This window comes from Ixodes scapularis, unplaced genomic scaffold (assembly GCF_016920785.2).
Source record: "Ixodes scapularis isolate PalLabHiFi unplaced genomic scaffold, ASM1692078v2 PGA_scaffold4__175_contigs__length_147842914, whole genome shotgun sequence".
NCBI classification, from domain to species: Eukaryota; Metazoa; Arthropoda; class Arachnida; order Ixodida; family Ixodidae; genus Ixodes; species Ixodes scapularis.
Window position 1 is genome coordinate 147,603,966 of NW_024609879.1, and position 72,089 is coordinate 147,676,054.

The following is a 72,089-nucleotide window of genomic DNA, read 5'->3' on the forward strand; positions in this document are numbered from 1 at the left end:
CCGTCAGCCCTGCAGCTCCTCGAAGTCCTGCAGCTTCTTCTGTTAAATCAACGCTCTTGAACTGCGCGAAAAGGTGAGTGCCTTAAATTCAGTAAACTGGCTGACTCAACATCTTGGAAACCCGAAAGCGAGCATCCAGACAGGCAAACCACACACGCACAAATGGGAGTGCGTTTTGTTTCTAGATCTATGTGCTTCAAGTCGTTGAAAGTTCATCAGCCTTGCCCGTATATTTAAAGTTTTTACTTTACCAACTCAGATTCACTTGAGAATAGTTGCCTTAACCTGTCGTCTGGTTCATCTGGATTAGATGGGACGGAGTTTAGCTGTACCGAAGTTCGACAGTACATCCATGGTCGAAGTTCACACGAAAGATTTCCCTACTGCAAATCTGTGCGTTGTTCGCGTGGAGAAGAGGAAACTGGGTTGAGAGGTGGAGGCGCTTGGAGACGATGACTGCCGTTGTCACCTCCTCGCACTTCGTATAACAAACGCGGGCCATAAACCACGTGACCTCAGTCAAGCAGATCGAAACACTGAAATCTAGGCTCACTATATTCTAATTGTGACATTTTGCGCCATCTCTGAATAGTTGCGGTCTCGTCGCGTTGCCGTCGTCGGCGTCAGCGCTTGCCGTCCACCGAAAATACCACAAATGTTGTTCCTATTTTTCCAGCGAACAGAGATGCGCTTTGATGTTTTACGAGGCGTCATTCCACCGCTATGATACACCCGTGAATAACATTTGCAATATTGGCGTGCTAGTGTCGATTTATAAACCTTTTTCTGTCAGTTGGGTTATTTATAGCACACTGATATATAGTCTAGTTTTACGACTATGTGAATCTAAAAAGTGAATTGATTATTTCGTGGACGGAAATTGTTGGTGAACGGGGTTGAGGAAATTTTCTCAATTGACGTGCTGAAACCTGTTCAACAAATTAGTTTTGGATAAATATACCTTGTTACAAGAGTTGGACCTCACCCAACTGAAGAATGTAAGTTAACTCGCCAAGGAATAAGGAAAAGACCCACTGAGCTTGCCAAGATAATCCACCACTTCAAAGAGGGAACAATTCCACCCAACCGTGCGGAGGTCCATCAGATACAATCCTCGGCTGAGGAGAGGGAGCTCCCACCAGAAAGGCTGTTGCAAAAGATGACTAAGGAAAGGCAGCTCTTATGTATTCCAGTCACCTGCGTCAGACAATGCTTCAGCGTTACCATGACCATCCCCTAAGCGTTCACTTGGGATACTCCAAAACACAAAGATGTATAGAGTGGCGGTATATCTGACATGAAGGGCGCTCAGATATCTCTCATTATAGGCGGTCAGCTGCTCCAGCCACGTCGCCGTAAACCTAAAGAACTTAAGGACAGCACGTGGGCAGCGTAGCTTTTGACTGAACTGAGTGTGGATTGGATAGGACCGCTGCCTCGCTCACGTCGATAACAGAGGTACCTGCAGGTGGCGGTGAACAAGTTCACCACGTTTGTTGAACGTGGTGAACTTTACATTTTCCTGCCGGCAATATTATTCTAGATTGAACGCTGGAGGTCTCCTGTCATTATGAAGTTCCCAAAAATATTTCTAAGCGACAATGGCACAGTTTTTGTGAGCAACTTGTGGAAGGCCGTCATACAGCATCTCGGAGTCAGTGAAAGGCACACGGTACTATACTGACCGGCAGGACAGCTCGTTGTTCGCCACAGTTTCACTGTGAAGCAGTGCCTCGTGACCTACTGTCGTGAATTAAAACTTGATGTTGGCCTAGTTGGTGCATGATGGAGTCTAGAAGTTTTATTTGCGCGACGCAAGGAACAATCACAAGCGAGTAGACACGGACATGCGCTTGTTCGTGTCTACTCGCTTGTGATTGTCCCTTGTGTCGCGCAAAAAAAACTTCTAGACTACTGTCGTTAGCACGAGCATTGGGACCTCAGAACTCCAAAGGTCGCATGTGCCATTCGGACTTGCGAAAGCCTCATAACGAGGTATACTTCAGCACTGATGTACTATAGCAACTGATTTCTATGTCTATTTGCTGGATCGCGTGTGCCCGCTCTATGAATGCGGCAACTGGCGGCCATCTTTTTGGTAGAGTTATATTACCTCCAGCCACACAGTAGTTTTACAATGCGCAATTACGTTTGGCCAACAGATGGCTGCACACCACACCAGCTGACACACAGCTGATTTTGTACGACACTGACGTCGCCCTTTCTGCGCTTTCTCGGTCAAGCAGAGGGCGCTCTGGGCCTCTAGCTTTGACCAGTTTGATCGGGAAAAGACATCAAATCACTTCGTTTAAATGAATTTTATTTAGAATGTATCCAAGCGTTTGGGAGTACAAGACTTCATCACCAACGAAATCACACATCACACGAACCGCGGAGGGGCCCACACTCTCAAGAAAAAAGGGTGTAAAAAGGTGTATCTTTACACCCTTTGTCCCATATAATACACCCCAAAATTTCAAATCGACGTACAGCGCCCTACAGCCGAACAGACGCCCCGAAATTTGACGAGGGGCTTGATAGCCGTGTGGTACAACTTTTTAAATAGCTAAAGTACGTATCAAAGACCACATAAAGATGACACCGAGTTTTCACAGTAGGGCCAAGAAAACCCCGATTATTTTTTTAGTTGTCAGTAAAACGTACATTAGCTATTTTAATAAGATGTACCCCACGGCTATCAAGCCCCTTGTAAAATGTCGGGCCGTCTGATCGACTGTAGGGCGCTGTACGTCGAATTGAAGTTTTGGGGTGTATTATATGGGACAAAGGGTGTAACGATACACCATTTTACACCCTTTTTTCTTGAGAGTGCATTCTCGGCACGGCGTCTGCTTTCGGTATGAGCGGGGCGCTGCTTTCCCCCGGTGCTGCGCTTTCGTAACACTTTCGCCAGGTCCTCAAAGATGGTTTCAAGAATTTGTTTCGTCGAACAACTTCAATCAAGCACAAAATATCAAATATATTTATGAAATATCAACCATGGTACAGTGTACTAGACCCACGGCCACCACAGCGGTGTGGCAGGTTATAATCAACGCGAGCTTATCACTCGCGCTTACTGGAAATTCCTCGTTCGAGGGGAACAATTGCAAGCCCCTATCCCAATCACGAAGGAGGCTCCACGGGTTACCCAGTCTTTACAGAAAGGGATAGAAACACGCTGCTCACGCTGCCCCGGACATCTAAGGGCATCACATACCTATTATTGATCTGTTTCGTGCGGCTAGGAGCCACTTGTCCCTCTAAGAAGAGTGCAAGGTGCAGATCACCATGCACCTATTTAATAGACAAGAGTCTCGTTCGTTATCGGCACTAACCAGACAAATCGCTCCACCAACCAGAAAGGCAATGCACCACCATCCACTGAATCAAGAAAGTGCTCTCAATCTGTGAAGATTGAGAGCTACAAATGGCGGACAGACTGCCGCCACAGCGTTGTCCGCCATATTACTATAATGGCTAGAAATAATATAAGTCTACAAAAAGATGGCCGACCATGGCCGTATTTCCGTCCATAGGTGGAGCTGGTCAAACGCGATCCAGCAAATAGACATAGAGATCAGTGGCATTAGGCGACAATTCCCAATGCCCGGAGAATCCACGTGGAGCAAGTCAGTAAAGAAACCTCGTGCAATTCAACACCAGACTTTATATCTGATGCGATCACAAGGTTGCAAGATGCACATGCCTTCGCACTTAAGCTACAGCTTAAGCTATAAAGCTTAAACATTATAACAGAAGAAATGCCCGTGGAGCACCAGGTCGGTAATATAGTGTTGCGCCAGCTTCACACTCTGATTGATGCCAGGAAATGCATCGCAGAGACTTGTTTGCAGTGATTACACATCGGGATCATGTGTAATCGTGCAGAGAATCGTCTGCAATGTTTACTGCTTCAGTGAAAGCCAAAGTGGACGGCCAGCCAGCATTGCCCGTGCAGATCACCTGGTGGCCTATCACGGGTACTGAACTTTGTTACTGTTATATTGGAATTTCAAGGGAAGACGATTGTTTGGATGTAAAGCAGCCGACACGCCCGCTGTTTCACACGTAACTAGGAGAAAGAAGAAAGGGCGCAGCGCGGACAGGGGTTCCGGGTTATGGTGTTGACCGAGTAAAATCAGTGTGAACCCTGACAGTATAAGTCGCCGCAAATTCCATCTTGTGAAAAGGCAACCATGAAATCAGGGCTTTCATAGCCAGCCGCACAACGCATCTCGTACATCAAATTCGGTTGACAAAGGAAGAGCAGATGGCGAGAAAGTAAGCAACCCTGGTAGGTGACGTTACGAATATTTGCAAACATGGCCGCTTGTGTGTGGATTGAAGGGGTCGTCAATTAAAATTTAATTATGTTTCAAGCCACCAATTCGATGATTGGGAAAGGAAATATAAGATATTATCTGGAGCGTTTTTGTGAAGCATTAGCCTGTAAATGACTCCGTCGAGAAGGGTTCTATGCGTGGTTCGAAAAGCCACATGTGTTGCTGTTTTCGAAACAAAAAAAAAAAAAAAAAAAATTCAATTTGAGATCTGACTTGCTAGCAGTCAGAACCCAGAGCTTGCAGTACTGCGCACTAAACGTTCGTAGTGTCTAGACAACGTAAAATGTCAAAGCCATCATGTGAGTTAACACACGTGTAAACAATTATCATTGTTCGAGGGAAAACTACTTCTGTATGCCGCGCCTCAGAGCAACGAAGCGTTGGGAAAGTCTGTCTGCTCAAGAACTTCGCAGTTCGTAAAGTTTCTGAAAAGTTATTAAGTAGACACTAAAAGTTATGTTGGGCAAGAGTTTTTGTAGTATTTTATATTAAGAAGTGTTACAATCGCCGATACTAAGTGCACATATACCGTATTTATTCGAGAATAGCCGCACTGTTTATGAAGAAAACTTGAGGGTTCGCTTTTCCGCGGAGCACTCAGATTGCCAATCAAAGTGATCAACAGCATGATTCCAGCTTTATACAGGACAGAAATTTATTTATTTTACTTAATTATTTACATACCTCTCAAGGCTCCAAAGGAGCATTACATAGAGGGGGGTGTCGTATAAACTTTTACATAATCATACAATATTTTACAAGAAAAAATAGAAGACATCGTGTCACGCTAAACAGAACCATGAAGGGAAGACATTACATAACAAAAAAGCCACACACGCACTCACATCATTGGAGGCAGTCGACGTGCTAGAAAAAAAGCAATAGACCCAGCGAGCGAGTAACAAACATACAGGGCAATATATGATTCATTCACCCTAAAGATTCACGCAATAACAACATAAATGTATCATGATCAGTGACCGTCGCAATTTCGCTTGCCAACTCATTCCATTCAGTCGCCGCTTGTACGAACGGGGAGTATTTGAACAGATTAGTTCTTGCAAATGAAATATAAACTTTGTAACAATGATCATGACGAGGGGAAATGCGAGCCGGTGGGAGAATGTTGTTTTGACGGAAATCTGAGGAACTATGATAGAGTTTATGAAAATGGGATAACCTTGCGAGGTATCTTCGCTGGTGGAGAGTCAATAAACCAAGTGAACTCTTAAGTTGACTGACGCTTATAGGTGAATACGTTTTTAGTATAAACCTGGTGGCCCTGTTTTGTAATGATTCTAAATTATTAATTAAATATTTTTGATGCGGGTTCCAAATTATAGCTGCATATTCCAACTTGGGCCTAATGAGGGTAGAGTATGCAAGTAGTTTCGTTTCTGCTGTTGCCATATATAAATGCCTTCTTAAGAAACCAAGTGACTGGTTAGCACTCCTAAGGATATAATCTAGATGAGTGTTCCAGGAGAGGTTGGAAGTTAAGTGGACTCCTAAATATTTATATGTGGATACTTTATCCAATTTTGAATCTATAACTTTGTAGTCGTATTGAAAAGATGAGCGACGATTGGTAAATGTCATTATTTTTTTTTATCTATATTTATCTGCATTTGCCACGTGTCACAGCATGAAAGTATGATATCCAAATCACTCTGAAGGGCCAGGCAGTCGCTTTGACTAGATATTTGACGGTATACCACACAGTCGTCTGCAAATAGGCGAATCTTTGAAGAAATGTTGTTGGGGAGGTCATTTATATAAATTAAAAACAAAAGTGGTCCAATAACGGATCCTTGAGGGACACCAGATTTGACATGTATAGGTGGTGAGGGGATGCCATTTGCAAGTACTGATTGTTTTCTATCGTGCAAAAACTCACGAATCCATGTAATTACCTTATCATTAATTTTGAGATATTGTAGTTTTTTTTATCAGACGACTGTGTGGTACACGATCAAAGGCCTTCGAAAAGTCTATAAAAATAGCGTCGATTTGTGAGGATGAGTGAATACAGGTATGCAAATCCGTTACCAGTTCAAACAGTTGGGTTTCACATGAAAGACCACGTTGAAAGCCGTGCTGATTGGGAAATAGCAGGTTGTTTGAGACTAAGCGTTTCATGACAGATCAATATATTATATGTTCTAAAAGTTTACAAAGAACAGAGGTCAATGAAATTGGTCTATAATTAGTTGGGCAATTCCGATTACCAGATTTATAAATCGGCACGACATTTGCTGATTTCCATTCGTTCGGAATGTGGCCAGTATTAAGCGATTGCTGGAATAAGCCGGCAAGCACGGCACCTGATGCATCCTTTGTAAGTTTAAGTAGCTGCGAGCATACACCATCAGGACCCGGGCTGGATTTTGTCGGCAAGCGGTTAATGGCACTGATAACACCATCAATATTGATTTGCACATCGTCCATTTCTGGAATGACGATTGTAGGTGTAACATGGCGGTCAGATAAAGGGAACTCGTCGGTAAACACTTCGCCAAAAAATGTGTTAAGTTTAAAAGCGGACTCGGATGCAGAAAGCTTTACGTCACCTTCTTGAAGTAAAGGAAATGTATTTTTTTCTTTGGGAAGATACCATCTGTGAAGGTTGCATTTGTATGAAGAATCGTGCTCTCGGTCTGGTTATTCGCTATGCTATTTATGTGCAACGCAATGATTGACTGGATATGTGTTCTATGGGAAAGTAGGCGCAAGGGCCTTGTTCATATATAGTGCGGCTATTAATCGCGTAAATACGATACATTCGCACCAACCTTTTCCACCCTTGCCCCCAGCTCAACATGTTTAGAGTCGCATTGAGTAAAGAAATGTGGTTGGTACTAAAACGCTGGTTTTAAATACGTGCTGTTGGAACCCATTTCTGTGCGAGAAAAAAGCATTCACTCTGAGTCCTATCCTCTATACTTTAACACCACTCAGCTTCTCCGTGTCAGGAGATTTGTTGACAGATAAGCTGGCCGAGGCTGAGGAGACTGCGGGGGCAAATAATGTAGAAAGTGATGGTGTAGGATGACTTAAAAGTAATAAAGAAACTAGGCTCTCCCTTTGGCTGCTTCCAAATGAGATGTAATGCGATAGAATATGGGATTGGCGCTGTGACGTAACGTGAGACTGCGACATCACACACTGGGACGTCATGATCCATTTGGTATACAACGTGACGTCACTTGACGTCACGAAGTTGCGTGACGCAGAGACATTACGCATGTGACGTTGCATGAGGGATGTCAGGGGAAGCAGTGTCACATGGCATCACAGTGACGTCATGTGACGCGGTATCACGAAAGATGTATTAAAGTTACACAAGCAGTATAGCTCCTAACTCCTAAAGGAATATTTCTTAGAAACCGCTAAGTTTGGCAGAATTTTACTTTTAGGAAGTTCCATCGTAAAGTTGTTTTGTAACACCCTTAATGTGTTCGCCATGGAAGAAGCTGAATTACACCCTTAAAGGTGATTCTTTTTTTATATAGATGCAACATTAATTTTTAATATGCCTGTTAGGAAAATTATCGTTTTTCTAGCTATACATACTGATTTAAAGGGGTAGTGCAACAATTTTAATGTTGAAAAAATCGGCGGTTTGTATTTTTTATATTGTTTATTCAAGCACAAGTGACCCCAAACGCTTCACCTTGCTCCGAAAAACAGCTATTCGGCTGCGTAAGTGCAAAAAAAAACGGATTATTTGCCAATCGGGAGCGTGTTCCGGTTACGGGAACTACGAGGATAGCGTCTCTGGGGGATACGCGGAAATCAACATAACCTGTCCCCCTCCGCTGCTACACTCGCCGTCAGCCCCGTGGCGAACCGTCCATTGTGTCGATCGCTCACCGCGACTTTCGACGATGCAAATTCTTTAAAAGCCGACAATCTAGGAGGAAGCGGCTAGGGACTAAAGAGAGAACCTAACAGGAAACCACGTGATCCCCAGAGTACGTCACTCCAAAGGCGACGTCGAGAGTCGAGAGGCACTTTGACCCTCTATCGTTTTTTTTTTTTTTTCTTTTTTCTTTTAATGAAGTTTAGCTGTTGCAAAAAAGTACGGTTTTCTGTTCTTCGTTTCATAGGTGACCCAAATTAATTTCCTCAGTTAATTGGCCAAAGTCCTAAAATCATTGCACCGCCCCTTTAGAAGGACAATGGCATACCCAAATTGGTGTTCATTTTTTTTTAATTTTTCGCCACGAGATTTAATACGGTGTCATAAGACCAATCAATATTGTGCTGCAGAGTCAGGTTTATTTTTAAAAAAAGGAACAAAGCACGCAATTTCCCAAAACCGAAACCGCAACTGCACCGGGTAGGAAGAAGAAATGTGGAGGAGGGAGAGAGTTTTTGAAGTCAGGTTACTTCACCCGACCGCAGTTCCTTTTTTTTTTTTCTTTTTTTTTTTTGGGGGGGGGGGGGGGGGGGGGCAAAATGAAGCACTTCCTACATGACGTTAGCGCGTTTTCCAAGCTCTTACCAATTCATTTTTGTAAGACTAGCGATGCGTTTAGACACGTGAAGGGGCGACGACTGGGCGACGTCTTTGTGCAAATTAGTTCGGTGGTCGGACGTGTCGTACGGAATAAATCCTAATTGTTTTGATCGGTAGACGATTTCTCTTTCAAAGTTAGACCGAATCGCCGGTGCCGCGAGCAACAGTTCTGAAGTAAAGGTCTGACGCCGGTCGTCAGCCGCCATCACATAGTCCGCTTCGTACAGCTGACCAACCCGCGACTTCCGCAATACGACGCCATGATTAGTATTATGCAAGGGATTCACAGAGTGCTTTTAGTCCTATGTGGAAGTTTTTTTTTTTTTTAATCAACGTATTTACAGGTATTTAGAAGCCACGAAAAGTGGGTGTCATATTTTTTTTCTATTTATAATATCGGATATGTGCCTTCGATGACCTATGATATTGATTATCTATGGTGGTTGTGTCTAAACCATAGAAAATGGCACGTGACCCCGGAAAAGATATAGTGAGCGCGACTGAAACCGCTTAGTCCTCGATCAGCGGTTTTCGGGCGGAAATAAAACGAATTTCGAGCTCCAAATAGTGTACTTGGTAGTTTTAGGCATTCAAATGAACTGGGCAAATAAAAAACTCGGCGAGCATATATACACTGTGAGTGTCCTTTTGAGGAATAAATTATATATTGTTCACTTGATTATTGGTTAATCGTCGCCTCAACTGCACAACGGCATTGAAACGGTACAGTGTCCAAGTAATGCACTAACTATCATAAAAAGCTGCAATAAAACGTTGTCATGACAAGTGGCAGAAATAAATTATCGTCGAATCTCGAACGGATTTGATCGCAAGCTTGGGCATCAGAGGTGAGTTGCGCCTATTGTTTCCAAATCCTCCCAGTGGCTTCTCGGCCTTGCGAGCTTATGGAGACTTCACGTCCATATGTTGCTCTAATCGTCAGTCGGAATACATCATCAAGCTCTCAGTACGATTGGTGACGTCACGTTGAATGTCAGCGGGTCACAGAATCCACTCTCCCGAGGTTGTTGCTCTCAAAATGCACGAATAATGTCTAAACCCGGCTGAAATTTTAATTTTCATGAACAAGAAATGCAACATTCGTGCTGCAGCACAAGTTTGCCTGACGGCATTACAATACCATCAGACAAAAAGAACGCAGCCCCCTTATTTGACGCAAAAAAAAAACAACAAATAAACAATAACAAAGCGCAAACATGTTTAACGACGGAAAACCAGCCGCTCCCTAAACCTACAACGAAATTCTTCGCAATATCGACATTTTGATCCATTTTGGATGCGAGATCGCGCGCTATAGAGGCTTCGTCCCTTCTTTATCTTAAGCCATGGGAACTGCCCTTTCTGATTACGGGGTGTTCAGCGATGATAGGGCACGTAGAGAAACTTGACGAAACACAAGGATAGTGCGCTTTGACGCTGTCCGATTGATTCCATCAGTTCGTGGCGTCGGCTGCATTTCGACTTAAAGGTGAAACGGAGGATAGGCGATATTACCGCGTACGTGGCGCGACGCTGGGAAGGAGGAACTTTTAATCTTTTTTGAGTACATTGAAAAGTATGTTGAAACTGATCAATTTCTTATTTTCGGGAAGGATTTTAACTGTATTTGTACAGGGCATGACAGAGCTAATGGGGCACGGTATAAGGACGCTAGCAGCGAGCTCTCGAATAATATGGTCAAAGGTAGTGAGTTCGAAGACGTTGCACACTGTACGTGAAGTCGACGAGGTGTACAGTACGCGCATTTTCAATGTTCTTCTCGACCTTGTCAGAGGATGCGAATTGTATGGAGTTGATCCCGTCTCCCTTAGGGGTCATGCTCTAACATTCTTTACGCTTTGTTCATCTAAAGAAACGCCGAAGGAGTTTGTTTGGGATTTATGGAAGTTTAATACACAGTTTCTAAATTAATGTTTTGTTAATAGGGATAGCCAACATCTTGAACATTTGGTAAGAGCAATTGGGGAAGAGTTCAGATTTAAATGACAATTGTTCAAACAGGAAATTATGATGATAGCTCTTGGACACTCCCATTTTTGAAGCACAAAGGGAAACGAGAAGCGAGTGGTTTAAACGCACTACTTCAGAAGTTGAAGAGGGAGAAAAGTACTTCTCCCAGTTAATTTTCTGAAATAATCAGTATAAAAATATTTATGGCTTATTATTATGCAATTGCGTTTCAAGCGTGAACGTTTTAGCATCCCAAACGTTTAGGGATATGCTGAGTTTTCAGACGGGAAAAACACCTACCTTCACGACGTTCTTGATTAGATAGTAAACGCGTACCATGAGTAGACTCGATAGTTGTTCCCAGAATGAAGCGATACTACCGCTAATCGGGCTGATAAACCTAGCGATCCTCCAGCCTTCCTGCTCCCGGGCTCCTCTCCCTCGGTGCGCACAGAGGTCGAGCTCCTCCTCAAGTACCCTTCTGGTCATATGACATCTCCGTTAACCAATCAACGTCGAGTACCTCACTCCTCCTCTCCCACTCATCAACCAATCAAACTTCGTGAAACCCAATTAAAGCGTGGCCTCGCGGCCATGCTCTTATCTGGGCTTCACGAAATGCCAAACACACATTCAGAGAACGTTTCGCATTAAAACATGTGACAATTTATTTATTTATTTATTTTCAATACCCGCCCGTGTGTGCATTATAGTGGGTGTGGGACAAAAGTTACTTGACACCTAGGTGCATAGGAAAGGCAGGCGCTGCCTTAAGTGACCAGTTCACAAAAAGAACGCTGAGAGGGAGAGTCCAGATGATGATTATAAGGTAGAAAACCAATAAACTAGGAATAGAATATACAACATGTATTAAACACTGAACAAGGAAATAAAAAAATGAGTTTTCTTGTACCGAAAAAGTTACTCTGGTAATTTATTCAATCTCTAAATAGTGTATGAAAAAAAAAAACACGAATAATTGAAGATGTCAATTTTCGATTACAGAGGTTTAATCTTTGAGTGGCCACGTCTACGAAAACTGAAGTGTGGTGGAAGAATGTATCTTTATTAATGCCAGATATTTCATGATAAATGGCTTGTAGTAGTTTTAGACTCGTCGAAATCGGAGAGGCTGCCACCTAAGCTCATGTTTTTAGACCGGTCACACTTTGACGACAACTATAAGAATTCAGGACGAACCTGGCAGATCGGTTCTGAATTCGTTCAATATTATGATCTAGATACTGCTGGTAGGAGTAACAAGTTTAAGAAGCGAATTCAAGGATTGGCCTGATGTTTGTACGGTACAAGGTATTTTTTAACTTCACGTGGACAGTCTCTTATAATGCGTTTGATGAATCATAGCAGCATCTGGTTAGCCTTAGTGGTCATGTAATCACTATGGTGGTTCCAGGAAAGATTATGTGAAAATAGACACCTAAATATTTTACTTGTCGTGACAGTCGGATACTGACGTTCTTGATGTGGTACATGCTGATGAGAGGATTTCTTTTTCTAGTAAATCTGTCAAAGTGGCATTTCCTGATGTCCACATCCATCACCCATGTGGAGCACTTGGTTGTTATACTATCGATGTCCCCCTGGAAAGCGATACAATCATCAATAGCACTGACTGCACGATAAATAACGCAGTATTTTGTATAAAGACGATAGAGAAGGAAATGTTTTGAACAATATCACTAATAAATATAAAAAATAAGAATTGTATTACCACAGAGCCTTGGGGCACACTAGAAGTTACCGGGATAAAATTAGATGATTCATCGTTAATGATCACTGCTTGAGTCCAACCACATAAATAGTCAGCTAACCTTCCGAGAACATCATCCGACATTTTGAGGGCCTTTTTTTTGTGAAAAACAAATTTGTGAGAAACAAGGTAGAACATTTTCCGGAGGAGGAGGAAGGAGGAAGAACCTTCCGAGAACATCATCCGACATTTTGAGGGCCTTTTTTTTGTGAAAAACAAATTTGTGAGAAACAAGGTAGAACATTTTCCGGAAATAAAAAAAAAAGTACAGTCCCAGCCTTTGTCGCATGTGTTCGCTAGGTCATAATAAAACTCTACCAACTGAGTTGTGCAAGACAAGCCTGGGCGGAACTCATGTTGAAACGGACCGAAGAAATGGTTCGAATGTAAGTGTTGCACAATGTTAGTGTAAATAATATGGTCCATGAATTGAGAAGTCGTGCTTAAAGTGAAATGGGCCTGTAATTGTCTACTTTGTTTAGGGGACCGCTTTTATGAAAAGGCACTATAGAAGCCATCGTCCAATCCGAAGCTAACACCAGTCTATGAGCGATTTAGTGAACAAGACATACAGATACATTGAAAGCAAACCTGAACTCACTTTGAGGACACTGTTTACAATGTATCTGGGCAGGTTGACTTGTCAGGAATTAGCGATTAAAGAAGTTTAATCAGGTCATCCGAGTTAAACACGAGCTGTTTCATGCTGTTTGTCAGAGTGTCGTCAGAGGTCAAAACTGGACAGTCACAAGAAACAGGAAGAGTAAAGTCTGCCTCGAAGTAGTTGCTGAAACGCGTTAATTTTGCCTGGTCATCGTAGAGAGCCTGGTCGGATACATCGATTGGCGCAATACCTACTTGGTAATTTTTATTGTTTTTAACAAACTTCCAAAATAATTTAGGGTTTCTCTTAAGGGGATCACTCAAGTCACGATGATAAGCCTTCTTAGTTTCCCTTAAGATGTTTCCCAAAGTCACACAACCTTGCAAGTGACATTCTGCGGTACGATAAGTAAGCACGTTGCTTCTTTCTTAATAACCGCAGTATGTTCCCATTTATTCAAAGCTTGAGATTTAGTTTTCATGGTGTAATTACTTTATTACGAACACGTAAATCAAATAAATTATTAAGCCTGAACTTAAGAAGTTTTTACAGATGTTCATCCCGTAACTGCGCATTTCAATACCGAAAGAAAAAACAGCACTTGTTCTTCGGAAAGGCCAGTGTCATTACCCTGGCCATAAAAGTAAACTTTCCGTGTGCACGGCCTTACCGGCATTGCTAGCTTGCAGCTTATGCTTACAGTGGCTATGTCCTGATCACTGATCCCTGGAAGGTGTCAAGTTGCTATCTGCCAGACGCAGAGCTCCGGATGCCCAGCGGGATTTTCTCCCTCAATAGCACCTCAACTCGCTGGGATGTATGACATTCGCTGAATAATATATATTGCCTCGATTTGATTTCTGCCTGGCGCGAACGCTTTTGTATTGCGGTAGCCCCCCCCCCCCCCCCCCTTCCCTCCTCAGAGCCAATGCCTCCTGGACGCGCTTTTATCTGGGCTCCACATAATGCCGAACACCTAGCCAAAGAAAGTTCCAGGTTAAAATAACCTAATCTTAGAGTGTTGCTCTTAAAATCTATGATGCATACCGAAAGCCTTCAGCACATTTTATTTTCACCAACGAAACAAAAATCGTGCAGCACCGCAAGCACAAGTTCGCTTCAAATCATAGTAACAACCCTAAACGCCGGGCAGAACAACGGGGTGGGAGCGTCAAAGCATGTGCGTCAGACAAAAAAGGGCACCATTATTTTTGAGAAAAAAAAAAAAAAGCTGAACAAAACCTAAGTCAAAACATGTATGACGACGTAAATCGAGCCGCTTTCAGTAGCAGATATAACGCCATCCTTTCTTAGTCAGAGCTGCAGTTTCCACGAGGGTCAGAAGTACAAGAACAAACTTTACAGTCACAAGTTCGTAGACCAGCCTGGTCTCGAAAAAGATTTAACGATCACCTTACAAGCAGCCTTTTTTGTCACCAGGTGTGTGGTTCTTCATCCTTGCACCTCAATAGCAGGTCCAATTCTGTTCAGCCTGGTTCAGTCGAGGCTCTTCACCTAAATAAAAAGGTGAGTGGCTCAAATTCAATAAACTGGCTGACTCAATATTTTGGAAGCCCAAAACTGAGGAACAAAACGGGGGACCATACGCACGCATTCCGGTGTCCTTTCCTCCCTTTTTTTTTTTTTTTTCTATATCCGTCTCGGGTATCAAGTTGTTAAAAGATCCCCACCTCTTCCTTATCTTTTCAGTTATTGCTTGACAAACTCAGATTCACTACAGCTCGGCTGCCTTTCTCTGATATTCGATTCGGTTTATTCAGATGGGATTGTGTTTATCGGCGCAAAAGTTCGACAGTACTTGTCTGGTCGAAGTTCACACCATACGTTTTATACACTTAATGATGTAAAAGCTTGTTCAAGGGCCAACACTTAAAGTGTGTTTCACAAATATACTTGCCGTGTAACCATTGTTACTGGAAATATAGCTATTAGGGGGTCTCGTTATATTTGCAGGAGTGGTGGGCGATGTTTTGCGACTTTTGTTTTTATTTAGTTATCGGCAATTTTCGCCGAGTGTTTTCGAACCTACTTTCACAGCTTTGACTTTAGACGGCCAGTTGATGTGAATATCTGATTCACTAAAGAAGGCTGGTGTGTGAACCTATTGCCACAGCTTTCTATTCTAACTGCTAGGTGTTTTTTTTTTTTTTTTGCAAGAGTCCCCAACAGTTAGTGTCCAAGAATAGATCCTACTGCCGTAAAGCGAGCCGCGAAAATAGGCACCTGCATATCTAAAGCTCAAAGGTTCACCGAATGTTCATTTATATATAGCCTTTTACCTGATGAAATTTTAAGACGTAATTCCTTTTCTCTGCACTTTGAAACAAACAAACAATAAACGGCGGACGCAGTCGAAGACGCCCGAGTTAGCAATGGTTGTAACTTGTTTCGCAATCTCCCGATGTGCAGAGCGAGCAGATGACGCAATCTGTCGTCCGCCGTTAACCCCGGCAAGTTAATTGGTCTCATTTTTTCACAGAAAGCTAGGCAGGTCTTATAATTTTCCCAAGTGAAATCCATTACGCCAGTGCAGATTCGTTAAAACGTATAGCATACTATGTGCAGGCGTCACTTTTTTGGCTTGTTTTAGAGACCTATATTTTATTGGAGACATTCCATATTATTCATGAATGCCGACCTAACTTATTTTCCGTGTCAATATTGCAGCTAAATATTCCCAGCTTCACTTGAGGAATGCTTTTGGCAATTGTCGTGGGTGTCCTGGTGCTCTGGCAAGGCTTCGCAGGTGAGATAGCATTTTAAGTGGCGCAGTTTCCTCGCTCCGATGGCTCAGTTTCCTGACTGATTTAGATAGCATGAAGGTTCACAAAATGTTGACCACAAATTCAATTTGCGAAAGTAAATGTGTACGATTGTGTACAATTAAATATCGAAATGGCGGATGGACTAGAAGCGTGAAATGGTGAAGAGTGAAGATCTGAAGGACTTATCTGTGGAAATGCTCAAAAGCTTCAGAGCTTCAAAGTCTGAAGTTTTGCCGCATAATTTGTTATCAATACATTTGGTAACAACTTACATAGGCAATTGCATCAAAAACCGACCTGTCGGGTAGTCATATTATAAAGGGTGTTTGATTTTAAATGCAGCAGGTTGAAAAAAAAGAGGGCGAGAGTTAGGCAATTGTTGTCTTCACCAAGACTTTATCAGACTCGGCGGACATTAAAAGAGTGAATAATTGTCATGGTAAGTTAACTAATAAACAAACATTTGTGAATTAGGGGTAAGATTTTAACTGCAGTATTGGCGGCAATTACAATTAGACGCCAAACCGACTATGATAACTTGCAAATACGTAATGTTTTTCCAGATATTAATTGGTGAGCGTCCACCTTTTTTTACTGAGTTTAAAAATGGTGCGCAAGTAGCGCGCCGCAAGCCTTGCCCACAGTGAAGCTTAGAAGAGTGATGTAGTCGATTTAGTCAAATCGTAACTTGTGTAGTTTGTGTACCCACCACGGCCACGCTGTGCGAGATATTAGGGAGTTTTAGCAGGTCGTTTCCACACGAACGAACGCATCGGCGACGCCACTGGGCTTGCGCGCAGGATTCGTTCGGGGTGTCGGGAGGCTCTTGTTTGTTTCTTCCATTCCGGCCGCTGGAGTCGTCACCGCAACGCAGCCAGCACCTTTCACGACTCGGTTAAAAAAAGATGGCGGTCGGTGTGGCGACTGACTTCGCCGACCCAGCCGAGCGTTAGGCTTACAAATGCGGGAGGCGATTTGCCATCCTGTTAGTTTGCTTCTTTTGAGAGGTTGAACCAATTCATTTCGAGGACCGCTCACAATGGTAAGCGATCGTAAATGCTATAAACTCCGCATGCTAGTAAATGTTTGTGATCTGCGAGCAGAGTAGCTGTTGTGGCGACCGCGAGCAGACAAAATTATTTGGTTCGACGGCACACAACGTGAATGATCATTAAAGTTCAAAATGACAAAGACACACCACATGACTTTACGATTGTTTAGATACATTTTACCCTATCTAGATTCGCCTTTCTTTAAATTCTGAGTGACAAATGTTACATCGACCGTCTTGTTTACATCAGTCGTATGCCGGAAACACGAGCCGCCACGAACTTTCACGTTGCAGAATGTTTCACATGTTTACTAGAAGATGGCGCCACCGGTCAAATACAATCATCATCATCGTTCACACGGTTGCGCCAGTTTCAAATATCAAATTTCACGTACGGTTTCACGGAACGGACCAGCTGCATCGTTCGTGAGTGCGGAACAGTGTGCTTGAAAAACGACTCGCTAAAATTCCCTATTGACACCATTGAGACGACTACATCACTGTTGCAAGTGTCATTATGGGCAGGGTTTGCGGCGTGCTTTCTCCGCCTAATTTTGAAATCGGGTTACAAACGTGAACATTTATCAATTATTATCTAGAAATCTAATACATTTTGACAAATTATTTGAATTGGTCTGGCCTCTAAAAGTAATTGCCGTCAATAGTGCCATTGTAACATAACCCCTAAACCAAGTAATGAAATAGTTAATTATCGACTTTTATTTAACTAGTTCTAAGTAGTGTGTGGCGCCGGCGACAACCGGAACCGTGGGGGGACACTCCTTCCCTAGGAGGAAATTCCTATAGGACAGCGCTTGTACAAACTCCCGGGGTCGCGGGAGGCAGCGGGAGACGGGGGGGCAGAGGAAAATGGCGCGGGGAGAATAAGGGAGTGTTGCAAGCTCACTGAGACGTGTGTGAACGTGTCCGCTCTGCCGAGCCAAGCGTAACATAGCCAACTTGCCAAGACGTTTAGCCCTTCATCTAGTGTACGCCGAGTTTGATAAAGACAGGTTGAAGATGGCACTCCCCTAATCCCCAATCTTATTAAAAAAGATATGTTCGAATGAAAGTCCCACACCGTGAACATCCTTTTTTAATCAACCTACGACGGCTTTAATCGTATGATCATTGAGCCCCTGTAGCGCAGAAAAACACGAGATTAACGTGAATTGTATTTAAAGGGCAACTCCGGTCCATACTTTTGATTTTGGGATTATGGCTGTTTTTAGCGCAGTCAGCGTCCCTAAATTGCAAGGTGTAATTTCTTTCTCGTTATTGTGCGTAGTTTTAAAAATATCGACGCCTCAAAGTTTTGTTTGGGGCGTTGCCGACAAAACTGAAACTAGCCGCTCGAGGCCCCGGCAACACTGGAAATCAGCCGCTATGTGGACGTGACGTCAGGATCGTTCTCGTTCAACGAGTATGCAGGCCGAGCGGCACCTGCCTCTGTTGCGCTCGCCGCCTAAAGATAGAAGGAAAGCTGATTTTGTTTTAATTCTGTACACGTGGTAGTTATCCAGCATATGTAGCAAGAGTTAGTGCGTATACCCAAAAGCTAGCGACTGAAAAACCCGTGAACTCTTTCGGTACCGTACTCGGCAGCTGTAATCGGGGCTCCGTGGATGGAGCGGCGTTGCTCTACCCCGCGTTGCCAGTGACGTGCAGTACTGGAGGCCCTCTCGCTTTCGCGCTCCGGACACGAAGCTTTGAGGCTCTCCGGCGCGGACCGCGGCGTCCTAACACACGTGTGCTGGGCTCTACACGTCTGTTTTAGAGCGCAGCTCTTAGGGGCCCGTTTCCAGCTTGAGCGGCGTCGGCGTCGGCGTCGGCGTCGCCGTCGGCGTCGGCGTAACCGCGCGGTGCATTGTGGGTAAATTTCCCCGCTAAATCTAGCGGAAAAATATCTCCGCTACATCTAGCGAAAAAACTTCCCCACTAAATATAGCGAAAAATATTCCCCGCTAAATCTAGCGGAAAAATTTCCCCGCTAAATCTAGCGAAAAAATTTCCCCGCTAAATCTAGCGTGAAATTTTCCCCGCTAGATTTAGCGGAAAAAATTCTCCGCTAAAGCTAGCGGAAAAATTTCCCCGCTAAATCTAGCGGAAAAATTTCCCCGCTAAAGCTAGCGGAAAAATTTCCCCGCTATAGCTAGCGGAAAAATTTCCCCGCTAGATTTAGCGGAAAAACCCCGCTAAATCTAGTGGAAAAATTTCCCCGCTAAATCTAGCGGAAAATTTTTCCCGCTAGATTTAGCGGAAAAATTCCCCGCTAAATCTAGCGGAAACTTTTTCCCGCTAAATCTAGCTGAAAAATTTTCCCGCTAAATCTTGCGGAAAATTTTCCCCGCTAAATCTAGCGGAAAAATTTCCCCGCTAGATTTAGCGGAAAAAATTCCCAGCTAAATCTAGCGGAAAAATTTCTCCGCTAAATCTAGCGGAAAACATTTACCGCTAGATGTAGCGGAAACATTTTCCCGCTAAATCTAGCGGGCAAAATTCCCCGCTAAATCTAGCGGTAAAATTTCCCCGCTAAATCTAGCGGAAAAATTTCCCCGCTAAATCTAGCGGAAAAATTTCCCCCCTAAATCTAGCGGAAAAAATTCCCCACCAAATCTAGCGGAAAAATTCCGCGCTAAATCTACCTGAAAAATTTCCCCGCTAGATATAGCGGAAAAAATTCCCCGCTAAACCTAGCGGAAAAATTTTTCTGGGGGGTCACGTAACCCCCCCCCCCCCCCCCCCGAGGTCACGCGACACCCCCCCCGCCCCGAGAACACGTGACCCTCAGTACCCTTCCCTCCTCCTCCTCAAGAGCTGCGCTCCAATTCGGTGTTCCAGGGAGTTGTAAACGGCTTTCATTTTTTTCGTTGTTTTTCCTTAGGGGCGTAAAAGCAAAATATGTTAGCTACGACACTAATTTACCCCATAAGTTCGTTTGGGTGGTGAATCTTATTTGTAAAAATATATAAAAAAAACTTGCCGCACTCAGAAAAAAAAAGTTCTGTAGGCAGACATTTTCTTTTCAAAGCTAGCAGAAGTTTTTGTGGGTTATAGAGGAAAACAAAAAACGTTAGTAAGGTGAAAATAAGACTTTCTTTCCCTTCCACGTTCCGACCCCACCCACATTTTTTTTTTAATTGGAATACATAGGATTTTAAATATTTCCTCCTTTACTTTTGACTGGGGCAAGTGTTTTTTTTTTTTTTCTGGCATTGTTAAATATTGTACTTGGCATCTTTCGAGGAACAACTGAGCAGTCTTGGGTGCACCGAGTTGCTCACTAAAATGAGTCTTGGAGTCCTCACAAGCAAATAAAGAAAAGGCTATACCGAAGCTACGCGGCCTACAGGTACAATCAACGGCTAAACATGCCAATCACAAGCCGAAGTAGTGGTGGGTAGCGGCTCAAAGAAGCGCACTTTACACTGCTCGACCGCGCAACGGGTGCGCCCGTCCGGACCGGAGGAAAAAAAAAAGAGAACGATCCTGACGTCACGGCCCAACGTTGCTTTAGCGATCGGCAACTCGCTGGCCGCCCGCTAAGGAGCAGCGGCTCGCGGCGGGTCGCATTTTTATTATCGGCATTTGTTGAGACGATACCAGTAATTTATTTCATTTTGAGTTTTGGCCGGAGTTGCCCTTTAAATTAGAACTCGGCTAAAGCACGCCCGATTGAAGGATTCCTAACTGAAACCTCCATGATGCAGGATATGACTACAGGGGGTATGGGAATTTGTACATTTAGCTTTCAAAAACTCAGCCTACTAAAACTTTAATTACACCCTGAAAAAGCTGTATCACAAAATTTCGAAGTAGTGATGAGTTTCAGAAGAATGCGGCGAGAACGTAAGAGAGAGGACAACACGAGAAAGCGCTGGCACGTCGTAACGCTGAGCTTTGCTTGGAATGATTAGTGTATAGACCTACCACTAGCTGCCTTTGGCTCCACTGCACTCGTCGAACGCGTTAGAACACGGAACGCAGACTCAGGTTCTTGGCTCTTGCATTCGACTGCGTTCGACGAGCGGAGTGCAGACAAAGGCAGCTAGCGTTAAGTCTACCCACTATTCAGTCCCCGCTCGATCACGCCTTTTCCTCTCTTTCAGTCTCTCGGTCCATAATTTCAATCATATTGCGTTGCAGTTCTTTTTTTTTTTTGTCAAAGTACTGTGAGTTATTTCTGTCATTTTTATTGTAATTATTATCAATAAAGCTGAAAATTATATCGCTAGCTGACACTATCAATGTATGGTGACCCGTGCAGTGCCCGAGCCAGTTGTCACGTATCCGCCCGGAGACATCAGGAACAACCGGTCAGGTATGATGTTGTCGACTTCCGTCTTAAGATAATTTATATCATGATGCCCTGATATGCTGAAGAAGGAAACTAATTAGGGCCTCAATCGGGGCATGAGGTCTTCCTGAGTTACCTCTTCATTGGTCTTCATTTTGTTTTAGAATTCACTCCACACTTTCGGGCCTAGACAACTCGAATCCGAATGAAGTACAAGCGTAAGGTTAATTGAACGCTGAATTTAGGATCACGTAAAATTTAGAGGGTACAGAAATAATGCGGGGCAATCCTGTATTGTTTGTATGGGCTGTGTAAAATCTGCTACAATTTCGAACGCGTACATTGCGCAATTTAGGCATCGTCCGCTCTCTTCGGTGGCAGTTTCTTGAGTCGTGAAAGTCTACTATGACAACGCACCGGCCATCTCTCAGAAAGAAGTCGCTGTGGAATAACGAATACGTCGATTTTATCGAAGCATCCCAGCGGAATCACCGAAGTCGCTTGGCACGACTCCGGCAAATACGTCAAGCATCTTCGTTGGACGTGATATCGTGATTTTCCTGTTTGTCCGTCGACATTTTTGTGGCATTTCAGAAACAGTAAATGCTGGTTTGCAATCGTTATTTTGCCATCATTTGCTTTTTTCGAACTGCTAACCACTGCCCCGGATGGCTTTGTGTGCCTGTTCTTGTGTGCTCTGAAGTATAAGGACGAGGACGAGCCACCCTGATCGATTGCATGATTGGTACCGACCAGGAAGCGGAGATACGGTGTAGAGATGATGCAGTTGCAGCGGAAACGCGCATGCGCAAAGTGGCTCAGTTTGTCGAAGCGGGCTGGACCATGGTCTACGCTGAACTGTAAACACGGTCGTTCGGGCACTTCTCGGCGCGGCCTGACGTGAAGCAGTGGCCGACAAACATCGGTTTGCACCAGCCCGCGTTTCGTTCGTCGACGTTGGAGTATAAACAGCCCTTTATGTTGGAGTTGTGTCGTCTCACGATTTCTAAAGTGTCCTGTTTGTACAGGCCTTCAGTTACTTCCATGTGCGGGAGTAAATGCCTCAGGCTAGGCAGTTTAATCGCCATCTTAGCCTTTGAAACGCACATCTGGGTAACTTTTGGTTTACAGTGTAGGATCTCTATGCAAGGCGAACGAAACTGGCGCTAACTAAACACGCCAATGTTCCAGACACTACAAATGGCGACCTTTACCTTCAGGGATGAGCGTGTAATTACTTGTTTTCTGCTAATGCGTGGAATCAAGCGATTTTTTCGCGTTGTGACGGCAGAAACAGTGGTTTTATTTCATTAATGGTAAAGATCAGACTGGTACCTAACAGCAAAAGTAACGCTTTACTGTACCTGGTATACATTTTTGGTAACAGCGTAACGACTAAGTCATATTTAGGACAAGGAACGAGCAAGATATTTTCCTTACTTTTTGAAGAAAGTTAATGAATAATGGCATTTAGTTACTTCAGGAAGGGAGCGTATACAACACAAGTACCGAACTTAGTTGTCACCCTAGATCACGCCTGTAATATTCAATAAATCATTATATCTAACAACGAGAAAACGCTAGATAGGCCATTAAAATATGTTCCCAAGGTATATAGTATAGCCACTGTATCCATAAATGAGCGGGATGAAAAGCAAGAACTATTAACGAGGACACTATTAGAAACGGCTATTGTGTCGTAACAACGACACGTTCAAAGTAACGTGAAATCACCGCGCTACTTTGAAGCTTAGGTAACGCGTTCTTTTGAATCGCGGTAACGAGTAGCGTACTTAGTTACTTTTAAAGTGGACAAAAAGTAACGGTATTTAATTAGTTTATTTCCGTCGCGTGCACATGTCCGGTCACAATGAACAAGAGATTGATGCCGTTTTTCAACTCCGAAACGAAACGCCCGAAGCTACAATGAGAGCACTGCGACTCCCCGCCACCGAAGGTTCGCGCTACCTCCAGTGATGAGAAGATGGTGGCGGCCATGTTCTGGGAAAATGAAGGCGTCATCCTTCCCCACTGCGTCGTGAAGGGCTTAACAGTAAGGCTACGTTCTACAAAGACGTCATGGAGAGAAAAAAAAGTTTTTTTCAGCTTCGGGAAAAAACATAAACGCAAAAGTGATATTTCAAGAAGTCAATGTTTGGGCCCATCGGGCAAAACTATATGAATGTTTTCTTCACACTACAATTTTAAGCTGCCTTCTCGCGCTCTTTACTCCCCTGGCCTTGCTCCCATCATTTTTTATTGACTCTATAAATATAGGAAGCTCTTGCTGGTTGAGTGTTCTCGAGGCACTTTGCTGTGTCGTCGGCAATATCCCAACGATGTGAACAGACCTTCAAAGATCAATTCTCAACAGCCATGCAATCGTCGTGAGGATGTAGCCAAAAATACGTACAACTACCTGAGGTAGAAGTCCACAAGCTTGGTAATCACAAGGATCTAACTTGGTAATAGTATTGTTTTGCTCTAATGCGTTAATTAGTGGCAGAGTACTTAGATTGTAACCATGGCTCGAGCAGGGGAAAAACGGAACGGACAGCACAAACCTCACCTTTTCCCTTCACTCTCGGGTTACCATGTCAGTATAGAGCCAGCTGGCCAGCCCGCTTCCTTCAGTTACAGATTATATTTATTTTGCGTTTTATGGCTTTTGTTTGGCTTTTCACGTAATTGCCAATGTCCTCGACTTGAGCATACCGTGGCGCGTATGAATCAAAGAAAAAGCAGTGAAGCCTAAATCTGGCACTTGTTTGGCGATCTAAACCCAGAAGATGCCAGATGACAGTCAAAGTACCAGCAGTGAACACTAGCTTTGGCACCTGTATGGTGAATTATTGTCAAGATATTCAGATTTTCACCAAAGGAGTTCAAGGTTGGCTCTACCTTTGCTTCCTCGGGCTTTCTGGAGCTTTAAATTTCCAGACAAAAAAAATGAAAGCCGCTTACAACTCCCTGTAACGCCGAATTAGAGCGCAGCTCTTGAGGAGGAGGAGGGAAGGGCACTGGGGGGGGGGGGGTTAAACTAACCAGGGGGGGTCACGTTACCTTGGGGGTCACGTGACCCCCAATGCCGATGATGTCATCACTGACGTCACTGATGACGTCATCAGTGACGATGACGATGCGGGTACCGATGACGTCATTAGTGACGTCACTGATGACTTCACCAGTGATGATGACGATGACGATGCGAATGTCGGTGACGTCATCAGTGACGTCGCTGATGACGTCATCAGTGATGATGACGATGACGATGCGGATGCCGGTGACGACATCAGTGACGTCACTGATGACGTCATCAGTGATGATGACGATGACGATGTGGATGCCGGTGACGTCATCAGTGATGATGACGATGTGGATGCCGGTGACGTCATCAGTGATGATGACGATGACGATGTGGATGCCGGTGACGTCATCAGTGATGATGACGATGACGATGCGGATGCCGGTGACGTCATCAGTGATGATGACGATGACGATGTGGATGCCGGTGACGTCATCAGTGATGATGACGATGACGATGTGGATGCCGGTGACGTCATCAGTGATGATGACGATGACGATGCGGATGCCGGTGACGTCATCAGTGATGACGATGACGATGTGGATGCCGGTGACGTCATCAGTGATGATGACGATGACGATGTGGATGCCGGTGACGTCATCAGTGATGATGACGATGACGATGTGGATGCCGGTGACGTCATCAGTGACGATGACGTCATCGGGGGGTCACGCGACATCGGCGGGGGTCACGTGACCTCGAGGAGGGGGCCACGTGACCTCGAGGAGGGGGCCACGTGACCTCAGGGGAGTCACGTGACTTCGGGGGGTCACGTGACCCCCCACGAGGTCACGTGACCTTGGTGGGGGGCTCGCGCGGTGCATTATGGGACATTTCCCATGATGCACCGCGCGGTTACGCCGACGCCGACGCCGACGCCGACGGCGACGCCGCTCAAGCCGGAAACGGGCCCCTAAGAGCTGCGCTCTAAAAAGTGGCCCGGAAAACTGTACCTTGGTACAGAGTGAATAAAAAGAAGAGTGGCGATGTTCCAACTTTTTGTTGCACGTGTTTTTTTATTAAATAAACCAGGGTACCTTAGAACTTGAATAGCCTCGTACAGCTGATATAAGATAGAGCTCAGAGGCGGGCAAGGTTGTTTCTGTCACTTCATTTGGGGAATTTAATTGCTACGAAAGCCTACGCAGACATAAACTGTTCACTGTTATTCGGTGGATTTTTGTTAATATGCGAATTGTATACGCTCCCTTTTTTCATGTGGAAAATAACTACACGCAATATATAATGGTTATAAAAAATAGCTGCTTAGGCTTCAATGGTGTTAAACTCGTCCCAGAATACGTATTAAGCGTGGTGACCAAACACAGTCTACGCCACTTACCAGCTTGATTTATATTAGACACCCGGAGTGGAACAATTATCCACTCCTTGCTTGTGTTCGTAGCTCTTCGTTGCAACTTGATTTATTATTCTTTTACGCTAAGGGTTTCGCTTTAACATAGCCATGTATTTGAACTGCAGAGTGGATCCTGAAATTTTTGATGGATGCGTCAAACTACCCCAGGCGAAACCGGTCAGGTGAGTGTTGTAAGGGATAAAAACCATGTCAACAACATTTTGTTTTTTCTAGGATTATACGTAAAAATTAACTAGATCCTGTTGTCATCTATACGTATAAAATAGAGCGATCCCATCGTGAACGTGGTACTAAACTTGCAAATTAGCACCGCACGTATCGTACTCTTGATTGCCATGGAAGGAGGGAGAATAAAATACCCCCCCCCCTGAAAAAAAAAACCCACAAAAACACAGGGACACAGACGAAGGGAAGCAGGACTAGGTGTGAATTACCGAAAAAAGGTGAACTGCAATTCTTGGACCTTGATCGCTATCGTTGTCGGGGGACCATGCGTGTTGTAAGTATACGCCTCGAACAAAGAAGGGCATCCTTCCTTTTGATTCCGCCCATTCGAAGGTTGTGGAAAGGGGCATAGCTAGTTTGTGCCTGGGGGTTTCCCTCAGAAAGTCATGTTGGCACAGTGCGCGAGGCAACTTTGATGGGCAGATAGAGCGCCTGCAGAAGGCTGGTTTTCCGCTGAGATCTTTGGTTGAGGTGGCAGAAAGTCTAATAAAAAAGATTAAAGGTAATGAGAAATCAAACGGCGATAGACCGACTTCGAGGACTGCTGTCATTCCATATATACACAATGTCCCGCACAGTCTAAAGACGGTGGCCATGCTACAATATTCCGGTAGTGTTTTCAGCGATCAATGAGATGACCAGAGAAATTCCCCACAGACGTCTTCAGATCCGTGCACTACAAAACACCAAAATGAGTACGTCGAATGCGTGACTAGCGTCGTTTACGAAATCCTCATGACGTGTGGTATGACATACGTCGGCCAAACGGGCAGGTGCGTGAATGATCGCACCCGCGAGCACGCTGACTCTACAAGAGCGACGCTTTCAGGGCATGTTGCAATTAATTGTAACAGATACTCATGCACACCGGCCTTCAATGACACTAAGATGTTGGCTAGATACAAAGATAAAGTGTCGCGAGAATTACATGAGGCATTTGAAATTAGGACCCGGGAGAAGAAATGTATAAGTTACACGTCCCTGTCTTTATCAACAGATAAGTTTGAATTTCTGAAATGCGGGCTGAGCAGATAGGGTTAACAAGTTTTTTTTTTTTCGTGGTTATATTAGCTTGTCAATTTTCAATAAATTTCAGTAGAGAGAGCGCATTGTCCTGTTTCCCTTCGTCTGTGTCCCTGCGTTTTTACGGCGCTGTTTTTCGTTTGCAATAAACAAACTGGCCCGAATCTCCTCTTTATTGTAGCAGCATCGGTGTAACCGCGGTCACTAAACGGGGTCCTCTCGCCTGCTAGATTTTGCGGGAAAATCACCCTCACGTTGCCTCAACACCAATTCAGTTTCATCGCTAAATTTAGAGGAAAAAATTAGGTCACAAGACTTCGTTCCACTTGACCTATACACAAATTCAGTTTCCGCGCTAGATTTAGCAGAAAAATTGTCGTTACGTGACCTCACTCCTACTTCAGTTTGAAGTTGTCAGTTTGTCAGTTTGAAAACAACATCAAGAGGTTGATTGTGCAGTCCGGGAGCCGCCCCCGCAAATCCCCACCCAGATCTTTCTCCTCCCGCCCTGCATGCATTCCCTACGTGCACAACACATCCCATCGTTTGAGTGCGCTTGCACGCAAATTGGACACCAGGGTTCTTTTCACCTGCAAATTCAAATTGGGTGGAATGTGCAAGCACCTCAACAATCCGAAACCTCCGACCTCCTGCACTAAAAAACACGCCCAGTGTTTCCGCCCCTGCGCGCGAGAGAAAGTGTGCAAGATCCCTCTTTCGTGCGGAGCGGAGTACATCGGTCAAAAGGGCCGATGTACCAACGACCACCTCCGTAAACACGCGAGGGAGATCACGAGCCCGCCCGAGGATTCCGTGCATCCGGTTGTTGTCCGTGCGAAAAACTGCCCCTCTTGCACACCCCATATCACTCAAACAAAAATCAAAGGGGGACACCGATCTCGATTCGGCAGAGAAATATTAGAATCCGCAAGCATCAGGTCGGCGACAACAAACCTCTCCAGCCCTTCCCTTTTACTCCAGGAGAGAGGGATTCGCTTCCTGAAAGGGTGGAAAGCCCCCCCCCCCCCCCCCCCCCCCCCAGCCCGCACGGCAATAGAGCTTAAAGGTTTGAAAAAAAAAAACAGCAAACAAAAAGAACCCGGGAAACCAGAGCTCTGTCCTTCCTTCTTCTCGCCCTCTGTTCTCACTGGACCCTCTGGTCCGTCTTGCGCTTTCCCCAAAACGTTCCGAGACGCCTACCCCCCTCTCCGCCCCCCCCCCCCCCCCCCCTTCGCCGCGCCACCGACGGCAAGAAGCGACGCGAGGTGTCATCCACGAGAAAGGTAGCACAGACCAGGCTCCCGACCGCCCGCTGTGTTCGCCCCTGCAACGGTCTCCCTGTGTTTCTTACATCTCCCCTCTTCCCCCTCCCCCTTTCCCCATCGCATCCCCAAGTTGAGCTCTGGGCGGCTAGCCGCCCCAGTAAATCTGTCGTTGCAGGTCGAAAGCTGTGTCGTCGGTTTCGTCCTCTTGTGTGTTTCTTTCGTTTTAAGTCAAGGTATAACAAGCACACACCATTTGCCTCTAAGGAGCAAGGAAGGCCTTACGTTACTTAAATTAAAGCCAACCGCAGACAAGCAAGAGGGGCATAATGACTACAAAACCTAGGAAAAGCAAGAAACAAAAAAGTCGTAAAAAGTAGAAAAGCGCCCAAAAAACAACAAGGATCAAGCTGAAGTAGAACAACACATGGCCTATTGACCTAATTCGTCTTCGTCCTTGTAGTTTTCGGCGCTTTTATATTAATTAAACTTCCGGGTGATTCAAGGAGACGGAAGGTTCTTTAAATCGACCGGAAAATTCGGTTTTTTAACCTATCACGCTACGACTTTGTGCAACGTTGCCCACAGATGGTGCATTTTTTTTTTTTTTTTTGTAAAATTTGCAAAGAACGAGCTTACCTGAGGAAAAAGTAAAGAAAGAAAAAGGATTAGCTCCTATGGAAACGCAGCGACGCCAACGGTCAGCAAACAACACGGCGCCGTTTCGCACGGGAGACAAGAGATGGCGCAAGCGGTCGCGACGCCAACTAACGCCAACTGCCGCCAACGAACGCGCAGACGACGCCGAGAGCCGACGTATCTAGCAGACAAGGAACTGCAGTTCCTTGTTTTTACCGCGCCTGTTTTTGTTTCTGCGACTGTCGCCGCCCGCGGAACGCGCTCCGCTTCTGAGTCGAAAAGATTGTCTGCTAAAGACGCTGGCTGTCGGCGCCGTATATGCTCGTTCGTTGGCGGCGTTTGTTGCGCCATCTCTTGTGTCCCATGCAAAAGGGCGCCGGGTTGTGTGAAGACCAGTGGCGTCGCTGCGTTTCCATAGGAGCTAAGCCTTTTTCTTTGTTTACTTTTTCCTCAGGTAAGTTCGCTCTTCGCAAATTTTACAAAAAAAAAAAAAAAATGCACCATCTGTGGGCAACGCTGCACAAAGTCGTAGCGCGATAGGTTAGGAAACCGAACTTTCCGGTCGATTTAAAGAGCCTGCCGTCTCCTTGAATCACCCGGTATAAACCAGTTGGTCCAATTAACCGCTTTGCTGCTGTAAGAAAGAGGAGAACATGAAAATAATGTTGTGGTTCTTCTGTCTTTCATTTTTCCCCGAGTTTCTGGGTTTCTCAGTAATGACGTAGCCGTTCTGTCATCTCGTAGTGTCTGATTCTAACTGGCATGCTCACAATCAACTTAGGCTCTGTGTGTGTTTGTGTATTGGGGGGGGGGGGGGGAGATAAACGTGGGCACCGTATAAAGGTTGGAACGTTTCCCCCCTCAGATCCATCGACCAGAGTTCACCAGCATCCGGAGTGCCCGTTAGTCACAAGGCATACATTCGTTCCAAACGACAAGAATAAACCCTGGTCGACGATTCTCTCCCAGTTCTGCCAGAGGAAACCACCGGAAATCCCTCAACCAGTAATGGGGACGGTAAAGAGCACCCGTATTTTTATTCAAATTAACTAAATTTACTTTACACCCAAGGTACAAAATAGGGATAAGGGATAGGAGAAAGCGCTGCATTTATACAGCCTTGACGAAGCCCCTGCACCTACATTTGTAAACTTGGCGAGCAGAAAAAGAAACACAATATTTAAATAGGAATTAACATATTATATTCGAGATATAATACATAGTTGTAGAGATAAAGATTGTATAACAAATTATGTTTGTGAGCTTCATCTGAACACTTTTATCGTTTAAAAAGTTCAATAGCCTAGCTGGTTTGTCTGTACAGAAGCGTCTGTAGCCCGTAGTTTATTCTATAAACTACGGGGCACTCTCCGGGACTTGACGCTGCACACTGTGTAAACAATATTTTTTCTTCCAATTAGGTGTTCGTTATAACGAATGATTTCTAAATTTAAGAGATTCGCATATATTGTAGCAGATTTATAATTGTAATACATATTTTTCGTGATTTTATGCTTGCGGAAGAGTGGTCCAGTGTGCGAATAATACGAAGCGCCGTCTACGACACAGATGCTTTTTTCTGCAACAAAGACAATTTACGTATGTTTTACAAGCAGTAGTTCCCCGAGCCTGTGACAACAATATAAGCGAGAATCGAATAGGGGCATTCTAAATTAAGAGTTTCACATTGGGTGGTAATGACATACATTGATGAAAATATTATTTATGTTTTTCGAGTATCAGAGAAAGGCTTTGAATATGAGCGTCTTATAACATGTACTCGTGGAATACTACGTCTAATATTTTCAGACTAGTTACCGATTCAATTTCACATGCGTTTAATATTAATCTAGCAGTGGCATTGCACAATGTTTTTTTATATGAATATATGCACTTTAGTTTTATTTTCATTTCTTCTCAAATATTATCAAACAGTCTGCGACACACCTTTTTTAAGGCATAGTTATTTGAATCAACAACAAGCCTATCAATGTTATTTTCTGATTAAAAGGATACTCGGATCATCGAAATAATTTTTAAACACATATTCTTTAGAAAAAAGAACATAAAAGACTGGAATAGGTCTGTAATTGGACAAGCCATTTCTCACTCCCGATATATGAAAAATACATTAAAGTATGCATATCCTTACTAAAAAAAAAAAAAAAAAACACAGAGGAGAACGACAAATTGAATAGGGAGTTAAAATAGAAAGTCGTATCAAAAATGTATTTCTCACCAAAAAAAAACAAAAAAAAACTACTGAGTTTAAAAATTTCGAGCGCATGCGAAACGTAATTTTCCTCGTAAACATCTTGTAACGCTAAAAAAAAAAGACGTCGAACGAAGAAAACGTAATCGCAGTAATACGAAACAATTGTATTGTTCAATGCAGGGTGCGCTTGAAAAGCTGCACCCGGCATTGCTTTTTTTTTTTCTGCAGCACCATATTTGCGACTGTTAACCTGTATGAATGTTAAGCACCTCTGTTTAACAGCCTAGTATAGTACCAATCCGTCTACTCTCCCGCATAGCACTTCAAGAGGCAGTTACTGCTAACAGGGGTCGCCATGTGCGAATAAATAAAGAGACCGAAATTATTTCAGAATATATACCCCGAAAAATCGCCTGGCATAGAGAGTTTGTGAAATGCAATGTAAACGCGAGTTAGACTTTTCTAGTAGTTCTGGTGTCACCAGTGTCAACTGGCGTCTTTGGTTTAGGTATATAACTATGACACTCCCGTGGCAAGCAAGAGAAAAGCCAAACTTCGGCCATTTTTCTGGCTTTTAGAATCAAGGTAGATACATTGATTCTGGCACCATGAAACAAAACCCTCTAGCTTAACGTTAATCCCTTTGAATTTGTAAACTTAGACCTTAGACTTTTTTGTGTATGCTGCCTGGGACATCTTGAAAGTATTAGACCTTGAAAAGGTATCAATCGAAAAATAAAATTATTAAACGGAGAATAAGGAATCTCCAGTTTCCACGTTTTATTCACAGGGTTATTTTCTAATCATTTAGTTTATCACCGGGGGTCGCCGACCCGCGGCTTGCTAGGAAGTGTTATGCGGCCCCCGGCACGACACCATGGAACCCCTCCCTCACACATGCCCCAAGGACCACACGGCAGTACTGACCTTAAATGGGGTTAGACACGAACAAGGAGCACTTCCAATTGGCATTGTCCGGTATCTTTATATTTGGTCAGGGAATAACTTCGCTTCCTTTTTGGCTTTACTTCGCCTGCACCCCCCCCCCCTACACACACACACACCTACACAAGCACCCACTCCCCCCCTTCGCGATAAAATCTTTTATTGATAAACAAACATTAGAAAGCCTGATATATTTAAAAAGGATGACGTAAAAATGGAAAATAAGTTTAGGAAAAATATTGCAGGTACTGTAGTTCCTTTGATGACAAGGTCACTGATGAAGCACTGAGGAAGCATTCCCTTTTGATGCGATGGTCTGAGGTTAAAATATTTGACCTGTTTTCTTGTCAGGATACACCCTCTCCAGATTCCTGTGTTGCTAAACGACACGGCGCCTTCACAGTCTTTCTCATGCACGGCGAAATCCCGCCACTCGCCTGTTGCGATCGATGCACCACTACTTCATGATGTACGCTAAAACCCCGGGCTGTACATGCACTGGCTAAATTTCTCATCTATAGTTGAGGCTCTACACGCCCGTTGCGGCTGACTAACGTCCGGCTGTATAAACATACACACATCATTATTTGTCTCTTTATTGTTTTCTATTATTTTTTATTATCATCTCGAATAACCTTTTTTGTAAAAATATTCAAATACAATTGCATCACCCGCTGTTTCTCATTTGCGGTCGTGCTTCCCCTTAAGTTTTAATTTTTAACCTCATACTTTCCTTTCTTCATCTTTTTATTAAAAGGCGTGATGAAAGTAGCGCTTGTTTCAGTTCAGCCTTACACTTGTTTTTTCGTCTTTCGTGCTAACTGTTTTGGGTCCTTTTCTAACTCCTGCGATGGGTTTTCCAAGTATACTCGGACATATGTTATTTTGCCACAGTTGATAGTATTTATGCGATACAGTTCATGTTCTAGATATTAATTACTTTATATGCTTAACGAGTAGTAGTACTTATTCGTGCTTTTTTTTTTCTCAGTTCGGACTAAGGCCACGCAGGTGCACTGTCTGCTGCGTGACCAGGAACGGAACCAATACTCACTACACAGTGAAACATATTTGGCCGGGAGCACCATGTTCTGAACGAATGGTAAGTGACTCGAACATTTTAAGTGCGATAGTGTTGTTTTTTTTTTCTACTCATGTGTGTTAACTCCACTTGTGTCATCCGAGGGCGAACAAAACAATTTACAGTGTTTTTTTTTGTTTTTTTAACGTTTTGTTTGTTTGTTTTTTACAAACGAACTGAGACGAGTGGAAACATTTTTTATATGGATAGAATGTACATATATACTATTGATATGTCAAGTACCTACAGCACACATTTACGCGTTTCATGGCGTGGCTCAAGCTTGTGTATACCCCTTTCAGATTCTCAGTCATTTCAACAGACGCTCAAGACCGTCAGTCGTCACACACGCTCTTCCCTGACTCTGCCAGGAACCACGACTGTTCGGGCTTCCCGGAATTCAGTTTTTTCATACACATTAGGGCTTTGTGGCGATTAACAATCTTGTTAACGCGTAAGGCAATGACTGAGAACCCAGGCGGCGATTTTCTCTGAGTACTTACTAAATCATGTTTTGTTGGCCGCTCATGGCAAGATTGCAGAGACCCTTCTTGGAGAAAGGTACTGAAGAGCTTGTGCTAGGTCATTTAAACGGGCAATATCTGCGCAGTTATTACGTGCGAGTACATACAGTATAATTATAAATTTTGTGTGCATTAAAAACATTTATTTTTTTAATTTTTGTGGCCCTTTTAACCGAGCTCATCGCCGGTTGAAAAACAAAAAAGCCTTTAAAAACTTACATGACTGTGACATGCAAGGTCATAAACGCGTGCGCGTACGTTCAATTTAGAATACGCAAAGACCCGATCAATGGAAAAATTGAAAGATCATAGACGACAGAAAAGCATAGAATAAGACTAGAGCTCCTAAAACTTATGTCCTAACAGACATTGATACCTCATCGTTCCTGTCCTCATCGCATTATTAATGAAGAAAAAATGCAACGTTGGAAGATTGTATTATTTTGACCTAAACAGAAACAAAAAATAATTGAGATGCACAGTATTTTTCGTTTTACAAGATTTGAGGTTTCTGCACTATTTTCCTCTAAGAGCTGGCTTACTGTTAGTCATTCCGGAATCCTTGACCAAAGTATAAAGGGCATTAACTAGACGCCATTTTTGAGGGCGATGTATAGAGCGGGTGCTCAGAACGAGCTTCCTTTAATAGGCTGCTAAGACCGGTAGTCTTGATGATGCGGAATGCACATTGCAAAAGTGCTGTAAAGCCCGCTGTGAGCACGCGCTTAGCAGTCGACCACACAGCTACGTCCGCCAGAAAATACTCCCTATTAAACCACCAGAGGCCGTTTGTTTACATCCGTGAGTCCAAAGTATTTGCATTATCTACAAACTTGGGGAGGGGGGGGGGGGGGGGGGGGGGGGGGCGGGGCATGTAGAGCGCAGAGCTGTTCGCCATTTGCGACACGTGCTTGCGCAATCTTGCAGCCTAAGATGCTGTTGCTTCCTCTTCGTGCTCTGCTCTTAGTTTTTTTTATGGCTGCATCTGACCACAGCTTCGACCATTGCTCACGCACCTGATATTACGATTAGGCGCGCCGAGTCTTCAATCCAAGTTAAATCTATGTGTACACACTAAAACGTGTCTGTTCTTCTGTCGCTAAATGTACGTGGTTGTCTAAGCCCTTTGATCTACGTAGGATATCAGCCGAATAACGAGCCTAGTGTCTAGACGAGCTAATACTCTGTTCACCCTTAACCTGAGACTGCAGCCGAAGCTGCAAGAGGGAACTAGCCCACGCTCCTGGCGTTGATACGTGTATTTTGGGCGCGAGTGCTCGTTCTGCGTAAGAACGCTTGAAAACAGAGATCCCAAGCTCTCGTGCTTGTAGCATTGGCTGCACTCTAAGCTTAAGGGTAGACAGAGTATAGAAACCCGCACTTTTTCAAAAATACAACCTGTACTCACACACAGCTATACTCCGTTCACACTCAAGCTGAAACTAGAAGCTCCGCCTTTAGCGCGAGCTTTCTTCCCTTGCTAACATAAGTATGGACGCGCAGGCACCCCCAACCAAAGTACTACGAAAGCCAGCGAGCTCGCGCTGAAGCCGGAGCTTCTATTCTCAGCCTAAAGGCCTGTTCTCACATACAGCGGAGCGCTAAGCTAGCGCTACGTGAACGATCTAAAGAGCGCTCATGTGGCGCTTCCTAGCGCGTGACTTCGTTCTAATATAGCGCGCAATCAGCGTGTCTGTCTTGTTAGCGTTTGAGTAGCCCCTTATTAGCGCTTTTTGTTCAGCGGCTATTGCTGCGGATTAGCGCGTGCATTGCGGTTCCGGTTCTTGTGGTTGGATGTGCATCAACAGTACCATAACGGACATGTGGGACGCTGAAATAGAAACGCGACAAATGCCCTTACATACGATATTAGTGCATATGTGTGTGGACAACTTAACGCCCAGAAGAGCCTTTAGTTATAGACTTGAGCGTGTTGGTAATCGACATTGAATTAAAACGAAAGAAACACACAAGAGGACGAAACAGGCGACACAGCTTTCGACTTGCAACTACAGATTTACTGGGGCGTCTCGCCGCTCAGAGCTCGACTTGGGGAGGCGATGGGGAAAGGGGGAGGGGGATGAGGGGAGGTGTAAGAAACACAGGGAGACCGTTGCGGGGGCGAACACAGCGGGCGGTCGGGAGTCTGGTCCACGGCGTGGTCTGGTCCGTGTCGTCTCTCTCGTAGATGACACCTCGCGTCGCTTCGTGCCGTCGGGGGCGCGGCGGAGAGCGGGGGGAGGGGGGGGGGGGGGTCATCGGAATTCCCCGGGGAAGGCGCAAGACGGACCGGAGCACCAGAGGGTCAGGCGAAAACAGAAGGCGAGAAGAAGTAAGAACAGAAGCGCAGCTCTTAGGCGCCCGTTTACGGCTTGAGCGGCGTCGCCGACGCCGTCGTCGTTGGCGTCGGCGTCGGCGTAACCGCGAGGTCACGTGACCCGTTCCCCGATGTCACGTGACCCCCCCTGAGGTCACGCGAAACCCCCCCCCCACCCACCCCCCGAGGTCACGTGATCCCCCTGAGGTCACGTGACCTCAGGGGGGTCACGTGGCCCCCGTGAGACCACGTGGACCCCTTGGCGGAGTAGTAGGCAGGATGACGAGGTGAGGAGGAGAGAGGAGGGGTATACCTTTCCCTCAGTACCCTTCCATTCTCCTCCTGAAAAGCTGCGCTCTAATTCGGCGTTACAGGGACTTGTAAACGGCTTTCATTTTTTTAACTGCGTGCCTTTGAAACCACGGTCACGCATATCAAATAGAAGGCTATGAGGTCGTATAGCCAATCAATCAGTCGCTCGAAGTCCATGACTCTGGATCGTCTGCCCGACCCTTTGCTTGGAGAGCGTCACTTTTACTTCCTCTTCTTTCAAGAAAAACAGCAACGGAATCACCATGCACGCACGGTTCCGCAGCAGCAAGCACGGTACAAGTGCGCTGCTGAAGCGCTAACCGAGCGCCTACTGAAGCGCTTCTGAAGCGCTAATTGAGCGCCTACTGGAGCGCTTCTGAAGCGCTAACCGAGCGCTACGTCACGCGCAAGTCGGTGCCACATGAGTGCTGCTTCCTGCGCTTATGAAGCGCTAACTGAGCGTTCCCCTCTATGTGTGAACCGGCCTAGCTTAACGGTGAACGGAGTGCAGTCATGGTGTTGCTTGCTTATTTTACATGCACGGACGCCATCTTGAAATTGGGTTGTCTTTCGTACACCGTCGTTTGGTTGGCACTATGGGTAGCTATGGTGCCCGAAGCGCGTCTTTGACTGGTGTTTTTAGCAGGTCCTAAAGAGTAGCCCACCGTTTTCTGTCTGATGATATCAAGAAACTGTCTCGCGGTTGCCTGTCGCAATCATGGCGGTAGTACAGCAGCACAGGTGAATGTGGCAGACGCCTGTTCTGCTGCAGGTGGCTCTGCAGACAGACGTTTATGGGAACCAATACAGACGAAATGGAACGCCGCCGAAATACCCAAGCAAAACCTCTATGCTCGGCCAGTGTCGTGCCAGTGTCGGCCAAAACTCGGTGCCCCAATATTGGCAGGATGCACAGTTTTGCACCTCAGCCCGATATCCGGCAGGTATTACCGTACCGTAATTTCAGCCCGGGCCTGGTATCGGCGCGTTATCATGCGAGCAGTGTACGAATCGGACTGTCGCCCGAGTATCGGCCGGACGTCGCATATACGTCTGGTCTGTATCGGCCGGATGTCGTATTAGTATGCTCTGTATCCGATAGAGACCCTTGCGTCCGTTAGTTTTTTTCGCCAGGAGTTCTAAAGCCAACCTCCAAAATCGGGACATATGACACCATGATGCAGCCGGCTCGTGTGACGCATTTGTTTACCTCTTCGTGTCCACTTCCAATGCATGGTCTAGATAGGACGGTAAATACACCAGTCGGAGGCCAGTTCCAACCACCGTAGCGTAGGTCACAATAATTAATTCACCGAGAACTTTAAATAAATGCTGACGTGCAGACAGTATTAAGTATATATCTTTATAATTTGCCCTCGTACCCAGCCACATCGTTCGCATACCTGGTATACGAAACAAGAAAAGGCAAGGCATTCCAACCTAAAACAAATATAAAATTTAAAAGAGTCGAGAAATGATTGAGTGAGTCGCCATCTACACCTGACCACTTTCAAGGGTCGAGGCGACAGTAAAACAATTTTTTCCCTAAACCGGGCAGTTAATAATCGCAAAGCCCGTACAAAAAAAAAAATATGTGTATTTATTTTTGAACAAGTTGTTATTTTATGAGATGAAATTTAGGCAGGGATTCCAAATGGGTCCAGGAAAACTGTTGGAGGGACTCTTGAAAATAAAGGGTTAGTTAACAATGAAAAGTTCGCCCAAAACTTAACATCAATCAAAGAATTAACATTTTAAATATAGAAAAGCAAAGTTACAGAATAAAGGAGCAATTCTTGTACATGCATAATTAAAACAAAAAGATACAAAACAGATTAAAAACTCCAGAAAAATAACATTATATTATTCCAATTCAGAAACACAGAAAATTTGTCAATATAAAAACTTCCGACAGTTATGAACAAAAAAAAAAGACAGAAAAAAAAAAGTCAGTTGCTGTTTATGTGTGTGTATTGGGTATTTCCGTGTGAACGGTTGATAGTGTGTGTATTTAAGACCAGGACAAATAGACCCAAATCATGCTGATGAATCATAGAGACTTTATGTGTAAACGTATGTTTTTTTGAACAAATGAAAATGTGACACGGCACTTAGTTTTTGTGAAAGGAAGTTTCATGTTTTGTTCGTGATGTAATTAAATGTGAACGCGCCATACTTAACACTTGCGCATGCTATAGGCAGTGACACTACAGAATAATAACGCAAGGGATATATGATGTTTTGATGCGTAAATTTAATCGATGAACATGTAGCCTCTTTATTTGCAAACTTAAACGTTCACGATGCTATGCGGTATTTGACGTACTGATGAATTGTTAAAATGCTTCGAGTAGTTATTGCAAATTTTAGCTTTCGCGCCTATGATAAAGAACGTTCCTCGAAGCTCTGTATTATGGGCGGTTTCTATTGTTTGAAATATGAAACGACACTATATTTATAAACACCTTGTATGAACTGTTCATAACTAGATAAACTGTATAAAATACGAGCAGAAAGGAAGAATGATAAAATATATGTAGGGTTTTTCATAAAACTTCAAAACCAGCTAGCTTTTTTTGTATTCCCTAAGAAGGCACCCGTGAAGAATGAATTTCTAAGAAGCATTCCTATTGAATAATAAAGCGGGAACTCCAGTCCACAAGTATGTTTGCTTCCAATAAAACTCTACGCCTGACTTTAAAGGGACCATGAGATGACCTTTTTCTTTTTGTCAGATAACTTTTACATTAAACCTTCAACGTTCTCTGAATGACGAACAGGCATCCGTTTTCGTCTCGGTTTATTAACACCTACACAAAAATTAATGAAATGTCGACATTTTCTTTCTTTCCAACTGACCGCAAAACAAGCTGCGGCGTAATTTTGACGGTCGTGACGTACCCTGGGACAGGAACCGGAAGTTCTCTCGGCAGTGGGAGAATGGGAGCGTTAGTGGCGGCGAGCCGGGGGTGCGCGGGTACGTTTTACTGCGCTGATGCCACCGACGTATTTTCTGAATCAACGCCTCTCATCGCCGCTATAGCCATAGACACATCGCAGCTGAGCGAAATTCAATTAGATATGTTGCGCTACAGTGACAGCATGGGCCTATACTCCGCGACAGGGTTGGGCAGTATCGCGATACAAATGTATCGCGATAGTATTTTAGAAATACATTTCGTATCTGTATTTCTGTATCGCGATACATTTTTTTCACCAGTATCTGTATTCCTGTATCGAAATACATTTGAAATCTTTCTTTGCATCGCGATACAACCAGGATTATATGTATTTCGTTACATTTCTTGAGAAATACTCCCCCCCCCCCCCCCCGAAAAAAAAAAAAAAAGAAACAAGTCCGAACGCATTTGTTTTTTTTTACCTTTGAGGGCACCACACTTAAGGAGATGCTGGGGCATTCTTACTATGCTGACCAAGGTTCCTTTTGATTCTGCAAACTATTTTTTTATGCGTGTTCTTCTTTGTACTGAGGAGTGTTGCGTAGTCGGGGACTCGAACCTGGTGGCGTGCCAGGAGTGGAGTCAGAGCATCTTCTGCCGCAGGTCCTTTGGTAGGGATTTCTTGGGTCATTGTTTGCTGGCATCCATTGCCCGCTGCCAACCGTCTCTCTCGCTTTAGCGTACAGTGTACACCCAGCCGGGAAAGCTGAGTCACATTCCGTTGCAGCACGAGCCTGGCGGTGGTTGACTTGAAATAGTAGGATGACTCACGCAGTGAAGTTCAACACATATTCGAATGCATCTGCGGCTGCGCCCGTAACATTGCACGGCTCAAGGGTACGTCATCAGCCGACGTGAACATGACCCGCTGCTCTGGTGATCCGAAACCCAAAAGGAGGCCAGAAGTGGCCTCGCTGTGCAATCCCAGACTACGTACTCCCGCGACTCGTCTCGAGACCGCTGTTTCTCGGACAGCTCGCACCTGTGCCGGCAATATCAGCTCGCAATCCACGAGGTCTCTGATTGGATAATTCTAGGCAAAACTTGAGGACTGCAATCCGTGCGTCGGTGGCGGAGGGTCGGTAGTAAGGACTTTCAGAACAGAGATGCTACCGTATTGTTTTTTTCAACCGTAACAGAAGATAAGACATGTATTCCAAGATGCTTCAGGTGGTCTACTATTCTCAAAAATTACAAATGACACTGTATGCACAATCTTCAACCAGGTAACCTACAACGAAAGTACGTATTGTCCTTTCATACAGCAGCGTGGTAAAGTTTCATGTTCAAGGCCACACCTACAGATAAAGAATATTAGTTCATTCCACCGTGACATCATCTGATTAATGTTGACAGGATTCCCTCGTCAGACAGACAAGATGTCATGGAAGGGACCGCGGAGAGCCCTTGATGTAACTTTTTTTGGGCCCATTGAAGACTCTTTGTCGTCCGAAACCACTACCTTCAAGGCAAAGTGCCAAGCCTACAGGAAAGAAATTGCGGGATCGAAAACATCCACTTCAAACTTCAAGCTTCATCTCAGTTGGCGTCTCAAAAAATTTGGAAAATGTATTGAGCTATTAGAATTTTTGTATTTGTATTTCTGCCCTCCCTGAGATGTATTCCTGTATTTGTATTTCCAAATACTTTTTGCCTCTTTTTTAAATGTATTTCCGATACGTATCGCGATACATTTTTACAGATGTATTTTAGTATCAGTATTTTAGCTACTATTTTAATGTACCCCCGTATTTGTATTTCCAAATACATTTTTGAGTATTTCTGCCCAACCCTGCTCCGCGACAACTTTCCTTGGCAATGCAGTGGAAGGTACAGGCCCGCGTCCCCTCTCCCATTTTGAGTGTGCGCGGGCTCTCCTCCTCTCCCCGGAAATGGGGGAGGAGGAGAGCCTGCGTACACTCGAAATGGGAGAGGGGACGCGGGCCTGTACCTTCCACTACATTGACAAGAAATGTTGTCGCGGAGTATAGTCTCATACGCCGGTATGCCTGTTGGGAAGTGCGGCGAGTCTTCCGGTGAAGACTCCAGAAGTCAACCCAACTGTCATTGTTGCTAAAAGGCGGCCCGTGTCAGTCGTTTGCAAAGCGACGTAGATGGAAACAAATCGCCGCGGCGTTTTTCGCGGCCTCGGAGGTGCAGGAGCGAGCCGACGTTAAAGAAGATACGTTTGAACTACGACAATGTCAGCAAGAGCCACGTAAATACCTGTTCACACTCTGAGCGGACGCACGCGTTTGATGGAAGTGCTGTATTCGCGCTGTTGGTGAGCGCGTCGGTACCAATCTTTTACAATTGCAACTCGATACTGACGTGGCACTCGGCAAAGGAAGGTTGGACCGGCATTGCACGTATACCTCCCACGAACTGTTATAGCTCGACAGTGACATGCAGTCGTGTCAGAATGAAAATGGCATACTAATGACAAAGTGTACATACCGTGTTACGAAGGTAATCCATACGGCGTTTATTCGAGCTCTATATCACACAAAACAAGAAGATAGAATCGACCAGAGTCCCTTTTCGGCGACAGTGTTCGTCAACACTCCCTCGGAAAACAAGGAGATGACAAGGCGAAGAGATTGACCTCACCTGTTAATCTAAAATTGAGTGCAGCGATCAAACTATAATACGGGAAGGGTCCACAAGGGTCGCGTGGGCATATTCCCTTCAGCACGCCAGCCGGTCGTGGGCAGACTGTCTTGGCCAAGTACCGTCGAAGCAACGCTGCGCCGAGTCGGAGTGCCTGCTGGGCCTATATTCTACGCAGCTCGCTTGGTCAGAGTCGGTGGATTCGTGACCGTCGTAGCCTTTCTCGGGTGTTTGTGGATACAGCGTTCTTGTTCGTCGTGGTCCATTTCAAGTACTTTTTTCTTGCTCCTTGAAGTCGGGACGCGCGAGAAGAACACGTAGAAAAATAAACGTTCGTTGGTCGTCGCGACCGAGCGACGCTGTCGGCCATGCTGATTTGATCGTAAAAAGTGCGTAAAGGGCCGCCCACACTAGCGAGAAAACGCGCGCGGCGCGCCGATAAATCGGTTGAGCGGGAAGATAAAGGGTGTGTCTCTGCACGCGCTCTTGGCGCTGACTGTGCTACGACGACTTTTTGTTACTTCTCGCGATCGGCGTGCCACGCGCGTTTTCTCGCTAGTGTGGGCGGCCCTTAAGACAGCTCCGGAGCTGGCTCTCAGCTTCGTTTACCAGACGATAGATGGCGCTTTGCTCTCAGCATTATCAAATTTGGCAATTTTCGCCACACATCTCTAATTATGCTTCAAAATGTGAATCTGAATAATCTTTAACAAAACTTTTAGGAAACATTTGCCGGCTATTTATTGTTTATGATCGCGGTGCTGGTGAGGTAGGCGGCCAATAGGCGACGTGGATTCGGCTGACGTGCTGCAGTTCCGCGGATGCATAGCAGTGAAAAGGCAGAGAGCTTTCGAAGGAAAGAAGGCGAAAAAGAGTCCAGTTTTCTTTTAAAAGTTCTATAGCAAAGAATTTCTTTTGACTCCCTATTTTCGTGTTTCTTTTCACACCATTTACGACGTCCGGTGGATGAAATTCGATTTCAGAATCGTTTCATGGTCCCTTTAAAAGGATACTACAACGAAATTGCGGCGCTCATTTTTTGGTCTATATGTGTTCAAAGGAGCAGTATCACATCGAACATACCTATATCTTGTTAACAAAGTCTCGAAAAGGAATTTTAAAACGAATTAAACGATTAGCAAAGAGCACCTGGTGGATGTCGCTAACGCCTCGCTTGTAATGCCCGTCTAGGAACCTTGACAGCTAGTGACGGTAACTGTCTCGCCTACGGCCACGACGAGAGAAGAAGGGCAGGAGGAACTCTACTTTCCCCGAGACTCTTTATTTTGTCTGTCCCAAAAGTCGCTATTGCCCCTATGCAAGATTATAAAAAGATTATAAAAGATTAACCCGTCACTCAATACTCGTACAAAGGCAGCCGTTTCAGTGACTGGAACGATTACGACATCCTCTCGACGTCAGCCTTGCCGTAGCTTTGCTAGTCCCAAGGCGAACTACGTCACGATTGCGGAGTATGTCACGTGCTCTCCGCTGGCTTCTCTCCGAGCGCTTGCCAGAGTGGGCCGTTTATAACGGAAAATACAGCCACCAGGCTCAAGATACAAACGTGTGATTGTTATTTAAGGATATTGTGGAACATATTCGACCTATTTTTGAACACCATGGGTATATTTTAAATTTCGTTGAACTCTCCCTTTAAAGAGGCAACCCACGTAGCATGGCAATGGTTCTCATTGGTTTCCTTAGGTGTGCCAATTTGGACAAAACTTGGCGTGAGCAGAACCAGCATTAACTTGGAATCCCAATGATTACGAGCACAATGCCCACATTTGGGCTCTTAATGAGAACGTTTGCAACGTTTGGGAATATGTATATCTAATAAAAGCAGCTAGTAGGGTTAAAACAGACTATTTACATAAAATAGGTGCTATATGTAAAAGACGTTCCATAGTTAGGATCAATACATTTGAGGTGAAATATTTTACCCAACCGTAACCCATGTCAGGGATATACGGTTATGAGAAAAGTATGTTCCCATCTTCCCCCATGCTTCTCCAGTAGGGCTCGCCTAGGTAAAAGTAAATTTAATGTTAATTCAGAGTGTTGTGAGCCATCCTAGTTATGCCCAAACTAAGTGAACTAAAGACCCCACATTGCCGCCTTTATGAACCAAAAAAAATGCTTCTTCGTACTACTAGAAGCTTCCTGTTTACACTTCCTCAGAGTGTAAAAGATGGTCAGTGGGCAGAACGTAAGGCCGCAAGTGAGCTGGTATATATCAAACACAGAACCCGAGAATATTTTTAATATTTGTTTTTTGTAGTCTTGTAGCTGACTTCCTCAGTGAAAGGTCCAGTGCAATCTGTGGTTCTCCGTTTTTTGTTTTTTTTTCTTTTGTGAATGATGTGTCATCTTTGGTGCTGTCAGTTGTTTTGTTGGTTTGACCCTATTGTTAGAGGTCCGGTGTCGTGTCTTTTGTGGAGAGAGGTGTTGTCGTGTCTTTTGTTACGGGAGGTGGTGTGAAGAAGGGTTCCATTTCCTTCCTTCTTTCTTCAACCCTATATAAAGGGTCTTTCCTTAATAAAGGTTCAGCTGTGTTTGAGACGTTCTCCTTCTCTTCCTTGTCGTCGTCTGTCAATACCTGAGACTCGGGTTTTTCTCTAAAATATAAGAGGGTCAGCCTGACCTTGCCGAGTCAGTCTTCCGAATGTTCGGCGCTCGAACATTCTACACTGAATGCTCGAGATACCGAGGGTAATATATAAGGAGCCCAGCGCGGCATTGCCAACTGACCCTCGCACCCTCTCGCGCTAGCCAGCTGTCATGCCGACGCTCGACACTCCCTGCTGCCGCCTTCGACGCTCGCTGCTACGTTCTAAACGTTCATTCTTTTCTTTCTTTTTGTTTCTGGCACAAGTTCGCCGATTAAATCTTTATTTTCAGTTTTACGCTTCCCGATAATTTTTCATCCGTAACAATATAACTTATATATTTTTTTGTGTTTACTAAGTGGTACAATCATACCAGGGGCAACCAAACTTCCAATTAAAAACCCTAAGGGACCAAAAGGAGTGCAAGTAATGCTCCGTTGACACTTACTGACCTCGTTCTCTGCTTGTGGGTATGGGCGGAAGTGTGATGACGTAGCGAAAGATAGACTTATGACAGGTCCAACGAGCAGGTAACTTTCACCTCACTGTCAACCTTGCAATGGACAAAGTGCTTGTAATTCAAGCTTCTATAATGCTGTATGGACACGTTTATTTAGTTTTAGAGCATTTTGTAGGAAATTTTGTTGCATTATTTTTCCCGTCAGGTATATTTGCATCAATTTGGTGAGGATTGCTACGAACTAAACCTTATTTGGCATGTTCCGTTTATAAAGGAATACACGTGGTGAATATAAACCGGCTTCTAAGACGAGTGCTTGCCAAAGAAATTCACATTTAACATTCTTTTTTTTTTTTCAGAGGTGCGATGCAAGTGGAAAGTGCAAGAATGCGGATCTGAATAACTTGCCGGATAAACTTCCCGAGCCGTTTTGGAGTATGGTTGAAATGACATGGGAGAATCGGTGGACAGGATAAAAATACTGCCTACCGAATATTAGCCTTTCACTTACCTAGGTAACACGATAACTTAAATACTCCAAGGATGCAGAGAGAGGAAAGACTAATCCTCATATTCGTAAACTATATAATAAAGTAAATAACTTGGTTAAGCTATCTTACATAATACACAGTCAACAGGTTCTTTTTGTCACATATTAGTAAATGCTTTTTTTTAAGCACCAATAAACTCAATCGGGTAACAAGCTCTTCAAACAACCCAGGCAGTACACGGTGTTGGGTCAATATTGAAAGAGCTCCAGTAAAAAAAGGTACATTAATGGTCCACTTTAGCCAATCTGTTCCCAATATTGTTTATGCCATTATATAGAATCTTCACTGATGACCCAGCTTATCCACTGATCAACCAATATCGGAAGTACATTTTGATAAAATGGGCAATTTTGATCTGTCAGTTTCATTGTCTTGCATATATGGGATGTAAACTGGCATGAAATGGCCAATATTGGCCTGAAAGGTCTGCTTCCTGGCGAATTTTGGATGAATACTGGCCTAAAACGGTCAATGTTAGCCTTTGAGTACCCTTGGCTTGCTAACATTGGATGAGCGCTAGAATAAAATGGTCAACGCTGGCCTATCAGTACCATCGGCATTCGAATATTTGATGGGGACTGGCATAAAATGGACACTGTTAGCTTGTTTGTGTCGCGTACCGTGGACGGATCTCCAAGAGCATTTGAGACCAGGATCGTGACGAACGTGTGTTCCACTTTTTAATAGTGTCTCCCCGAAACCCTTGCGTCCCGTGACTGACTTAGTTCTCTTCTTTCAGTCACTGCACAGTACACCTTCCTTTCTAAGACATATTCTTCATATCGTGCAGGATCTTTGGAGATCCTTCCGCTTCTGGTAACCAGGGCGTTATTGCTTTCAAATGAAGCTGGTGGTTCCTTGCCTGCGACCACACTGGGTGTCGCGTTTTGTGCCGCAATCTTTATCTGTCTGGTTGTGAGGCGTAATGTACCGTGTTCAGTCTGCACCAACTACGACCGTGGTTCGCAGGTGTGCTGTAGCACCACTCCTTCGTGTGCGGCGCCCGCGAACATCCAGACTGCTGATATAGGTGACAGTTCAGCTCGGTCTCTTGCTCTGTGACGCCTGTTGTAATAGCTTGCCTCTTTTGCTTTCACGACGTTTTGACGCTGCCCGTAGCAGCAGTGCAATTCCAGTTGGGGGTCAGAAGTTGCGGTGATGAGGAACTGTAGGCTTCAGTCGTCGTCTCATCCAAAGTTCCACTGGCGAATTGCCTTCCTTCCCTGGCGTAGTCATGTGAGCCAGAAGAGGTTGTGCAGGGTCCTCGGACTTCCTGAGCAGGCTTTTTGGCGGTTCGGACGGCTCTCTCTGCCTCGCCGTTGCTTTGAGAATAATAGGGACTTGACGTTACCTGTCGCGTTCCCTACTTGTGTATAAAATACTTGAATCCGCTTGATCCGAGCTGGGTCCACCGTCAGAACGAATGACCTCTGGGATTCCAAATCCTGGTAATATTTCACTAAGTGCTTTAAGGATGTCTTTTGGTGTCTTGAGGTGGTGCTTAAGCTGAAAGAACTTAAATAAGTAGTCGATAACTACCAAGTATTTTTTCCCCTTCCAACAGAAAGAGATCCATACTGATTTCTTGAAATGTATGTTCAAGCAAAGGTGTCGGAATTATGGGCTCTGCACCTGGTTACCGGAACTTCTGGCAGGGAAGGCACAAGTTGACGTAGTAGTGGATCTGTTGAGTGACGCCTGGCCACCAAAAGAAGTCCCTCGCTCTGGCTCGACATCTCACGGTGCCCTGGTGTGTGCACTGTGCAGGCGTTCGAAAATGTCTTATCGCAGAACAGCTGGAACAATAAGTATGTTGTTCCTTATCAGGAACCCTTGAATCGTGGTAAGTTGTGATGCCACGCTCCCGTAGTCCTTGCTTCTGGTGATAAGTTCTTGAGTACGGGCCACTGGCTCTTGCAGTAAAGCATGATCTGTGCCGTGGTCACATCCTTACTGAGTTCGGACCTGAGTTTCCTCAAGTAGTTTAAACGACACAGGCAAGAGTTCCAGTGCTAAGAGCTCGTACTCTTTTATGTAGGGTTCCTGCTTGTCTGTGTGGCTTGCTTTGGATCTGCTGAGCTTCCGCGATAGTACATTGGCGGTGTGCGTACCTTTCCTTGTGCGTGAGATATTGTGAAGTCGTACCCCGAGATCCTCACACCCAAGCATTGTAGACGTTGCGTATTCTCGTCTAGTCGTTTGTTTCAGAATAACGTTACCAGCTGCTCGTGGTCCATCTACACGTAAACTCTTAGTCCTAGTAGGTACATTCGGAAGTGTTCGCAGGCGCATGTGAAAGCGAGCGCCTCCTTTTCTACTTTAGCGTCACTCTGTACCACTTTTGCAAAGCTCGAGAACCGTAAGCCACAAGAAGTGTTTTCTAATCTTAGTCTTCTTGCAGCAGTAGTACAGACCCGAGTCCACATGATGACGGATCAGATGCGCTTGAGGGTTGTTTTATTAAGCGAGGACCGAAGTCGTACAAAGTTCGGCCTTGATTTGTTTAAAGGGGCTCTGTACCAACATGCGTTGGTACAGAACCCCTCTACCAACATCCGTCGCCGTGTAGCAAGTCCCTCAGCGGCCTTGTCTTTTGTAGCATAATGGGAAGGAATTTCGCCAGATGGTTGACGATGCCTAGAAATGATCGCAGCTCCTTCAGGTTTTCAGTTGCTGGTATGTTGGTTGGTCACAACTGCCGTCTTCTCTGGGTTTGCTGTGATGCTTCAGTCGTTCAGGATGTGTCCCAAAACTTGACTTTGTTCTTTGCAAACTGGCAATTGGTATTGTTGAGGGTGACTCTTGCGTTGCGTAGATATTGTAGTACCTTTTTGAGGTTTTGTCATGTTCTTGCCTGTCAGTCCCGAACACCTGTATGTCGTCCATTTGACATATTTGACCTGATATTCCTTCAAGAATTCAAAGCATCTCTTCCTGAAAAAAAGTGTCGGGCGCCGTTGGAATACCAAACGGCAGCCGCTGGCATTGGAAGCATCCTAGGGGCGTGTTGAATGTCCTCAGTTCCTTTAATCTGGGAGCCAAGGGAATCTGCCAGTAACCCGCGTTTTCGTCCAGCTTGCTGAAAATGGGTGCTCCAGCGAGCTTTGCCAAGTTCTCTTCGACTGTTGGCATAACGATGCGCTCCCGAATGACGTGGTTGTTGAGCTCCGCGTAGTCGACACGGATCCTCATGCTGTCGTCTTTTTTCTTTGCAACTACCATTGGCGCACACCATTCCGTTGCGTGCACTACCTGTTCAATCACTCCAAAGTCCAGCATTCGCTGTATTTCCTAACGAACTTCTGGAAGGAAGGAGATAGGCACACGTTGAGGATATGTGATCGCAAAGTGCTTGATATCGGGATGAAGTGCGATCTCGTACGTCGTCTTCATTATTTCCAGACGACTCTCCAGAGGCGACTCGTATTCCTTCGGACAACGGCTGCTTATAGTGCTGACCTCGTGCTGTGCCTAAAGCACGTCGAGGGCTTGAATCGCTGAAGGTCCCAGTAACGTCCAAGGGATACCTTCAGCAGCAAATATTTTCTGCTGAGTTCTCTTGTTGTTCCACTGGATTGTCCGGATGAACTGTTAAGGGTAAAAAGGTGTGATCTTCCTGCCGTGAGAAGTTTGTCTTTGGCAACCATCAGGGTGCCCATGGCACGTTCATCGTATTCCGTGGCTGGAATCACCGTGACATCTGCACCCGTGTCAACCTTGAATGTAAGCGTCTTTTGTCCACTTCTGGCTCTTACAGTCCATGGTTGTCCGTTCGTTGAGTGGAGCACCTGTCCCACGAATAGCTCTTCCACGGTGGAGGTTCTTTGCTTGCCGTGGTTGCTTGAGCGTGCTTGTGTTGCACGGTCTCTGACCATGCAAACCGCATGAGAATGGCCAGTTTTCTTGCATTCATTGCATTTCTTCCCCGTTGCTGGGATTTGTGCCTTGATATGTCTCAGAGTGCCGCCACACCATCTGCAGAAGACGATGTTTCAGACGCTGTCAGTAGCTTTGAATGTTCGCGGTGTGGCGGACAATAACGGCCTCCTGAATTATGAAGTTCGTCAACGTCGGCACACACTGCCTCGTGACCACGAAGTTGGTGTTGTTGACGCTTCACTGTTCCGAATCACCCCCTGTAGCGTTGGTTTTGCGTCCAGTTGGAGCTTTTCACAAACTTCTTGTCTATGAGGCCTACTATTAGCCGATCTCTGATCAGGTCTTCCCTGAGGCTTCCATAGTTGCAGGTGTTTTCCATCCTGTACAAGTCTGTTATTAATGCTTCTGCTGTCTCGTGCGTCTCTTGTTTCCTCATGTAAAACTTTGCCCGTTCCTATATGACGTCCGTATGAAGAATGAAGTGGGCTTCAATTTTTTCTCTCGCTGTGTCGTAGACGTTGAGTTCATCAGCTGGCAGCTTCTTATAAAACATTTAACGTCCTCGGCCTTTCGTCTCATAGCGTAGAGAAATGTGTTCACCTCGGTCGTTTGGTGTCGTGAATTAAGCCTGGAAACGATGCCATAGCGTTCCCATCATGCGATCCACCTCCCCCAGTCGTTTGGGTCTCTGAAGTTGAGCTTCTACGCAAGTTCAACGGCGAATGGGTCGAAGAGCGGAGCCCCTCCCCAGAGCCATATATTGAGAGAGTTTGGCCAGAGGGCGGAGCAAAGGCCGCCGCTTGCGCCAGATATTTCTTCCGTGGTTAAAGCGTAAACTAGAAGTGCGACACAGCGTCGACCAATCAGTAGACCTCGACGTCACTATATTGTACACGATGTTTAAGCCGTGAAATAAAAGCGTTCTGTCTCGCAGGAGCACTGTGACGACGATGACGATGTTGAGAGCATGCCACATCGGGCGTCGGAGGTGCCTCGAACTAAGCCCTAGGCTTCGGTACCTCGGAGGCGGCAGCTTTCAGCTTTGACTGAGCTACCCCTTTGGAGCCTGATACTTCGACCCCAGTGACCGACAGCACGATCATGCTCCTGGCGCTCCCTTGTGCAACTGTGCACGGATCGAATGGCAGGCTGCAGATCCCCTTGGCCCGCAGCTGACCCGCCTCAACGAAATGTGGACATCTCCAAATCGGACTTACATCCTCCGTAATAGCACCAATCAATCTCGTCTTCATTTGGAATATGTATACTCATCGCATTATCATGTTCATTAAGCGCGGCACCGCGGGCCTCCATGGTACGGGCTGTTGCCTCTCCACGGTGCCGCGGCTCTCCAGAGCCGAATAATTACATTACATTACATTACATTAGCAATGATCGCAACTACGCAGTTTTCTCTGGTTCTGAAAGCGCGTTCGTTTATTCTACCGTTGAATATGGACTTGACAAAAACCTTCCACACGCCAAGTTTACAGTCACCAGGAGTTACACGTTTTTACTCTAGCAACGCTAAAACGGCTGAAATTAGTCCAATCACATTTTTAGAGATTACGACCACCACTAGGGGCTGTTCTGCGGCCTGTCGATGACCACGAGATACTCGCCTATTCAAACCAATAAATGGCCGAACCCTCCCAATATTTGCGACTCCAGCGAACTATAGGGGACGCGCTGGTGAGGCAAAATGGCGGAAGAAAGTAGGTCCTTTCGTCGTTCAGCACGCGGACTAGTATAAATTTATTGCACTGCAGCATAGAATCGGTGTTACATATAAAAGAAATGCGATTTTTTGGCGGTAGAAACCTTCCTCTAGTCAGTGCGTAGAAATGACACGCGGAAGCATAAACATAATCACTGGAAACAACGTTTGTTTCTATGCTGCCTACGAGAACCAAGCAGCCATAGCAGACGACACAGTCAAAACGATCTCTTCTCTTGAGCTTCTCGGCGTTGCCGCTACGTGGCGTCGATTTCGATGGAATCGCCAATACGGCTTTTGCCCCTCCCGATCACGCCGCGCCATCTCCCGCTTGAGAAGGCCGAGACTGGTTTTGTGCCATCAAAAACCGACCCCAGGCGTCCTCGAGGTCTCGTGGTCGATCACTTCTGAGCTGCCACTATGCCGTGTACCGTGGGCGGACCTCCAAGGGCGTATGGCACGAGGTTCGTGACGAATGGCTGGTTCACTCTTTTAAAATGGCGTCTCTCCGGAGCACTTGTCTCCCGTGACTGACTTCTTTCTCATTGGAAGAACACAGTGGCAAATAATGGTAAATGTTTGTCTGATAATACCATTGGCTTAATAGACCAGACATGTAAAAAGAAGCGCCATATAGTGCACTCATGATCAATCATTTAATTTCTTCCATATTGGAGGGTTTCAGTACCGATAGTGTCGCCGGAGAGACAATGATCCCGGAATTGTGAGAGTCGTAGAACTAAAATATATGGTGTCCCAAGTCACCACGCTCGATCTAAAATGGACCGTAAAATGTGACGCCTGAAAGTAGCAATCTAAAATTTACATCAAAATTTTTTTCACAGATTTTTTTTTTTTTTAATTTACAAAGTGTACATTTCTTTCTGTAGAAAGATAGGGCCAAGAAACTTGCCAGGGTCAACGGCTGGCGGTGACGCAGACAACCATGCAAGTCAAGCAACGGGGCAGGCTTGACGCTCGATATTGATACAAGGCGCTACATCCTTATCGAGACTCCTCACGACCACCGTGGTTTATTAAAATGAACATAATATTTTTGTAATGTACCTATGGTTACAATAAATGTGGAAAATAAAGGCCAAATTTAAAGGGAAAAATAGCGTTTGCATAACGATGGCACTTTTGCTGCAAACGGATTTCGTCTACGTGTCGTTTGCTTTCTTTTGCTGGTCGCCTGCACCTTCGGAAGCTGCTCCCGACGCCATCTATCAATATGCGCGCCAAACGCACCCCGCAACTCAACTCGGTCATCTCAGTCGCCGTCCGCCGTTGACCCTGGCAAGTTTCTTGGCCCTATTGGTCACAGAAAGAAAGCTAGGCTTTGTAATTTCACAAGAACAACCAACCTGTGAAATACACCGTTGACGATAAGTTTAGATTGCTACGTGCAGGCGCCAATTTTTACGGCCCATCTTAGAAGGGGCCTGGTGACTTGGGAAACCCTATATGATCACCTGCAGCAAGTCCAGTATGAACCATTCAAAGAACGTCTTCGATAAAGATTGTTCACTGATCTAGATGGCCCAGTTCACCGCATAAGTGACGAGTCTTGCGACTTCGTTGCTGACAATTATTTTTTTTTCTCCAGAATTTGAAGGTCATTTTTTTTTTCTTCTTTCAACCGAAACTAAACAGCAACCCGTTGAGTGCACAAATAAATTGTCCTAATATCATGAAAACCGGGTTAAATTCGGATCGCTTCGTCCACAACTCGAAGATTTGAAAAAAAAAAGAAATGATGAGCCATTTTACTTTGCGAAGGCGGATGACCAGCCAAGCTGTTTAGCACACGAAACAGGCGTGACAGAGTTTTGAACAAAGGTGCGAACACATTTATGGTCTCGATGGGTGATCATCTCGGCGAACGGTACGCACACACATGTCGAGGACTATCGCCGCCCCGAGGAGTCAGAGGAAATTTATGACGGCACATAACGTCACGACTTTGTGACACATGACGTCAATTTTCCCAATAAATTTCGCGGGTAAACTGCTCTGGTGTTGAGTCAAGCGACGTCAGATAGCACCACGAAGCCGTGATGTCATTTCACATCCCGTTACAGGAAGTCGTGGCGTCATTTCTGTTTCCGCACACGAATAATCCACGGGACCTTAGAAACATTATGGCGGCTTCTAATTGCATTATGATGATAGCTAGCAAGAATTATACATCTTCCTGAAGCCTCCAAATCTTTTTCCATCTTCATTTCTAAATGTGTGTGATAAATAAAAGGACAGAGACATGAATAATACGAAACTGCAAGATTTATTCAATTACGAGTACAACTTTCTGAAAAACTGCATGTCCATTATTATGGACATTGTGACTAGGGTCTGCAAATATTAACAATATTCCACTCATCATACGAATACTCCAGCGATTTAATTCTCAAGAACACCAGTCCTTGCCTGGTGACTCTCATTAGACAACAATATTAGCCTTTTAACACGCTTCCTCGAAACAGCACCTCTCTCATTCGATGCTATAGAACAGCTCACATCTCGCACATTTAGTTTTTTGGTGCCACCTCTGTTGTAATTATTTAGCGTTTTTATGCGCTTCTTCGAAACGGGACCTCTGTTTTGTGATGCAGTAGAGCAATGCAAATCTCGTGCACATACATTTAGTTTTCTTTGTGTAACCTTTGTTGTGACATCGACACTCAGGCACGTAGCCAGGATGTAATTTCGGGGGGAGGGGGGGGGGGGGCACCCATGACAAAATGCTGTATGAGGAGGAGGGGGGGAGGAGGACCTATGCAAAATGGAAGATTTCGGGGAGGCGGGGGGGGGGGGGGGGGGGCCCGGGCCCCATGGGCCTCCTCCCGGCTACGTGCCTGTCGACCCCTCTAGTGTACAGGTGCTATCCTGGGCATCTGTAATGCTCCCTTTGATCTAAACTCTAAAAACAATAATGTGTTGTTTTTTTTCTGTTTTTTTTTTTTTCTCCATTTATTTTCTGGGTCGGAACTTTCTGCTGGATAAGTGTTCATGAGCTTCGCTCCCACAGAAAGACGGAACTCCAAGAACATCATAATGTCCTTTCTTTTCCTTTTTCTCTCCTTGTTGTCAGCCATGTACTGCAGTTAAGAATTAGTGCGAGATCCCACAAGTATTACATGCAGCGGATCGCCCACTTCTGTAATCTAGCCTTTATCTTGTAGTACCTAATCATCCTCTCCTCCATATCTACCCCGCCTATGCTTTGATTGTACAACCGAATTATATTTGGTCGTGTCACATCGGGATGCTTCTTTCACGTGAATACCATTGCCTAAACACATCTTCTGGTGTCTTTCTATACACAGATGTAATCAGCGTGATTGCTCTGTTGTCAAACCATCGGACAACACAGACTTTCTCTTTCCTCTTACCCACTGGTAAAGGTACCTTTTCCATTTTTGCTTTAGTTCTTTCTCACTTGAGAGCCTCACACCTATTGGCAAACGATCGTTCATTACTGTTCCTGTTGCTGCAACCATCTTTCCCACAAGTTGATCTGATAGATCGGCTGAGGTAAAGTACCTGTCAAAAAACAGTGCTGTCCCTTCTGGCTATGTTTGCGTCAGTCTCATCACAGCGGCACCGCCAATGCCCAAAGTTTTCCCTGAAACATCTGGGAACGTCCCTTTTCCCAAATAGATATCAAAATCTAGGACTAGGCCACATGGGATTGCCAGGACAAAGTTTTTTAGCCCTTCGAGGTTGGGCTTTCTTGGGTACCAACGAAGCCGCGTTTTTCCGCTAAAAAGAATCATTTGCTCGTCCATGCTCAGGAAGCGCTCCCGCTGGAATTAGTGGCACCCTTTCAGAATGCTGGAAATCAAAGGGCGGATTTTCCAAAGTCGGTCCTTCTGTTTCTCCTCCGCGGTAACTTCCAATTCATTCAAAACCCAGCACGGCTCATTTTGTCTGCGATGGAGGCGACACTAGTTTTCTTTTCCTAATACATTCGTATTCTTGGGTGCCCCAAGCACGACATAGTAATTGTGATACCAAAAAATGCTTTCAGCTCATCTGCTGACATGTTAAGTTATTTTGCAGTCGCTGCAAAATGGGTGAGATTTGTGACGTGGGCCATGACCTCGAGAATGTCATCCGTGATGTACTGCTCCAGGTAGCGGTTGGGATCCCAGTAAGCTCTTTCTTGCTGGCTACTTGCTTGAGCTAGATGGTCAGGTTGCCATGTGGGGCTGATCCTGTGTCATCACTGTGTCATCAAAGAGATTCATTTTTTTTTACATAAATCCAAACGTGGGGGCAGGAGTTAGTGTTGTAGAAAGAAGGTAAGCTGTTCTAAAAACGCGCATGTGGCAATAATATAATATTAATAATAATAATAATAATGTTTATTTGCGTGCGTGGTTCACTTGATAGTGAGGCGGGCCTGTCAAAGCCAGACAAAAGGCTTGTCGGACAAGACCCTACAGTTTGTGATAAAAAAGCGTCCCCACACAAGTAAACTTCCAAGCTCCACATACATCGCAATATAAACGATGATGGTCACACACACATGCACATACACAGCACAGTCAAAAATTTGGCCCTAAAAACATCGGAGCATTTGATTCAGTTTGTTTAGCGAGTCCACAGTATAAACATCGTTCGGTAGGCTATTAAATATACAGGGAACATAGAAATTCTGAATTTTTTTTTCCGTATTTTGTCACAACAAAAGGCATTTCATAGCGCTCGGTGTGTCGAAGCAGTCTAGATACGACATTGGGTACTCTGAAATTATCACACCAAAAGTGTTTCAATTACAACGGTCTGAACCAATAAGGAGTGGAACAATGGCAAGCCCAAGATTGCTATGATCTCTTCTTCAGTTGGCGATATAGAACCATAAACAATGCTTTTTAGTATCCCTTTTAAAACTGAGTCTATTTTTTGACCCCATCTTCCTGGGCTGTGACCAAAAATAGTTATTCCGTAGTGCAAAACACTGTATGCCAAAGCGTGAGCTATTGTTTCTTTCGTTGAATAAGGTATTAAAGATCTGGTATTGTACACTAAACAATATACATTTCTCAGTCGTTTACAAAGTTTTGACAGGTGAGAATTCCACGACAAATCACTTTCAAATTGAATTCCTAAATATTTTACTTGATCTACATAAGATATGGGACAACAGTTACAAGATGTACAAAGAGAGGCATGCATATATATAGAATGACTGGCGTTAACATCTTAAGAGGATTACAAAAGCAGACAAGCTGAGTTTTAGATGCATTTATCGTAAGACAATTGGTCTTAAACCAGTCATGAAGTTGACAAGTGTCCTCTTGGAGTAATCCGATTCCTACAGGATAATCAAGATGTTTTGAAAGCAACACTGTGTCATCCGCATATTGGAACAATTTACATGTTGAAACTGAGTTGGACATATCGTTTACAAAAATGTTAAAAAGAAGAGGTGACCAAACAGAACCTTGGGGAACCACAGCCCTTAAGGTAACTCTGGAGCTTCGACTATTACCTATAGGAACAAGCTGTGTCCTCTCAGTTAAAAAGTTCCGGAGAAGAGAAAGGAATGGGCCGCAGAATCCAATGTTTTGCAGCAATTTTGTTAGTAAAATCTTGTGACTCACTGTATCGAGCGCCTTTGCAATATCAATAAAAAGTGTGCAAGCAACCTGATGCCTCTCGAAGGCTAGGTGCAATTCATCTGCAAAATCTTCCAAAAGTGGCTGTGTCCCACGTCCGTTGACAAACCCATATTGACTGGGCGATAAAATATTAAAGCGATCAAGAAAAGCCGTCACAGTTTGAAAATTATGTTTTTCTAAGATTTGGACGATACAGGGCAAGATGGAAATTGGTCGATAATTGTCAAGTTGTTTATGCTCTCCCCCCTCAAATACGGGCTTCACTAGCGCACTTTTTAAATCAATTTAGATCATCCCAGAGGAAATAAAACCATTTAACATGTAAAGGAGCACAAGTTTTATAGAATCATAATTTCGGCGCAGATCATTTGTACTGATGCCATCAATACCGGGCGCCTTGTTAGTTTTGAAACTAAAAAGCAAAGTACGTAGATCAAGTTCAGACATTTCGGGAAGGAATGCCGAGGAAATATTTGAGTCAAGAAAATCTGCTGTGAACATAGTATCATCCCGAACTACTCCAGAAAATGTAGCGAAGAACTTATTGAAATCCTCTACTAGTTTTGCCGTATTGTTACCAAACACTTTCTCTAGGGAGGCATCAATCGATTTCTTTACACCCGTGCCTCGTAATTGATTTATCAAACTCCAAGTCACTGAAATATTTGACCTTGCTTAAAAAATTTATCTAGAAAGTATTGTCTTTCTGCTGATCGAATAAGCGCGGTTACACGGTTTCGCATACTACGGAATTCTTTTTTCAAGTTGGTATTGGTTGGAGATCGCCGACATCTAGCCCAAAGAACATCTTTACAGCAGATACCTGACAAAATGTCACTCGTTAACCATTCTTGTTCGCTACGACGCCGCCTCAGATTGATAATCTTTTTAGATTTGTCCTTGAAGTAGTCAAATATATCTCTAAACCTACAGTACGCTTATCAAAGTCTTGAATAGAGAGTAAACTATTCCAATCATAGGTTTTAACCAAATTATCAAATCTAATTTTATCAGTTATTTCCAGGGTTTTTGTTATCGCTATTGTTGATTTCGTCGTGAGTTGGGATGCAAGTTGACACGCCACAAAGTAGTGGTCGGCTAGTTTTTGCTTTATTACGGCCGATTTTGCAACAACATTCGGAGCGCATATGCTTATATGATCCAGACATGAGGCCACAAGGTGATTATCCAAGAGTTCTTCTCGAGTTGGAGCTAAAATCAGTTTCTCCAGACCAAAATGCGCTAAAAGATTCCGATAGTCACATAAAATAGACTTAGCGGGTTGAAGCGTATCAATGTTGAAATCACCGACTAAACAGATGTCGACGGACTGAAAATTGCCAAGTTTATTTTTTAGTTCTTCTAAAAATCTTAAGAGATTAACTGAAGGAAGTCTGTAAAAAGCTAATAAAATCAAGGACCACTTATCATTCCATAGCCTCATAGACAAAGACTCGCAATGGCCAAACTCTACATCAAGTGTTTCAGTACACCACAAGTCTTTAACAAATATCGCAATTCCTTCTCCTCGTCCAATCGGCCGTGTAAGAAAGAATGATTTATATCCCGGTAGCCGGAACTCATCACAGAAATCGTCTTTAACTTTGATCTCTGTTAGCACAAAAACATCAAACAGTGGTGACATGTTGTTTACAGTTATTACAAACTGGTCCCAATATTTACGAATACTTCGAATATTTACATGTAAGAAGCCAAGAGTACTATCACTAGCTGGTTCCGAGAAACGTTGAAATGAAGAAAAATCTGAACATTGACGAAACTGTACTTTTATTATTCGACGCAGTTGTTATCCACTGGTATTTTTAAGCCGTTTAGCAACAAAAAGAGTTAGACAATCAATTCCAGGTCGGCCAACCGGTGGATGCGAACCAGTGACGAGGTTCCTGACTTTTTTGCAAAGAGCTTCCCATTTTTCACCCAAGTGAATTGGTACTGCTTGCTTCTTGCTTTCTCCCGTACCGTCCAAAAGAGTTCCCTGTTCTTTCGCGTTAGGTTCTCGTTGAGGAAGAGTTTGGGCAACGAACCTTCTGCTGCCAGAGTCCTCAGCTTACCTCGCGTGGCGAGCCATTGTTCTCTTAGCGACACTGAAGCCAATTTAACCAAGATAACTGGAGGGCCGTTGCGCCGAGATGGCAGACGATGCACCGCCAGTATGTCCCTTGGGTGAAAGTTTTCGAGGCCTAGCTTGCCAGCCAACTCGTTCACAACGGAGACTAAGTTTTCACTTGGGGCATAAGGGGGTCCATGTATCTCAAGGTTTGAGAGACGACTTTACTGGTCACTATCGTTCAGCTCTTCTTTCAGGTGCTCGATGGTCTGAGACTGCTCTGTTACCACGGTTCTTAGCAATGTCGTTTCCTCACGGACCTCTGTTACTCGGTTGAGTTGTTAGTGGCTGTAGACATCAGAGAGTCGTACCGAGCCGATAGAAAGTCTACGGCCTTCTGAACCTCCGTTACAGCGGATTTCAGGCTCTCGACAACCGGCTTCAATGTCAGGAGTTGATTCATCTGAGTTGGTAAGTCGAGGAGGGTGTCAACATTGGCCTTCAGCAAGGTGAGACACTCCAGTTTAGCTTCCAGCGACCGAAGATGTTCCGTACCAGCAGGAGACGCGCATTGTGACGAGCTGGCTTCACTTCGAGACTCATTCCCGCTATGTCGTTGTCGGCACACACGGCAGCGCCAGACCTCTCGTTTTCCAACACCCATGGTCTTGAATGTATTTTCCGCAACACCGGAGCAAAGCTTCCCCAGATGATACGATGTTCTGCACTCGGCGTAGGACATGTGCCGACCATCGTTCACAATCTTCTCGTGGCATTGAGCGCACTTGAGTGGAGAAGACATAGCACACACGCAGAAGGGAAAGATGTGAAGTGCTGTACTCCCGTGTCACGTGCGTCGCCTTGATGTGTTGGGCAGGCTTGCGCGAGATGCTTTGCTCACCGTGGAGATCGTCGTGCCAGGCAAGCTCGCGCACAACGGGCGTTCTAGGAGCTGAGCCTGGAGAAGACGCAAAGTCACATAGGCCTACCCGGTGGAATGCCGTCAGTGAAGATGTTGGGGACCCGATCTTGAGCCAAGTCGGTGCCCACTACGACGCAGAGGAATTGTCCGAGTCACAAAAAGCTCGTTGGCGTCGGATGTTCCGATTGAAAGCGATTACGAGTGAAAACTCGCAGAGCAGTAAAAAGGAGCGACGGTGCCTGGGGACTTCTTGATGATGATCTTGTAATAATAATAATAATAATAATAATAATAATAATCGTTTTATTCCGTGGTGCAAATATGTCAGTTCAGTTCCAGGGCTGATCAAAGCCACAGAGGCTTGTAGCATCAAGTCCACCATTGTAAAATAAAAGGAAGAGGAAAATCGTGCATTCACATGGGCATACAAAATATAAGAAGTCACCCGAAATGTCAGTCTCCTTAGAGGGAATGTCAGGAAGAGTAGGTTTGTTCTGTAGATGAGTCACAAAACACACGCACTGACACACAGACTTGTTTCACAAAAACTATCCGAAATAGAGTACAACACAATCGGCTCGCTAAGAGGAACGTGCGATTTGATTAGTCTGTGGATAATGTAATAGTTTTTCATAGCACGAACGCACTGTGTACGCTATATTCATTGAAAAAAAGATGTACACGATACAAATGCGGTTTTGTTCAAGTCAGAGAAGACTTGTTGCACAAGACCACACAAGTCATACTCAAATGTGAATTATGCACCAGGAAGAACAATAAATTGAGAAAACAATGCTGCAGCAATACTAAAGAGACAAACTGTTCATCAATGTCTTCAGTTGTTTTTTTGTGCTGGCCTCGATGACGCTCTCTGGAAGTGTGTTAGAGATGAAGGGCACATAATACGAGCGAACTCGTTTGCCGTAGCGCGTCACACAACGAGGGGTTACAAAACGTGACGTATGTCGGAGACTTTTATGACTGACGAAGGGGAGCTTGAAATCATTGCTCCAAAAGTGACGAAGTACTACACTTTGTACAAAAAGAGCAGAGAAATTTGGCATCTGTATTGCCTCGAAAACATTAATATCAGTCGGAAAATCCCAATTATACCCAACGCTTTTTAACACGGCCCTCAAAATACGATCGATTTTAATTTTCCATAGCTCTGCACAGTTACCAAAAATCGTTATACCGCACCTAACTATACTATAGCCTAGGGCATGCGCGATAGACTTTCTTACCGCAAACGGCATAAAAGCTTTCTAGTTGAAAAGTAAACAGCTTACGCTCCGAATCCTTCTACAAATGTACGACATATGGGAATTTCATGACATGTCTGAATCGAAATACACTCCCAAATACTTAACTTTTATCAACATAGTCCAGCTGAGAACAATTACAGTGAATACAATTCCATTTGTGTAGAGTGACTGGTGAGTCAAGGTTCACTTTCTTGAGTGGGTTTCTGAAGCATACCAGTTTTGTTTTTGTCGCATTAATTGTAATTAAATTTTCATCAAACCAGTTCATTATTTGCGTGGCATCATGTTTCAATAAGTTTACAGCATCATAGTAGTTCAGATGGCGAGAGACGAGCAAGGTATCATCTGCACACTGAAATAGACGACACTTAGATACTCTGGTGGAAATATCATTTACGTATATATGAAACAGAAGTGGTGACAACACCGAACCCTGAGGGACACCAGCTTTTATCATTACGCGCGTGCTCCTAAATTGTCCTATTTATTTATTTATTCAAGTTCCCTTAAAGGCCCTCTTTGAGGGCATTACATAAAGGGGGGGGGGGGGGGTACATAACACGAGAGCATAAAACAGTAACAACGACATATGCGAATACATGGGGTGCTGCAAAACAACGTGGCATCGCCAGGAGCAACGGCAATACACAAATTAGTCTGGGTACATGGGGAGCGTAAGGGGATGAAAACATTGATACATGGCAACCAGTAAAGCACGAGACAAACAAATAGAAAGGCACAGTGGGATTAACAGAAATGAGCACAAAGAGCGTTGCGAAATGCGTTGGGATCCGTCTGGGTCACAATAAGTGAGGGGAGGTCGTTCCAGTCTACAATAAAACGAGGGAAGAAGGAGGAGTTAAAATAGGATGTGCTGCCTGAGATGTGGGAAACGTGACACGGGTGATTTAGCCACGATGAAGATCGCCTGGGGGGTAGGAGGAGCGGGTCTCGGAGCGCAGGGAGGTAGTAGTAAATTTTGTGAAAGAGACAGAGCCGCCCTATCTTACGGCGGACGTTTAGTAAAGGAAGGTTCAGTTCGCTCTTTAGGGCGGATACACTAACCGACCAATCGTATTTCCTCAAAATAAACCTGGCAGCGCGGTTCTGGACTGCCTCGAGATGATTTAATAAGTATATTTGGTGAGGGCTCCAAATGGGCCGCAGCATATTCCGATTTGGGTCGAATGTATGTCTCATAAGCCAACTTTCGCACGAATGGGGGAGCCGATTTCAGGTTTCGTCTTATGTAACCGAGGCAGCGAGACGCCTCGGCGCATATAAGTTCGATGTGAGCGTTCCAGGTAAGATCGTTAGTTAGAGTCACACCGAGGTATTTATAGGACGGGAAGTCTTCGACTAAGTTATTTTCTAACTTGTACGAGAACTGAGATCCTTGCCGTTTTCGTGAAAAGTGGACTAACTTGCATTTAGATTTGTTTAGCGTCATTAACCACCTGGTGAACCATGCCTGGATTTCGTCCAGGTCTCTTTGAAGTAAAAGATGGTCTTCAAAAGAAGCTATCCTTCGGTATAGGACGCAGTCGTCAGCGAAAAGGCGTATGTTAGAGGAAATTTTGCCTGGAATGTCATTAATAAAGATCAGAAAAAGTAGGGGACCAAGAACCGAGCCCTGGGGAACTCCCGAAGTAACCTCAGCGCGGGTGGATGAGGAACTATTAATTGTGGTGAATTGGGTGCGAGAGAAGAGGAAATCCTGGATCCAGGAGAGAATGAGAGGGTCAATTCCGAGGCATGAAAGTTTGGCAAACAGGCGACAGTGAGCAACGCGGTCGAAAGCCTTTGAAAAGTCTAAAAATAGGGCATCAGTTTGGTGGTTGGATTCAAAATTAGTGTATAACTCGTGGGTGAATTCTACGAGTTGCGTCTCACAAGACAGTCCCTTACGAAAACCGTGTTGCTTGTTGTAAAAAAAGTTATTACTCTCAAGATGAGATACAACGTTTGAGTAGATATGCTCTAGGAGTTTTGAGGCTACGCAGGTTAGAGATATAGGGCGGTAATTCCAAGCCGAAGAACGATCCCCATTTTTAAAGACCGGAACGACCTTACCCGGTTTCCAGTTAGATGCTAGACATCCCTGCGATAAGGACTGCGAGAATATTAAGTAGAGAAATTCGCTGGATATTGCTTGGGTGTAATGAAGAATTTTGGGGGTGATGTCGTGAGGTCCTCCAGAGGATGTCAAATTCAAGTTGTCAAGGAGTTTCTCTATTCCAGCGTATGAGATGTCAATAGGTTCCATTGACTCGTACGGTAGTGCTGCCAATATAGGGACGTCGGCGTCTTCTAATGTAAACACAGACGAAAAATAGTCGTTTAATACTGTGGCACAGTCCGCTTCAGATATCGGGGACCCGTCCTCGTCGGTTAGCTGGATAGAGGAGGAACGAGAGTTGGGGGATATTATCTTCCAGAATTTTTTAGGGTTGTAACGCAGGATACCAAAAAGATCCTCAAAAAAGAACTTGTGTTTAGCCAGACGAAGGTTCCGAGTGTAGGTCTTAAGGCACGAAAAGTATGCAGACACGATCTGCGAACACGCTCCGAAAAGAAATTTTGTAGGAGAAAAAAAAAAAATGGACCGCGGAAGCCGAAATTATGTATTTTGCTGAGAAGCACGTCATGGGTAACGGCGTCGAATGCTTTAGATAGGTCTAAAAAAAGGGCACACACAAATAGGTTGTTCTCAAATGCGGTGTGAATAAGATCTGAAAAGTCTTCCAGGAGTAGCTGGGTACCTTTCCCTGCCACAAAACCATACTGGTTATTTGACAATATATCAGAGCTGTCAATAAAGCTTGACATCACGGTGAATAGGTGCTTTTCTATAATAATAATAATAATAATAATAATAATAAATTAATTCTTTTTTTTTACAATACAGAAATTTCGGTCCGTCAAAGTAGAGGACAGCTCGCGGGGACGTCAGAAAACCGAGCTTTGCATGGTTGGAATTATTAGTGGTATAGACGCAAGGGAAGCTGCCTTTGTCTCTACCCAGTCTACGAAGGCGTTCGAACGTCGAACATCGGATTCCGCTGTTCGGTATTCGCGACCGAACAGCGAGTAAGTATAAAGGCAGCTAGCTTCGCGTCTACCCAAAAATCATTGGAGCCAGAGCGTGGTGTTGCGACGTCCCTGTGCATTTCTACCGATATACATCTTTTACAAAGATAGCTCTTGTGGGCTCTTCCCGCCACTGGAAGTCACGATCGTTGTTAAGGTGGTAGCCGTTGTAGTCGTAGTCGTATGTTGTAGCAGGCAAAGTTGTTATTCGTGTTGATATATTTGGCGTAGTAGGGCTTATGTCCGTCGTAAATGTTGTCAAATCCCTGAAAAAGATCGCCCGACGTCACATCATTTGTTTTCTTTATTGCTTTATTTGTTTTGCAAACACAGAACCAGTATGCACGATTTATTTCAGATGAACATGTAAAACAATTTCTTCAGCAAAGACTAACGTTATTAGATTAGCCCAGTTACGGAACTGCTCATAGGCGCTGCATGCGCGAGCAGTACTTCCCTCACTCACCACGACTCGCCTGGCGTCGCTCGACGCACGCCCGGTGGCTGCTTTGGTAACTGCAGTGTATTCTATGGGATACGTACGTTTCGATGCACGGCGTCTAAATGGCGTTTCAGCTGTGCTCTATGCAGCTCGATGACAGCTCTATAGAACGCACAGTTATGAAACGAAAACGTAGATGGCGCTTCGAACGACGGCAGGCGTATTGAAGTGAGTGAGGGGGGGTATCCCCTTCCGCTGGAGTTCCACAACTGAGGTAATCTAGTAACGTTGGCAAAGACGACACTCATGACGATGACGATAAAACACCGCCCGCAAGTTTTTGAGAGTCGGTGAGAGCCGTTAAAATTCTCTAATCATCGACAGCTTCGCAAAGGCCGGTGACCACTCCAATTACGGACAGAGCTACGCCACAGCGTTAACAACCCGTTTTATGCTTTGGGTTTTTGTAGTCCCCAATGCCACCGCACGCATTTCCTGGAAGAAAACTATAGCCGATAACAAAATGGCGTCGTTGTATTTTCAAATTCCATAGAACTCGTGCCGGAAGAAGCGCTTTCACGCGCTACTAATAAAAAAAAAAAAAAAAAAAAAGTAAAAGCGCTTGGTACAAAATTGCGTATATTTATTTTGCTCTGAGTGCTTTTGTTCGGGCACCACACGGTGCGTGAACGCGACGCGATGCCCAACAACTGCCGTGACGTGTCGCAGCTATCGCTGTGACTGTATACTTTGAATTTACACGGGACTGCGCAAAGTATAAAGCATTTCAACCTACAAGGACTACAGAAATAGAGGTGAGGCGGAACGGGAATGGGTGACGGTTGCGCCCGTATCCTAAGTGTCTTCTATTGGCGTGGTGACGGCAAAACAATGTTTTCGCCCATACTGAAAGTGACGACATTCAAGATGGCAGCACCCTTGTGGGAGAGGTGTAATGCCTCGCTGCATCTGCTGCACGAAGACAGACACGGATGTTCAGGAGGGCACGCCCGGCCTCACTTCTGCCTCGCACGACTCTGATTGGACTCTGCCTGGCAAGCCACTTCTGGCGTCGACCACCGAGATATGTTCCAGGCAGACATCGGTGCCTCGCAGGCGTCGCATTGGAAGCGTTAAGTCCGTACTCCGGAGAGCGAGAGTTTGGCGCTCCATTCACTAAACGGACAGGAGCCCCGCCGTACTCGGTTGCAAGAGTGTGAACGCGCCTTGAAGGCGCGTTCACACTCTTGCAACCGAGTACGACCGAGAAAGACTTCTTGGGACCGGATGCACTGAGCGGAGCTGGTCCTAAGAGATCGCAAGAGGCTTAAAAACCGGTTTGGTCGCACTCGGTTGCAAGAGTGTGAACAGGCCTTCAAGCGCGCTCTTCGTGTACCGAGTATTTCTCGTAGCGCCAGTGACTTCTTCGCGCTCCATGACGTCACGTAAACAAACAAGATGGCTGCGCTGACAGAAACGCTGTGGAGACGAAGGACGCAGTTGACCGCTGCCCCTTTTCAGTTGAATAGTGCTTAATCCAGGAAGTGTAACGATATAAGTTAAAGCCAAGGGAGAAATTATCGTTCCGGAAAAAGTTTGATCGTTCATCTCGCCCGAAAAGGAATTCATATATCGAACGGTAGCGTGCCGATAGCACACCGACAGGAAAGTTGTCGAGATAAGAAGGCGTTCGGGTCAATAAGCCTGACAGAATGCTTAGCCCGGCGAAGAAAGGTACTTCGATTAAAAAGGCGAAATATCAGTTAGCGTTGCGGAAAAGGTTTGTTCATGCACCTGCTCTGAAAACAAGTTATCTACCGAACGGTAGCGTGCCGACAGCACAGCGACAGAAAAGTTGCCGAGATACAGTCGGGCCGCTGCCCTCTCTAATTGCTTAACCAAGCGAATAAAGATGCTTTGATCGGAAAGCCGAAACATCAGTCGGCGTTGAGAAAGAGTTTGTTCATGCATCTCGCCTGAAGACGAATTAACGTGCTATTCATTGAACGGTGGTGTCCCGGTATCGGCGTAGCAGTTCAAGAATGTTGTCTTTGATTTAAATCTGAACATGCATGGTTAATAAATAGATCGGTCAAGGTAACTTTCCGCATATGTGCTCGAAGAGAGTATTCGAACCTTTCAGAAATAGAACATTTGTAGAAACTGCCTTAACTCACCGTCTCTTTTTTTTTTTTTTTTACCATACATTGTGCCGCTCTAGTGGCCTTAATTAATTTATCCTCGAAATAATTTCGGTTTCTGCAACCGGTATTCACAAGATGCCGGGTTCGTCCTAACCGTGCAATCAGAAGCGCATGACTCATCCGGTTCATCGACAGTTTCGGTGTGTCGCGCTCCTGTACGCTAGGCTCCATTTATTTGCTGCGCTCGGAATGTGAAACTCGGAGCGTCGGAGTAGGAGTAAAGGAGTGCGGTCTCAACGCGCCCATTGTTGCGGCTAACCTCGAACGACGCGCCCCGTCGATGGAGACGCGTGAAAAAACGCCACATGCGCTTGGGGCTTCGCAGTACATGCCGAACATCTGCGGTTCACATATCACATTATCCGAGATCGTTTTCTCACAAAATCAATGGGTTGGTAGAGAGAGAACATTCCGTCGCAGATGTTCCTCAGGCAACGCACTCTATTGTGATGAACAAACAATGCGACAATCGTTTCTGCACAGCAAGTACTAACGCGCCTAAAATCATTGTATCTATCTGAAACTCTGGGCTTTATGAAAAGGGATGTGAGTGGTCAAACCATGTACGTCATAACCGCAAAACAGAGCGTAACAACTTTATTTAGTGGTGGTCTGTTAACAGTAAGTCTTGTTTATCGTGTAGTTTGTAAAAATTATGTATGGCCTTCAGATTGATTATATAGCAAGGATATGCTGCTGTCATTATCTCGGTTTAATGGTGTGCATATTTATATAACATATTGCTCATTGCCAAATGATATTTGTTAGAACATTATAGCTATATTTTCTGTGTAAGCCTCTTCAATAGCGGAACTTTAAGTATGGAGAAAAACGGCGTTTCGCCTTTGCCACAAAAGTAGAGGTTCAGAATTGAAGAAATAATAAGTATGTAAACCAGATCAGCACCAACGCGATCTTCGTGCATTAAAAAGCTAAAGGGTACGTTCACGAAATGATCGCGGCTGTCAACCCTTCTTGTTTTACATCTCCTGTAATTTTTGCTTGTTCCAGTTTGTAATCTCTCGCTTTTTTTTTTCTTTTCGCCCATACCGGATTTGTGGACAACTTGGATGGAGTGACGGTAAATGGAAAAGGTTGATAGTTTGCTCTCAGAAATCGGCGGATATCTGTGTTTAGTACGTATATGTTCAAAACTGGGATTGATGTTGAATTCGAAGTGATTTTGAGTAATGTCACACATCCTTGAGAAGGTGGCCAGGCCATCAAAATTAGAACGTCTGTCGAAGGCGACGGTTTTACTTAAGGATGTAAAGCCTGGTTCAAAGATGTACGACTCCTTACGACCGTAAGCCTCAAAACATCTCAAATCCCTTTAGCCAAGAAAACACACTGGCGGCAATTATCAGCCACTCCTCGAGCACTCCCACTTTGTCTATATTATTTTTGCGCATTTTTTTATTCCTAATTGGCTTGAAAACCTTTTACGCAATGATATAAACGACCATATCTCATAGGTATTACGTACATTTCGCCATGCCAATACCGCAAAATCTTCGCTTTAGTGAAATTCAGTACCTGGGTGACCTCATAGATGGCGCCAGCGTGCCATTGTGCTTTTGCGTCGTAAGAGATCGCCCAAAAAAGGGTTTTAGGCAAACGCAATTGAATGAACGAGCCGTAAGGGTTAAGACCAGCACACAAAAATAGGTTTAAGAGATGTAAAATAAATTGAGCATAATGTAACGAATGACTGGCAGGGAGACGGTTACTGCAGCAAGAAACTAAACGTTTGATAGGGGGCGAATGTGTGTCCCAAAACAAAACAAAATACAAAGAGGTAGCGTCGCCGGTGTCAAATTAAGGTCGGTGGAGTAGCACGATCGAGCGCAAGAGCGAAACTCAGTGTGGACCGCCACGCGGAGCACCTTTGGTAACTCGCGTGGCTTTCTGGAACATTCAGCATTGACCGTTGGGCGCGTAGAACATTCGAACCTCCATCAGACGACAGAGTTCTCGAACTTGCGATAACGCTAATCTGAAGGAATAAATAAAAGGAGTTGCCGATATTAGGAATCGAACCTGAGGCTTCCGCGCGAAAGCCAAGCACTTCAATCATTCGACCACGCCCGCACTCACTCGGCGACGTGAGTGGCAATATGAATAAAGACCAAATTTTGGCTTCCGTTTTCAAGTCCCAATTCATTTCCTAAAGAACAGTTTACGTACTGAAGGAAGATTTAGCCAGCACACATATTTGAACAAGTACCGCGGTTCGATATTTTTAAACACCAAGAGCAGGTTAGGTCTATTTAAGCGCAAGAATGTGATGGAAATATATATTCGCTTCTACTATTAGAAAAATTTTCTCAAGAAAACAATTCAAAATTTTTTTTAGCCGAGATATCAAGTACATAAACGTCAGCCAAAAAAACAAAAATAGAAGAAAAGCTACTTGCTTAAAAGAAATAATAGTCCGAGACGCGTGCCAGACACCATAGGCTAACCATAGCCAACATAATATGCATCCAGAAGCTACCTAGGTTGAATAGGACATCAAAGTACAGATGGAAACTCCTCACGATATCTATCCGTCAACTAATAAATGTTGTCTGCGAGTCAGTCTGATTACACGTTCACGGACTTCAAATTTATTCGATTGCTTGTATGTTCGGCAAGGACTTGCACCTATCCAGCTTGGACTTATTCAGTGTCACACAATTTTGAACCGTTTTTACTAATCAATAGTAGGCGAAAAATAAAGATGCTTGTTAACGCGCTCCATATTCATCAGTGCCTTGCGGAGGCCACACATATTATCAGCACACGAACGCACCGAAGCACAACAACGTTCTTGCGGTTTCGGCTTAGCATCGTGGTAGCAATGATTAATGTACAGCGTTCACTGTTTATAGCCATACCAATGTATCAAAAACTCATTCTTCAGATTAATGTAATATCCACACAAAAAATAAAAGGTTTCAATATTTTGTACCTAAATACATTTTTTTAGCATAAATAGCGAAGATAAGTAATCTCGAGTTTCAACGCGTATATTTGATTATGTTAATAATGAAAAAAAACATAAACAAAAATTTCACATGGACTTTATAAAGTCCCGCCAAGTGTTCTGTTTCGAGTTTCAATCAAGAGACGGCGCAAGAAGTCAATGAAAAAAGAGCAACTACGCAGCTGACAACAACGCTGAGCATAACATTTGCAACAGGGTTACAGAATTGCGTTTGTCAGTGTTTATTTTAGTTCCAACATTAAGATCACCTGGAACTACTATATTTAGAGGGAAGTTAGATTACACAGTGGTTATATTTCGCTGATTATTACGCATCAGGGGTTACACCAATTGTGGCACGCATCTCTGAATAGCAGCGTTCTCAGTGCGTTTCTGTCGTATGCATCAGCGCTCGCCGTCCCTCCGAAAAGCATAATGAAAGTTGTTTCTATGTTTCTCGCGGACAGAAATACGCCTCTAAACTTAAACAGGCATCGTGTACTGCGAAGAGACACCCTCAATTAAAATGTGAAATACCTTCGTGGAGACGCCAATTTTTCATTCTAATTTTTCAGCCAGCCTTGGTATTTATATCACCCTAAGAAATAACTTTTTTTATTATTATTGCCAATTAAATGAATGCACACAGTCTTTGAACGAGTTAATTGTTACGGATCTCATCCCGGAAGGGAGTAACTTGCCAGCTAGGCTGCACGGTACATTCCGAACACTTGAGTTCGTTAAGAAAGGAAGTGCAGATGGCGAGAAAACAGGCAACACTAGCAGATGACGCTGTGGATACTTTCCAGCATGGCCGCCTAGGTGGTTGGGCTGAGCGAAGGTATCGGCGACTAAATCAGGATTAATCTTGAAACTACGGCCTTGATCGTAGTAAAACAATTAAAAATACAGAGGAGAGATATAGGCACCTCAAAAGTTACGTTTTGCGTAGCTTGAACATGGCAATGTCTACGTCTAGGAGAGAACTCTACACGTGTTTCGAAAAGTCGCAGATGTTGCTGTTCTCGAAACGAAACAAATAATTCGATGGGAATTTTGGCAAACAGAGAGAACACAGAACTTAGAAAACTACGCACTCGAATGTTTGGAATTTAATAACAACATGAAGTGTCAATGCAGTCACCTAAGTTAACACACGCGTAGCCAAGGATCATTGTTCTAGGAAACAGTATGACTGCACGCCACACCCCGGAGAAATATTCCGTGCGTTGCGAAGCGTTTGCGTCCCAGAAACTCCGCACTTTGCGGAACCAGAGCAGGAAACTTAATTACCCGTGCGCATACTTCGTAAATTTGGAAGTTACACCTTCAATCGCACGGCCTCGAATCTACTTACGTTGACATTAAAAAGCTACAATAATTATAAGCGGGGATATTTTCTGGTCTGGCAGCATTTCTGTGTTTAATCTCAAAAGCTCTGTAGAAGTAATCGTGCTGTTTACCACCAACGCTATAGTATTTCGAGCTTGTTAGAGCCCTATTGACCGATTTGGTGTAATATTCTTTGTATGATTGAGACCTGGGTTATCTATCATGCGGCTTGAAATAGTAAACAAACCAGGTAACGGTGTTCTTTTTTTAAGTTAAGATTGAGACAAGAAGAGAGCAGCAAAGCCGTATTGTATACAACCCTCTACAGGTATCGTTTCTCTTCAAAACTTCAAAGCCGAGACGGGTTGTCGCACCCTTGGAGTAACTCGTACAGCTTCTGGTTACATGTGTAACGCATATGTTTTGAGCTGCGCAGGAAGGTGTGGGAGCAGTCGTTTGCGTCTACATCGTGGCTGAATAATAAATATTCGGCCGCAATAAGCTGCTTTAGGCTTTGTGGCCAATTTTAGCTTGATATAAAATGTGACATTCCTGCACATTTACATTTTCCGGCATTCATCGTTCGATTTCACAGCTATTGAGGTACTCAGAATCAGTTTGCGTTGCTTTTACAATCGCCGGATTATGTCTCGGTAAATATACTCGTATGTGCAATCTTATGTTCTTTCTAAAATGCATTTCTTCTTTGCTCGCTGGTTCCTAAAGCTTGCTGGTTTTGTTCCAGGGGACTGTCTGTTCTCGGGTCTCTCAAAGATGCACTCTAGCAGAACGTACTAAAATAATTTCAAAACCTCACAAGAGGTTTACACAAAAACAGAGCTGCAACGCCATCAGTCAAACGGATGACTGCTGCCGTCTAAAACCCAAACTATAAGAAATATAATTCGTGTTTTTGAATTCCTAGCCTGGCGCTTGCTGCCTAAGCGGTAACTTTAGCGCACCCCCGCGCTTCCCTAGTGCATCCAGTCGTCCTAAAATCCTTTGATTTAGGAGTTTTTTATGAC

General features: G+C 44.6%; 1 protein-coding gene across 1 annotated transcript; it reads left to right on the top strand.

The window, feature by feature from the left end:
* Window positions 1-15,929: 15,929 nt before the first annotated feature.
* Window positions 15,930-45,472, top strand: LOC120844277. Its single transcript, XM_042293324.1, has 6 exons — window positions 15,930-15,981; window positions 21,319-21,372; window positions 25,916-25,972; window positions 29,826-29,977; window positions 33,112-33,222; window positions 45,356-45,472. The coding sequence occupies exons 1-6, from the start codon at window positions 15,930-15,932 to the stop codon at window positions 45,470-45,472; spliced, it is 543 nt and encodes a 180-aa protein (XP_042149258.1).
* The last annotated feature ends 26,617 nt before the right edge of the window (window positions 45,473-72,089 follow it).

Bases quoted from the DNA above. Each gene is read 5' to 3' on its own strand.
- LOC120844277 (XM_042293324.1), top strand. From the start codon at position 15,930: ATGCTTTTGGCAATTGTCGTGGGTGTCCTGGTGCTCTGGCAAGGCTTC. The intron at 15,982-21,318 runs GTGAGATAGCAT...TGACCCGTGCAG, and splicing joins GCTCTGGCAAGGCTTCGCAG to TGCCCGAGCCAGTTGTCACG. The intron at 25,973-29,825 runs GTGAGTGTTGTA...TTCCCCCCTCAG, and splicing joins CCCCAGGCGAAACCGGTCAG to ATCCATCGACCAGAGTTCAC.